The sequence below is a fragment of the Oryzias latipes genome, chromosome 22 (assembly GCF_053564925.1).
Source record: "Oryzias latipes strain Hd-rR chromosome 22, Olatipes_Hd-rR_3.1".
Lineage (NCBI taxonomy): Eukaryota > Metazoa > Chordata > Actinopteri > Beloniformes > Adrianichthyidae > Oryzias > Oryzias latipes.
The window spans coordinates 1,818,071-1,889,184 of NC_136258.1; the positions used below are offsets into that span (position 1 = coordinate 1,818,071).

The following is a 71,114-nucleotide window of genomic DNA, read 5'->3' on the forward strand; positions in this document are numbered from 1 at the left end:
TGTTTACTGCAAACATTTTTGATGGTAAAAACCAAACAGGACCTTCAGGTACTACAGGTGTCATGTAAATGGATTTTTTTATTTTGTATTTAAAGACTATTCGATCATCTTTTGATTTATTCTAAAGGTGTTCCCAGTGGTCTTTAATTATGATGATGCCCATTTCAGCCTAAATTGAAACATTTGTGTGGTTTTCTAGGACATAGTTTCTGCAGAGCAGCAGGAGATCATTAGTTGTGGGCTGGACCGTTGGTGCACAGCAACCCCTTCTCCCCTTCCTCTCCTTGTTGCCAAGAACTTGGAGCAGGGAGCTTGTGGCCCACCCAGCCTTTATTATACGTAACAGATGCAATCTCTCTCAAACCACATTTGTTCATCTGCTCCTTCTTCACAACAATTTAAAGAAAGAAAGACTCAGAAGTGCCAGCTTGATCTTAATTTTCTTTTTAAATGCCCTCTATCATTAGAACAATGCCAAAGAACATGTTACATGTTACATGCTACATTGGAGCGGGTCTTTAAAATAGTGTATTGTCATAACAGTAAACTCAGTAAACCTAGTTTTCCTGTCTTGAAAGTTTTTACGCAAAAATACCTACCAAAATATCAAAATATGTGTAGTTTTGACCTTAAAACTAAGAATTTTTTTCCAGTTTTCCATTTTAAACATTCTTTGATTTGTATTTTTAATGCAACATTTAAAACCCAGTGTAGAAAACTATAACCTACTGCAATAGAACTCATAAACATACAAATAAATTAATCAACAAAAAGCTGCAAGTAAATAAAGATCTGTACCCTGAAATGATGGGATAATGATTAAAAAGCCTCACAGCAAAAATACCACTAACAGAAATATAGAAAAATGTCTCCATGGTAACTTTAGTTAGGTAATCACATTTGTTTGTTAAAAATAATGTGTTGCAATATGTCAAGTACTTTCAAACTTCAGCTAAGCTGCAAATGGATAATGGAGAGTTTTTTGAATCCACTGTAGGAATGTCATTTGCTCATGACCTGGTAATGTATTAAAGTAGCATAAATAAACATTGTTTGATATTTAGACACTTGTAATAGGCCATTCACCCTCAATTATAATAAAACCAGTGAAAGACTCACTCCAATAAATTGTGTTTTGGGAGTTTTTAACATATTCTTGTAGCATTTTGTTTTATGATGGAGGACACATATAAAGAAAATAATGCTCAAAATGGTATTTCTTTATTCAAATCAAGAATCAGGAGCAGATGAAAAATGCCTTTGGAAAAAGAACATATTTGTGTCATTACAAATATGCAGGGCAGGCCCCAAGCTCCCTGCTCCACTCCATTCTGATGCCTCCATTTGTATACGACTAGATCCATGTACGTCTTCGTTTTCCTCATCCCAGCTGGCATCCGACTGATAACTGACAAACAGAATTGTAGCTCCAACATTCTTCGCCACTTTTGTTTCACCGCTAATGTTAGTTTCAAGGCCCGTACACACCGGGACGAATATTCGCCAGCGTTTTTCAACACGTTTTTTGTGTTCACACCCAGGCGATTTTCGCTGACGATGAGCCGAGCGAACATGCAATTTCATTCCCTGACATTAGATGGCGCTTAATGTAAACAGAAATACTCCTGTACACAAGGTGGCGCTGCGCAACTTTACGCTTCTTAAAGTCGCTTTTCACTCAGAAGAAGAGAGCAAGTATTTACGCGCTTGTCAGAATCATACAAAGAAAACATGAATATTTCCAGCACCAGTAGCTCCAACTGGTGCTTGGTTCGGGGATATTTTAGAATGTCGGTCATTATTTCTTCGCGGCTGTGTAGACGCTACTCGGCGTCTATCTTCTTCGCTGGTATGTGTGCTCAGCAAGGCAGTTTTGTGTTTGAGCGCCCCCAAGTTGTGTTTTACTGTAACTTCAGAAGCTCCAGACACGTGTGCAAAAGCGCCATTCTTATTGGTCGAATAGATTTCGACGCGACGCGTCGAAAAAAAAAAACGAACCCGAGGCGTTTTTTTTTTTTTGACGCTTTGACGCGTGGCGTTTTTTCACGTCGGTGTGCACACTCTGATTGGTGCCCTTTGTTTAGTCACGAGGCGTTAAACGTCGGCGAAAATCGCCGGCGAAATTCGTCCCGGTGTGAACGGGCCTTAACCCTTATGTGGTGTTCGGGTCTGTGGGACCCGTTTTCATTTTTTATCAAAAGAAAAATGATACAATTAATTAATTTTTCAAACTCAGACTCACTGGCCTTGGCTCATGTTTTGTGAAGAACATATATCAGAATACATTTTTAATGACCACACACCGTATACCCCCCCAACACATTTCTATTACATATAAGATGTTCGGGTCCACTGGACCCGGGGCAAATAGAAGTGTGGAAATTGATGTTTTATATACCTACACTCTTTCCTCCACCTGTCTGGGCCTGCTGTGTGGGTGTGGGTGTGTGTGTGTGTGTGTGACCAGTGAGAAAGAGAGAGAGAGAGTGGCAGAGAAAGAGAGATTCACTGTAAATGTGAGTTCTGTTTCTGCACCTGTGGTTTCTGCACAAGGTTGCAACATTGTTAGAATACTTCAAGCATCAACTCTGTTTGCTCTCTTTCTCCCGCACATTTGACCATTTGACTTTCTTGCAGGAATCTTTAATATCTCACTCTTTATCAGCTACAAATTGGAGGCGGGACACGTTAAATATAGCTTTGCCAGTGTGGTTTCTTATCACAACTGATCAAAATGGCCAAAAAGCTTTCTGCGCAGAGTTGATTTTAGAAGAGAGAGACGTTTTTGATGATGATGTAGAGGGAGACGATTCAGAAGAGGAGGTTTCAGAATTAGAGGATCACATTTCTAAAAATTCAGAGTCTGACAGTGACTCTGAAGAAGATGATTAGATTGGGGCGGCCGTGGAGCAGCGGTTGGGTGGTTGGCCCATGATCGTAAGATTGCAGGTTCAATTCCCGCCTTGCACACCCCTGAGTCGAAGTGTCCTTGGGCAAGACACTGAACCCCACCTTGCCTCTGGTTGGAGGCGGGCGCCTGTGTTTGGCAGCGGAGCCACCACCAGTGTGTGAATGTGTGTGTCACTGGGTGAATGGGTCTGTGAGTGTAAAGTGTTTTGTCCTTGTTGGAAGAAAGGCGCTATATAAGTATACGCCATTTACCATTTAGATTGAGCATCAGCCAGTTCCAAAACGAAGCCATCAGCACCCAGCCACAGGACCAGGCCGTCAGCAGCCAGGACCATGTGTTGTACAGGCTAGTGGCTAGGAGGCCATGTGTTCAATGGGGCTGATGTGTTGTCTTGACTAATAGGTTTACTCTATGTGTTCAGCTTGTGTTGTGCAGCTGAATGGGTTCAGTTTCTGTGTTCAAATAAATAAAAGTCAGTAGTTTTGAAAACCCTTGCTTCACTTGAAAATTTGTTTCCACTTATATCTTGATTTTAATTGATTTTCTTTATCACGTTTTAAATAATGAGTTGTGAATGTGATCTAACAAAGGTAAAGGGCAAATATTAACCAAATATACTGATTGTAATTGGATGAGGTAAACATCTGTCGAGTATTTTAACATCAAAGTTTTTGATTGTGAGGCATTAAAAACCACAACATGCAACGGGTCCACCAGACCCACGAACACTGGCTGAGTAACAACAATATGAACACCACACAAGGGTTAAGGTTGTGAGGAGCAAGCTAGTGGGAGACCATGTAAACAGATGGATGATGGGAAATGCGGGTAGGCTTACTGCACACCAACAGTCCCTCCTAATTTCTAATAAACCCATGCTGCTCTGCAGGAACTATGTCCTAGGAAAGAACACAGTTGTTTTTTGTTTCTAAAAATTGCATAATCATAAATAAATGACCACTGGGAATGATTTTACAATAGATCAAGAGATGATCACAGTGGGATTTTATTGTATTTCATTGTTCTCCTTAAAATCTCAAATTCTTGTTGCACATTAAAATTAGTAAATGTCCTGCTTTTATATGTTGAATTGTTCTCATTGCAATTAGGCTTTTTCTGTAACTTGTGCTTGTTATTTTTTGTAGTTTTACTTTTGGATCTTTGTTGTATCCAAAAGCGAAACTATAAGACACCAAGAAGACTTCAACAGTAAGTAATATTTTTAGTAAAATATGGATGCAATTCTGCATGATAATACGTGGGCTTTTATGATAAACCCGCACCACTGTTATCTTTTTTAAACTTAACCAAAGCCGGAAGGACTGTTAGCTAAAATGACTGTGTCTTTTAGTAAGCTCTGATTCCTGAATCATGGTTTAAGAGTTTTGACAATATTTCAGCTAAAATAATAAAAATAAAAAGAGGTGCAGTGTAAAAAGAAGGGCTTCATCTGGAAAGCAGAACATTTGTACCAGCAGCTGTAACTCTGTTAGCAGGAACCCATTTTGGAGGTGAAGCAGGACAAATTTGCAGGCAAGCAGGGATGTTGTGTGTGTGAGAGGAGAGCTGTTGTACAGAGCAACACAATATCGGACAAGTAAAACGACACATTTTTGTGCAGCTTGTATTCCTGAGTATTTGCTACAACAGCAAATGTCCTGTCTTTGTTTTTATTTTAATGTTTTAAAGTGTTGTGCAATGAAAAGGTCTGAACTAATGGGACACTGAATTATGCATAAATGCATTCTTTAATAAGCAGACAGCCTTTTGTTCATTGACACAATTAAAGCTTTAGTGGAGCATTGACATTTAGTTCACGAACGGTTAACTACAAATACTGGTGGCTCAGAGTAAGCAGCCATCACTAATCATTAGGAAGAAGGACAGATTTTCCTCTCCTCTTCCCTTAGTTGAGCTTGTCTAACCGTAGTTCAAGCATGAGCTGTGTTAATGAGCCAACACATCCCCTTGGATTATCTGCACTCATATGAAGTGGAGTCAATTGCATCACCAGAACAGAAATCCCCTGGGCACTTCAACGAAAAGATTGGACATGTATTCCATATCTTGAGGGGACTCTGAGGGCAACAACAGTCCAGCCATTGACCTGTAAATGTTAGACCGCATTAATCGAAAGGTGGTTTGCGCAGAGATCAAACCCTTTGCCCTTTGCAAAGCTTGTTTAGACACAGTAAATGGCTCACTGGTAGAAAATATTGTTTAAAGGGGAACAAGAATAAAACAAACAGGACTAAAAGCATCTTTTTTTATTCTGATACATTTTAGTTTGGAGATCTGTTTTTCACATTTTTACCCGATTTGTAAAGTGTGGACAAAAGGTCAAGTCAAACAGCGTAAATGAAACCACAAGACTTTTCAGGAAGTGGACAAAGAAAACAACAAACACACATTTTTTTGCCAGCAGATACAAGGCAGAGATGAAGATGTGGCCATACAGTTCAAGAGCTCACTACTGAGTGTTTGAATTTCAAATCACTTCAATCGTCAAGAACAGAAAAAAAGAATATGGGTCATATTTTTCACTTTAGAAATGAAGGAATTGAGAAAATCTGTGATGAGACGGAATCAAAAGAGACAAGACACAAGATCCCATCTAATGCTGTCAGGTGAAGCTTTCTGTGGTGATGGACCACTAACTGCTTAGATTACATTTAAAAATACAAAAAGTCTTTTATTCTTGTCGGTCTCTTTGGGCTCTTTATTCTCTTTTCCAGCACTCAAACTGAAATTAGAATGTCCAAAAAATGTAAATCCATGAGGAAAAGTAAGTCCCAGAAACGTCAAATATGGAACGATCTCACCCAAACCTTAGGTGCTTTCAGTTTCCTGGATAGGTTGTCTTCTTTATTTCTTCATTGGGTCCCCTAATATCCTTTCCCTGACTTTTCTGCATCTTTCCTTCTCTGACGGCCCCGCCCACCCAAAACCTTTTTATTGACTTGACTTGCTGGTGACTCCACCCACTTCCTCCAGCATTTACATAAACTGACACAGAATATTAAACAATATTTATATAAACAAAGGAATATTTCCATGTGGGTTAGAGCAATAGTTTTCAAACAAAGGGGGACTTTTTTCATAGCAGTATTTAATTGTAATTTAAATTGGATTTTTTTTTTTCCCACTGGGAACCTTTGTGGCAATGCTACAAGTGAACCCCCAGGGGGCTGCTGTAGCCAACCAAGCTACTGTTGGGCGTTGGTGGGGTCACCCAACACAGATCACATTTTACACCAATTTAGAGTCAGCAATTAACCTATCAGGAATGTTTTTGGACTGTGGGGGGAAGCTGGTGTCCCTGGAGAAAATCCACGTATGCACGAGGAGATCATGCAAACTCCACACAGATAGGCCCCAACAGGGATTTATCCTAGGACCTTTTTGCTGTGAGGGAGTGCTAACCACTTCAAACACTGTCTGTCCAAAAGGCTAAAACAGATCAAAAAGTATTTAACAGCAATGGTAAAAAACCGGCAGCATCAAGTAAGATCCAGTATGTTTATTTTTTGAGTTTGAGAAAAATGAGAATAATGTGAAAAGTGGAAAAACAAACAAACACATTATTGCCAAGGATTTGGATGCTCTCTGCTTGAACTCATAAATAACAAAGGCCCAAAAGCCCCTGAACAGCTCTGCAGTGGCTCACAAGACCTCCAAATTCCCTTGTTGCTGGTGTCTGATCTCTCAGAGAATATACTTGCTTTCATGTTTTCATAATTAAATTGCAAGGATGGATATATATTCAACATTTAGATTAGTTTTCTGTGTCCCTGAGGGCAGCCTAAGTGCTAAAGGGATCCATACAGCACTATGCAAACAAAACAAAAAGCCACAATTATTCCCAAACATCATGTCAACTTTACATTAACTGCTAAGGGAGGAATTATATCCAACCCAGATCCTGCTGTATCTCATTAAAATTCTCTGTTTTACAACTCAGCACAGGATGTAGGCTTTTTCTTCCTCCAGGAAATAAAGCAACAGAAAAAGAAACTGAGGTCAGGTTATGAAAGAGGGAAACAAGCAAAAGCTGCACACATGAAGCAACATAACAGGAGTGCATACATATTCTTCATGACAAGCATTTTTACTGTAAAGCCCACTTGGGAGACTGGGAATAAAAATCTATGGGGCTTTGTTAAAAAAAATCTATATTGCATGAATGTCCCTGAAATTAACAAAATCAAATCCTTAAATCCACAAGTCAATTTTCCTTTAAAGTAATTGCTTGTATTTTTTCTTGGAAAAACTGCATTCAGTCGTAGTCTAATGCAAGAATTGATCGTTTTAAAATCAAGTTTTTTTTGTTTTTTTGTATGACTCACTGGTCATGTAAAATGTTTTTTTTTCACATGGATGGTGACTGCAATATTAAAATCAAACTGTAAAAGCAGTTTTTGTTCATCTGGCCTGAGCAGACTAAGAGGGGGTGGAAGATGGGGGTGAGGAGTGGGCAAGGAGGGCTGCCCCCCCCCCCCCCCCCCCCGAGCAAAAAGCTTTGCCCCCCTAATTCTTGAGTCAATATTAATATTGTTATTAACAAAGATGAAGAAAACATCAATACAAGCTTCTTAACGCATCAGTAATAGCACCTCAACTAAATGAACAGCTGTTTTAATATTTGCTACAATAATAATTGTGAATTAGTCTAGTCCTTTGTAAAGGTTTCTGCCCCCCTCTCATCCCCCCATGTAAATGTTATAGCTCTGCCACTGACAAAAAAGTACCAAAGGACAGAAAGTATTTTCCATCCCTCTGCCTAAATAACAAAGGGTGTGGCAAAGGCATCCACTCTAGTAACCATAAAAATACTCGGTTTCCCAAATTAACTATGTCATTCATTCACACTAAAAATAAAGCGGACAACTGGTGCAGACACAACTGCTGAAATAAATCCCAACCAAATCCGGTAGGTCAGTACCTGGCATAAAATGGGAGCTTTAAAATATTTATTCTGGACTCAAAGACATTTAACGGCATAAAGATTGTCTCCCTCCTCCATTTTCCAGTCTCACTTCTCCATTTTCTGGGTCATTGTCATCTCAAGACTGACACAGCCTTTTCAGGAAGGAGACGGGGTTTAGAAAGATTGATGCCCCTGGGCTGTGGGTGGTTTTAGGTTCCAGTTTGACGGAAATGATTGAGAATGTAAAAACTACTTTTAAGCATGAAATTCTAGTTCTGGATTTGGACAAAAAGTAGTTCCTTTTAGCTAAAATGCTAAAACTAAAACTTGTTCAACATGTTTTTCATTGAGACCTCTACACTCATTACAGGAAGTCCTCACAATCCGTTAAGCACTTCTAAACTCTTGGATTCTCAATTATCGAAGAACTAAATATCATGCAGGAATCCAGGGTTCGATTCCCGGAGGGGAAGAAACAATGGTACTGGGGGCAATTACCATATCAATGACAAGCAGTTAACATCACTCAGTGAGGGTCCTTAGGCAAGGCCCTTAACGCTACCGCCTCCCGAGCGCAGTTCAGTAGCAGCTCACCGCTCCCCCAGGGGATGGGTCAAAAGCGGAGAAGAATTTCCCCATTGAGGGATAAATAAAGTATACGAAAAAAAAAAAAAAAAAAATCAACTTTTACCAAACTCTGCCAACTGTTTTTGATGTATTGTTTTCCACAGTTGACAGTTCTTTAATAATTAGTTAAATGTTACTTTTTTGTCCCCTAAATCAGTTAAATATTGACTAATAATTTGTATAATAATAATAATTGTTGCTAAAAATGTTGCTACAAATGCAGCAACCATTGAGAACGGCACGAAGTGACAGAAAAATAAGTCGCCTCCGGCTTCAACTAAATGAAGTGAATTCTGTGGTCATTTCTGTAGTGATGGAGCCAGACAACATCAGTACGCACTGATTGGTCACAGGCGGTCTGTCGTCAGGGATATCTACCACCCTGCATGTGTTACAGCTCTCCCTGCCCTTCTGTCTGCTGAATACCAGTGGGTCAGAATGAGGAGACATCTGAGTCAGCTGATCAGCAAAAAGCAAGAAAGAGAGAACTGGAAAACAGGCATGGTGGTAGATCTTGAGGAGCAGGATCGGGCAGCCCTATTAGAGGACAAAATGGATGTTATGCTTTCATCACAACTGCTCTTACAGGCTGTCGGCGGGCAAAAAATGAGTAAACATGTACGGGGTAAGCCTCCGACCCGTAGATCGCTCACTGAGAGAGCGACAATGTTCTTCCCCCCGTTTTTTACAGGCATGTTGCAGTTGTCTGATTACAGCAAAAACGTAAAAAACTCACAAGGGTAAGTAAGGGTGCAGTAGGTGAGATGCATGCACATTGTGTGGATTTTTCTTACCCCTGAACCCTGAGTACTACTCACTTATTGTGTAAGTGGCAGGGGTGTGCTCCTCGCGTGCAGGCTGGCTGTTAGAAATCAGAAAGAGTATAGTTTGTGTGGACAAACAGGCATCTTAGGGTACTTTCGTACTACCCCATCCATGCAGTAGTACATGCGGTCGGCAAAGAGCCAGTACATGCACGTTACTAACAACTAGAGTGTTCTGTAAAGGGAACAGTAGGAGAGCATCACCGTTACATCATAAGTGGGTTTAATTTTCATTATCCCTACAAATACATCACAATACACTTGCCACATGCACAAAAATGGTTTATCCATTTTCATGACATTCATTAATGAGCCACCTTAGACACACCTGAACCCCCTTTAAGACCCCCCTCCTGTCCATGACCCTCTATGGATTTGGACAACCAAAAACCCTGCAGCACTCCTGCAGGTCAAAACCCATGTGATTAAGGCAAAAGTGAATGCAACAAGAGTACAGGATGGGGATGAAACACATGAATGTGATGAGTGTTAAGTACATAAGCCTTTCTGTTGGGTTATAATCGCCATCTGCCAGAGTGTAGATTGAGTGAACTTTGGAGAAAAAGAATGCTGAAGCTCCTTCCTGCAGCTTTAGTTACCCTGATATGCAGTACCATTCATTTTAAGCCACTGATTCATATATGGGGTATATATGGGTGCTGCATTAATCCAGCAATAAGGTTAAACCACAGTTTTTCCACTTCTCCCTTCACATTTCTGGGTGAGACATAGCCATTGGAAAATAAAAGCAGTTTTTTACGGTGACCCTGAAGTGCAAGTCACAGTAACAAGATCATAAGAATAATTATTTTTTAAAAAACAGCATCACATTTTTTTATGGTAACTTGTCCTGTCCAACAGCTGAGCAAACAGGAAAGAGCTGAAGGCCTCTTGTGTTGGAGAAAACCTGTCCATACCAAGAAAACATCAGTAAATTCCAGAAATCAAAATGAAACGTTAAAAATCACAATGAGAAATGGGAAACGGTAGATACTACGGTACATCGCTGATTGGATGAGGATGTTGGATTTTTGACGAGTACATTTTATTTAAATGTGTCTTCATTGTCTGCATGATAATAAGTTTTATGATTAATACAGAGGACATCAAGTATCTTTAGGTTGAAATAATGGCCAAAGTCATCCTCCAATAAGTGATGTCTTATAGTACCTACCCTCTCAAAAACTCCAGCAAACTGTAAAAGCCTTATTGCAGAGTGGCATTGCATTTCCCTTTTTTTATTTGCATCTTTTGAATGTGCTGGTGGTATTTCACAGTCATTTTTGAGAACAGGAGCTCAGCTGAAGGACAGTAGCGGAGAGCAAATGGATATTGGCAAAAAGTGAGACCGTGATGGAACACAAAAGAGTTAGCAGAAAGTTTCAAGCCAAGAGTTCTGCAATACTTTTAATGTAAGACCTACAAGTGCAGACAACAAAGGAGGGCTGACAGAGACAAGGAGTCGGGCAGAATGCAGAAGTAGACGCCCTGCTCCATCCTGTATGCATCTTCCATCCCTTTTGTATGGTCGTTTCAGCAGCTGAATGTGTAATGGCTTGTTTTTTTTACCTGACTCTCCATTCTTGCTTGACCTCACAGCCGTTCTCTACCAGGCAGATCTCAGTATAGGTAGAGTGATCAGCCACCAGGAAGTTTAAATGTGAGTCCTTGATGCACTTGTGGAAGAAAACGGGATCCTGAAAAATATCTGAATTTGGCAAAATAATTTCCAAGACTGTTCAATTTTTCTTTTAAAAGAGCCTTCAAGATAAAAATGAAAGATGCCAAAGTGTCATTTAGAGCAGATACTCTTCAATATCTACAAAACCCTACACAAAAAACTGACCTTGTATATAATAAAGAATTCAAAAATCAGAACAAGAACATTTCTCACAAATAACAAAACACATGATACTAATTTAAACATATTATTTTCAGTTAGCGATCATTATATAAAACCAGTTTCAAGCCTTAACAAGGTGTTTTGACTAATGGAAAGAATTTTTTTCTCCTCAGTCACAAGATAATAATTCAACACCTTTTACACCTTAGTTTCAAAAAGTTTTAGAATTATCATCCTACAGGAGTCAGATTGTCCCATTCCAGGGTTGAATGTAAAACAAAGTAAATGACCAACTAAATCCTATTTATTTGGGAAAATATGTTTTCTCAGATGTTCAAAAACAGATTTTTGTGGTATATTATTCAGTAACTACAAAACAAAACGTGCAACAAATTCAATCAATCAATAAAAAAATATATTTTTGTTTTGCTTTAAACTAATGTAGGGAGGTGCCTGAATAATAAACTACTTTTTATCTGTATTCTTTAGTATTTTACTTGTTTCACTTATTTTTTATATTAGATTGTGTAATTATAAGCGGCCGTGGTGCAGAGGTAGAGCGGCCAACCTCTGATCAAAGGATTGCAGGTTTGGTTTCCTGCCCTTCCCACACGTGTAGAAGTGTTCTTGGGCGACACTGAATCCCACAATGCACCTGGTGGTTAGAGGCAGCAGAGCCACCATCAGGTGGGAATGTGGTTGTGAATGAGACTGTGCAGCACTTTGGGGTCTCTGAGGAGGTAGTAGAGCGCTATAGTATTATCATTTATTTTTATCTCCCCGATCTTTTTGCTTTGCTTTGGATTTAATTAAAAAAAGATGAGTTTTGATTTGATAAATTTGCTTTGATGTTTTACCTTCATTCTGTAGTTTCATGTTAGTATTTTATTCATACCTAGACCAACTTCACAAAAGTTAGTTCCTCCCTGCAGCATAAATGCAGCAGCTGAAACATGAGGCCTGCAAACAGAAAAACATGTTTTTAAGTAAATTTAGGACCATTCAAATCAAAAAACCTTAAGATTTTAAGGGAAGGGTTAGGGATTAAGGGCTACTGTCCAGCTTGTTTTCTAACATGTCTCACTCTGCCATGTTCTGATTGGCTGGACACACCCATAAAGGTGTGTCCAGCCATTAGATCAACCATATCTTGTATGTAGACACGTCCGCCCTTCTGGTCTGGAGTATCCCACCTCTGTTTTAATATGGATATGTCTAACTTTTTGAGAGTCTGCTGGAACCCGGTTTCTTTTAAGCGGTTTTTTTGAATGTCACTTGTTCTTTGCTGCCTGAAGCTAAAATGGTGGAAAGGAATTCAGAAATTTTACAAAATTTAAATATATTTCTAGTAAGTCAAAGTTGGCAAGATGATTTAAACGTTTTTTTTAATCCAGTAAACTGAGACCTCTCAGTTATGGGTGATGGGAAGGGAGGGTGGGGTCGCTCTCAAATGTCCCGCCCACATCTCAGATGCAAATGAACCAACTACTGCTGCTCTGCAGACACTGTCCAACAGAATGATAGGTTTGGATTTTGGCCTAAAAACAGTAAAATCCTAATTAAACCACCACTGGAAACGGTCAAGAGTTCTACAGACGATCAAAGTTGGACTTTAATCATTTAAAAAAAATAAATTACAAAAGTGTGGTAAAATAATTCGCCTACATCAGCTGTTCATTGTAACCATTGCCTCAGCTGTTTTAGGAGTCTACCAGCACTGCAAAGCACTTGAAAAACTCATTTATTCACCAGTTGGAGCAAAATTGACAGTCTTTTATTCAGGTTCCCCTGCGGTCGTGGGTAACGCCCACAAACGGAAAAGAACTCAAAATGAACATTTAAAGGAAACCTTTGACATTTTGATAAGACAGTAAAAATAAAAAAAGACCTTCAGAAGACTTTACAAGAGTTCATTTAATACCGACATCTGCAGGAGAAGCTGTGGAGGGACGTGATCATACAAACCCTTTTCTGTACATACAGATTTACACTTTGTGGGAACATGATGTATGATCCTGCAGCCTCCTGTTCTGGTGTTCTGTTCAACAGACGAGTGGGGATGGGGCCCGCATCCCGACTCCCCTTCAGTACCGTTAGCTTCCAAACGGCCCCGACAGATGTTGCACTGAACAAAGCGTGTGCTCCGTTCTGTCACAACATTTGGAATGCAGGAGCGGCACGCTGACCACCGCTGACAGAACCCAGGAGTGGTTCCTCCAGGATGTCCAGCTGGGATGCAGGAGCGGAGCTTGAACCGAACTTGAACTGAAAGTTGCTGGGACCATAGCCAGAAGATCTGTGGGGCTGAGGAGAGGTGGGGGGGGACCATCTGGCCTCGTCTCAACCTGTCCGTTGATTCTGTAAAACCCTTTCTAATTAATAAAATCAAAGGCAGGAAAATAAAATGAAAGTATATATATATAACTCTTTCAGGTCCTTTTTATGTAGAATCAACAGGTTTTTTTATTCTTCTTCACTCTCATTTTCATGCTCCATGTCTTCTTCTCCGTTTGCTTTGGGTTCTGTTCTGTTGCCCTCATCCTCTTCCTCTGAACTTTGCTGGTCTTCTTCCATGCCCTCCTCTTCTTCCCAGTGCTGAGGAAGGTAAGATGGGTCAGAATCAGGCCGCTTTGTCTGTAACTGTGCTGCTAACATCTAGATCAGGGGTCTGCAACCACGAGGCTGTTAATGTCAAAAGTATTTCTAGTGAAGCTAAACAGACAAGTCGTCAATCACAAACAGTTAGGCACAGTTCACCATTCTGCAAGGCTTCTGACTACAGTACCCACAATGCTCCAACAACCATTAAGCGGTGTGGCTTTGTATTTCATCAAAGTCGTACTAAAACGCTGACGGTGTTTGGAGTGGTGTTTATCACAGAAAACCAAGTGGAGATCAATCAGCACAGCCTGAGGCTGAACATTAGACAGGCCGGATTGTTCAATGGATTTCCTATTTAAAAAAACAAACAAGGATTTTAGGTGCGCCTCATAGAAAGACAAATACAGAAAGGGTCACTTTGTACGGCTTTACGAATTTCTGGCTGAGCTGTACCAACAATAGTCTCTGCATGACATCACGCTGCCTCTAAATGTGTGGCTTTGTTATTATATGTTGTACAGGACGCCTTATTTTGAAAGGAAGTTATGTGAACCTCTGTCACAACTTATTTAATGTGTCAAAACATTGGATTTTCTCTTCATATGCATGTTTTATTTATGCTAATATTTCATTTCTATTTATCAGAATAGCAACAATAACATAAATGAGTGATTTTGTGGCTCCTTCTGGGTTCTAGTCAGTGAGAAATGGACCCAAATGGCTGCAAGTGTTGCAGACCCCTGATCTGTCCAGAATCTGACTTACATCAGAGTCATCCTCAGGAAGAACTTCATCACCAGAAGCTTCATTTTCATCTGATGACTCTGGAAACAGCAAAGAGAGCAAAGCAAACAAATCCATCAGCATCCAACACTAAAGCAGCTCAGACACAGACATTAGAATAGAGCCTTAGATCTTCACACTGCCAGGTCTGAGGATCGGTACTGGAGTAGCTGAAAATCTGCAGGAGCAAAGTCTGTTCAAAATGATCAGTCAGGCAGAGGGGATGTCTGTTCCAAACACGTCTGGGTCCTGGATTTAGTTAAGCCAAGTCAGCTACAGGCTCCACTGAACAGCTGTTCTGTCACAAAGTGCATCTTTTCTGTCAATCAACAGTTTTCAACCAAATGAAGTTTCAAATTAGATTTATAGAGTCCTACTCTATTCTACAAGGAACTGCATCATTAACTGGGTTATTTATTGTCTAGTTTTAGTGCTACTTATTATCTGTTCTTTATTATCATCTTCTTTTTGGAGCTATGGTGACAAATCAATGTCCCCATCGTGGGATCAACTGGATCTATTTCTTTGTTTCTTATCTCTGTGTTTTTCAACCCCTTTTGAGCCAAGGTAGACTTTTTCCTTAATAAAAATTCCACAGAACACCAGCCTCCAAAAGTGTAAAAGAGGAGAAAGTCTATAGTATGTATTGATGTACAGTCCCTCCACAATCTATCTTATCTCATAGATCTATCTCATAGATCTACCTCATCTCCCCTCATTGAGACGGAATGTTTTCGATCACTGATCACAAACTATGGCTGTAAGCTCTCTGCTGCCTGCCAGGACTCCACTCCACAAACCCAGTGGTGGTCACCAGATGTAAAGGATCTAGCCTGGCTGGGTTGTGGGACCACTGAGACCGCTGATAGGAATCAACAATCCATGCAGGGATCAACTCTGAGGAGCTCAGGAAGGAGGATGAGCGGTCAGCCTCAGAGTAATACTGCCCAACTATTCAGCCTCTCAGAAGACAGAAGGAGTTCTACACAGCATTCCCTTGTTTATTGAAGGAGATACTTTCCATAAATTACTTGCAATAAGTGAAACCCATGAAGTAGAATTATAGATCTTTGGTTCTCATTCATCCAAATGATGTCTTAACCCTTGTGCTATCCTAGGCACTTTACCATTGGGAGTTGGGTCATCTAGACCCACTAGAGAGTGCTCTGAACCTTTTTTCTTCAATGATTTGTGATCTTCACTGGTGTCCATGGATTACATGAAATCTTTCCACTAGGCCTGCACAATATACCGCAAATTTATCGTTATCGCAATATCCAGCTCTGCAATAGGCATATCGCAAAAGACGGCGAATATCGCAATAAATCGCAAACCCAAAATGTGTTAAAACAATCTTCTAGCAGCTTGAAGCATTTAACGAATTAAATAAATCCCTTTATGCTTTGACCAATCAGATGGACGCCTTTCCATTGTTGACCAATCAGATGGAGGCCTATTATGTTAACCCTGGTCCTGAAGAGCCTCAACCCTGCCTGTTTTCCAGCTCTCCTTAACCAGCTTGCTGTTGATTGGCTGACTCAAGTGATTTCACATCCTGATTGACAGAACACACCTGATTTTGGTTATCATTATCGAGCAGTCTAGGGAGAATTGGAAAACAGACAGGGTTGAGGCTCTTGAGGACCAGGGTTAGCCACCCTGACGTTTGTCCCCCATGTCGATGAGGGTCATTTGGAGTATAATTTTTAAACTGTTGCAATGAAATGGGAATGCTGTTTTTGTTTATTTTTCTATTTGTTTATTTACCGCAAATTTATCGTTATCGCAATATTGATCACTAATATCGCATATCGCAAGTTTTCCTCATATCGTGCAGCCCTACTTTCCACCTTTATCCACCTTTGTCATGGTAGGGAGAACACCTCAATGGAAGGGGGGGGTCAGCTAAGATAGCACAAGGGTTATAGTCATAGCAACTGGACTTCAAATCTTCCTTGAAATGTTTTACTGCTCATCCCAGTGGCTTCATCATGGGTGCAGTTCACATTTGTATTCTCCAGGTGGGACACCCACATTCCTGCAGTTGGATGGTTTAATGAAAGGGGAACAAAGAAGAGAAACCAGAGTAGACGGCTCCCCTCTAGTAGTCCCCCCCAGACCTATCACAGTGTCGGTGGGTGTGGTCGCGCTGGAGTTTTGGTCCAGGGCAGGACAGGAAACAAATGGTGACTGAGGGAAGGGTTATTAACATGTACATGTATCGTTTACTTGAAGTGAAATGGTGAGAACGTGAAAGGTGAGGCGCAAAATAGTGAAGGAACACTGTGGAAAATGGTGGTGAGAGGTTGACCTCAACTGAGGGCATCGTCAAAAGATTGAAGGAATACCATGAGGACCTCCTGACAACTTCTGCTGAGGAACCAGCTAATGAGGATGCAGTCCACAGAGGGGGTCAAAAGGTGAAACGGGGGAGTCTGCCATGAGAACCTCATGTGTGTAGGTGTTGATGGGCGGTCTTTGGTGGCACGCCTTCATGTGGCGGTCATGGACGCTGCCTCTGGACTGGCACATGAAGGGGTTACTCTTTTCAATCTGTAGGGTGGTTTGCCCTCTGCAGAGAGGTGGAGAGCTGCTGCTGCTAGTGGAGGACTTTATGACTCTTTTTCCACAAAGAGGGAATAATGGAGGGTGGGATTGACAGCCAGATGGGTCCTACAGTAACGCAGTCGTCGTATCATCTGCTGTAGTGAAGAAAAAGATGAGCCGAAAAGCAAACTCCCAATTTCTTGGTCAGTCAATGTTCCCACCCTACCCCACCTACTGTCACCTCCCCCAAAAAGAGATAAACTGGTTTCCTAAAAAGCCATAGAGGCAAAAGACTTTCTGTGCACTTAAGCAAGACAGGTTTTCCCATCTCCATCTTTTGCACAACCAAAAAAAGGTCAGAGGTTTCTTCAGACCACTTTGCTCGCTCTGATGCTTACTGATTCTACGTTTGACAAATGGTTGCTACAGAGAGAGTGTGAAACGTGTGCTAAATGGTTTTCCCTTCATGTTTTGATGGATTTCTGTGCAGTTTCCTCCAAAAAAAATGTCTCGTTTTGAGTGTTTTCATACACCCACATAAGTAAACTTGCTATTTTGAAGCCTGTCCTCAGATTTCCAAAGATACAGTTTAACAATCAGCAAGAAAAGCTTTGTGGTCTTAAAGATCAGCAGAAATAAGTTACTTCTAAATTGTTTAAATGGATTTCAGGCAAGAACTGACATTTATTTGTCACTTATCCAAAATAACAAATAGTCAACTTTTCTAAATCTATAGCAGCTTATACATTAGTTACACACAAACTTATGAGAAAAATGTTTGAATGTGGTCAAACATTCCCACACTGGATCCATAATGCATCGCCCACAAAGGGCTGACTGAACCTCACTTCCTCTTCCTCCTAATCAGCTGGGTTTATTGGGTTTTTGTTCACTGCAGCTTCACAGCCTAAACCCACTGACAGGGGACTTAGAATTCAAAGCACAGGTTAATTATATCATGATTGCCATTTTCTATGTGCTTCAATTAAGTTTTTTTTACAGTCTGGTAATGAGAAATGAAGACTAACAAAAGGGTCTGGTTGCCGTTTTCGAAGGGGAGGATCTGAATTCCGGTGGTCAGGTTGCCAGGAAACAGAATCCATCTTTGTGTCAAAAGATCCACTGATGAAAATCTCCTTTTTGGTGATTTTAACATGTTCTTGTGGCCTTTTTCTCATGACGGAAGACATTTTTAACGAAAATTAAGCTCAAAATTGCATTTCTGAGTATTTCTTTACAGACAAAAAAAGCAGTTTGAAAAATCGTTTGTGTTGCAGAAAAAACACAAAGCCACAAGCTCCCTGTCCTGCTGTAGACGACTAGATCAATGTACATCTTTGTTTTCCTTGTTCATTTAGTACAAAAATAGCTCCAATATCACCTGCTATTTTTGTTGCCCCGTTAATGTTAAGTTGGGTCCCTAAGGGGCTGTGAGCTAGCGGGAGACCACTTAAATGAATGATGGAAATGGGGACGGGTTTATTCTGTGAGGTGACTTTCTAATGAACTACTGCCGCTCTGCAGACTGCGTCCTAAAAAACGACACGTTTTTTTATTTTATTTAAAAGCAGGATAATCGTAATTAAAGGACGACTGGGAATGCTTTAAAGAGAGAAAAATAATCTGGATGTGTCTTTAAACACTCCTGTTATAGAATAGATGGTGGGCACATAAAGGCATACAAACAGGATAATAAAAAGTATTTTAATATCTATAATTTTGCTGAAAAGTTAAAAAAGTTATGGTCTAAAAATTAACAATAAGCTATTTCTGTTAAGGTTCATTCAGTCCATCAGTACTGAAGCATAGAATATGCTCAGAAAGAGGTCAAAGACAACAGCTGGGGAAGCAGCTGTTAGTCACACTCACCGTCTTCATACACCAGCTTTGCTGTGTGGTCGACCTCTGAGACCATGTTGCTGCTGTCACTGGCCGCCACCTAGTGGTTGAATGACAGACATTACAGATCAACAGACATGTTTGAAACAATGATCCAACTCCATCCTGATAGAGGCTGGAACTTGACCCACAGAGAACCAACATGCTGGTGTTTGCTTCTGCTGTAGGAAATCACCTCTTTTCACAGGTTTATGTACATTTATATTCAGGAAATGCAATTTATATTCGGCAAAATGACTTACATGCGTCATCAGCAGGTAAAGTTTCCCGTGAAGTTTTGTGAGTTTGTGGAACATTTTTACTCTGCTCTCGATCATGTGATAAAGGACTCCCAGCTCAGTGACCAGGTCCGGCAGCTGAATCAGAGCAGAGAACAGCAGCACACAAGATAAGTGACTCCAGCAGAAAATGTATGTTTAAGTTTTAAAAACCTTTTCTGATCATGCTTTGATCTTTTCTAAAGGCGCTCCCAGTGGTCTGTTAAGTCTGTTTACCGTAATTTTCAGGTTATAGAGCACACCTGATTACAAGCCGCACCGACTCAATTTAAGGAGGTTAAGTCATACTTTACATACACGAGCCGCAATTTACTACCAACACTATCGGCCCATCACTGATTATCCTGACCCACAGACTATACGACTGGCTTCAGTCTCACTGAGGGAGGAGTTAACAGTGCGTCAACCCATTTATTTGAACACACCCACATCTCCCAAACAGCATGGACCTCACTTCTGCTCACAGCTCCCTCAGTTATGGTGAGGAAATTCACACCCACTTCCCATGAGTCTTAGGGGCTTAAGGCGGGGCTAACCCCCAGGTCGCCACATTGTGTTGTAGATTGAGGATGTATATGTGCTGAAACCGCGTGCGTGTTTACAAAGGAGCAGGGAGCTGCAGCGGGAGGAGGGGAGAACAGGAGAGCAGCTCTCCTCTCCTTCCGCCTGTGTCACGGCAGCAGTATGGTAGTAACAGGGCGGGTTAAAAAAAACAGACAAGTAAAAGAAAGCAGCAGTGACTTAAAGCGCGCACCTCAGCGCAGCGCGTGCGCCAGGAGTTTCCTTCCACAACAGTGACACATGGTCATGATCTTGCCCCGCGGGCTCCTTGACCGGCTTTTCCAAATCCGTCGGTGATGGTGGATTATTTCACGCTGCTTTTAACGATTGCTTTTAACTTGAAAGCTGCGTCATATTGTAGTGGCGATCACGTGCACGTTGGGTCTAATGGCACCAAAGGATTGTGGGATGCGGCTGGGCATGCATGTTTCTTTTATTGCACCCTGACTGAAGGGTCTAATAGCTGAAGTGAGGTCCATGCTGTTTGGCTGCTTGTAGGTGTGTCTAAATCAAATAGGCTTGTTGCTGGAAGTTGGATCATGCATTCAGCCACCCTCCGAGATTGCACGAGCGCTCCCGGCGGCTGTCAAATAAATCCATAAATTAGCCGCATCATTGAATAAGCCGCAGGGTCGAAAGCGTATGACAAAAGTAGGGCTTATAGGCCGGAAATTACGGTAGTCCATTTTTAGGCCAAATCAAAAAACCTGTGCCGTTGTGGGCAGGACTGTTGGCAAAAAGCAACCCTGTACCCCGCACCCCTTCCCCCTCGTTGCCGAGAGCTCTCTGTTTACACAATCTCCTGGTAGCTTACAGCCCCTCACAACCCCAACTTAATAGCAGTGCAACAAAAATGGCAGCATTATTGGAGCTATCCAGACGTACAGTTTTGAGTTGGATATCAGCTCAGACGAGGAAAACAAAGACGCACATGGATGCAGTCGTCTATGAGACGATGCATCAGAATGGAGCAGAGCAGGAATCATGTGATCTGCCCAGTGCATCTTCTACGTCACAAATACAATCTTTATACTGGCATTTTTTCATCTTCTACTGATTCAAAACAATTTGGATAAAGAAATACTTCTTATAAATATAAATACAGAAAAAGACTACAAGAACAGGTTAAAACACCAAAATCTTAATTATCAACAGAGTGGGTCTTTAAAGAAAAAATGAAAATATTGTTACAATATTTTCTAAAGAAAATAAAGTGGACTCACAGATGCCAGGTACGACGTGTGGTGCATGAGGACAGCCTTCAGCCACCGAACCATCAGAATTCCCCTGTTGAGAGGAAAATGGTCAACAATGTCAACCAACCAGGAAAAACGAGGCTTTACAAAAAGTGAACATTCTTTTCAAAATAAGTCAAGTTTTTCACTCACGCAAAAGGATGTCCTTGAAGTCTATTTGTGAGCTATAAAGCAGAGAAATGGCCGATTAAAATGACAGCCGTCTGTGGTGCAGTTATGAATGTAGACGTTAGCGTGTCAAAGCACAGCCGTATTTGATGACCCACCTCTTTAACCAACGGAAGAACAGCAGAGAGCGGTAACCGAGCAACCGTCTTCTTTATCACCATCTCTTTACGAGTCTGTAAAACTTTCTGCAAGAAAAAAAATTGACGAGGTTCATTCAAAAGTCCAGAACTCTGCAGACGTTTCAGATAAACTTTGTCCCTCCACCAAACTTTCAGTACAACGTTCTTCTGCTACGTTCACACCAAACGCCATTCACGCGTTAAATTCATTTCTGCCACCTCTTTTTGAGGGAGGGGGAGGAGCTACTGTGAAAAGATGTTCCATGAAAGCATTGAATGTTTATCCCCATTTTATAGGCAGTGCATCCACGACCAATGATGCGGAGAGATCAGGTTTATTTCTATTGAAGGGCTCTACGAAAGCGTCGATAGTCATTTCTCACATCAGGTTCATGAAATGATTCAGAGACTCTGCCTGTTCGATGAACTGCGTCTGAATGACGGCCGCTCTCAGCGGTACTTCTGTCTCTTGCTGTGCCGCATTAGTCCAAGGATGGAAAAATATAAATAAAATAATTTTCTTATTGTCTCGATGCAAAAAAAAATACATATCTTTAAGTTCAGGAGAAGGATCAGATTCTCCTCCATGTTGGTTTTGGACTCCGCCCAAAACATGTCACGGGGCAAAGCGACGGCCCTGATTAGTTAATGCGACGCCTTTTCTTCCCCAAAATTCTGACCTCTTAAAAGCATCACACCGCAACCCCCGACATGCACTGCTGCCAGACCACCACACCCCGTCCAAAGATCAAAACGCACCCGAGAACAGTGGCGGTTCTACACTAACTTACCCCTTGTGCAAGTAACCCCATCAGCTCTTTGAATTTGGTATTTCATTGTGTGTAACTTTGTGGGCATGGAAAATGCCGCCCCCTATGAAGTGCCGCCCTGGGCCACCGTCCACCTCACCCATATCAAAAACCGCCACTGCCCGAGAACCTCTGATCGTCTCTACACATTGACTCAACGTTGAACCTGGACACCCGTGACGCCTAAACGTGTTTGATATAAAGGTAGTTTTAGGATAAACATCTCTGCAGAGAAATGAACTTGAAATCAAAACAAACTACACGTCTTTCTTTCATCTGCACATGTGAGAATCTGGAGATCATACTTACATTTAGGATGTCGGCGTCGTTGCTCTCCAGACCTTGCACCAACAGCACCGCATAATTGTCCGTCTGTAAAGACGCCTTCACCTTCTCGCTGGATGTGGCTGATAGATCGATCTCGCCAAGCTGCTCAGCTATTGACATCTATGGAGAGAGATTACAGATAAGCCTGGAGACTTCTATTCACATTTATTTGACAAGTCTTTATTAAGAAAGCAATGATGCCACTGTCACGTGTGCTTAAAATAAAGGTGGAAGGTTTTGTTTGCAAGCCTCCAATTACAGCCTGATGATGATGAATGTCTTCATTAACAGAACAGTGTGACACAGGATCACTATTAAACACGTCTCCTGGCTGATTACAACCACTGCTCTCACTCGGTGTGAAAACAAATCTTATCAATAAGGAAAGAGCAGCCAGGAAACTGGTGCACATGCACTGACCTCTTTGGTGTCCTTTTTTCTTTTCTCTGATGCCTTTTCAAGATGGGATCCTTTTAATGGAGCTTGGTGACCAGGAAGTCCAGGCACCAGTACTTTGCTCTTTGTGTTAACAACCGGGGTTTTCACCTGGAGGAAATGATTCAAACAAAATAGTCAAGCTGTTTTCTTCATTTGTGCCCACAGGTTTGTGATTTCAGAAAAAGTGCTGTTACCTTTGAGACGGTGCTCTCCATGGTGAGAGACAAGCTGGTCTTCACGTCTCGACTCAAACACACGTGTCTCTCTGTGGTGTTGACCTCCTGTGGAGAGTGACAGAGGAAAACACATTCATTCAGGTTTTGTTCACATAATACTGCTTCAAATTAGAACATCGTTTAAAGTTCTACATAGAACAGGAGACATAATAAGCCTCAGATTTGATTTTCATAAGATTCTTGTTCATTTATTGGTGACCACATTTTTTGACTGATGATCCTCTGGATCCAAATTTCATCCACTTAGGCAGCCAAAGACTTGGAACCACCAACTGTTCATCTTAATATGTGTTTTAAAAATAAGTTTCAACGTAGATCCCATCGGTCATCATCCTTTACCATGAGCTCAGAAACTCTGTTAAACTGAAACCTGAGGATGGATAAAGAAAAACAAAAGACAAAGCCTTCTTATAAAGCAGGGGTCGGGAACCTTTCTGGCCAAGAGAGCCATACATTTTTTACATATTTTTAAATGTAATTTTGAAAGAGCCATACATTAATGTAGTGTCCCTTTACCACACTGAGGCATGGAGACTTAACCTCTTTTAAGGTTCTTTATTCTGGTTACTGCAGACCGCAACAAACGCCGTTCAATTAATTCAGCAACTCCTCAATCTCTCTCGCAGAGACGAGAGCGCTTCTCCCAACTTTATATTCGCTCCTGCCGCGTTAGCCCTCCCATTTCCCTTATTCGGCCCACAGCTGAACCCCATTGGTCCAAACTACCTAACAACAGGCTGAGCGACAAAACTGGGCCAATCAGATCTCTGCTTGATGCGTTCATGAACTCCAGAACTTTTAATGCGGCCCAACAGTCATCCAACTCAGTCCGCGACAATATGTTTAAAACTAAATATACAAATGAATGTGTGCATTTGATGTAAATTCAACATTTTTAAAGTACAATAAGTCTGTGGATTCTTTTTAATAACATTGTTATGCTGTTGCTGATAAATGATGAGTATTTCTCGTGGTAGTTTTGCTGATGGTCTAGTCTGGTTGATACATGGTGAGTTTCTGCTTCGTTCAGGCGTTGAGACTTTAAACGGGATCGTAGGTCTGAATGTTCTGTAGATGTGAGACAGACATGGAACCAAACACACACTCACACGCTGCAGTGAGTGACGGGCAGCGGGTTTTACGTTTTTACAATCCCTGCGCGATTCACCTGCTGCCGGTCCCCCCCAACCCCACCCTCTGCTTTCTCCCTCACACATCCCGTCCCCGCAACAGTTTTGGGCACGGCAATTGACAGGTTTCCGGCTGGTACAAACTCTGTGAAATAATAGATAATAGTAAACTGATAGTTTTCTCTCCAAGCACCGCTACTACTGCGCGCCTCTGGCATCGCATCGCGCCCGAGAAGGACTGGTCTAATGAAATAAAAAGTATAATTAAAGATTTGTCTGCGAGCCACATGTGACCATCAAAAGAGCCATATATGGCTCGCGAGCCTTAGGTTCCCGACCCCTGTTATAAAGCCAACATTGGATTTAAAGTCCCACTCAAATCATGTCTGATCCATTTTAAAAGCGTTCCTGGTGGTCTTGTATTTAGAATTAGGCCGTTTTAGGACATAGTTTCTGCAGAGCGGCAGGAGTTCATTAGAAACCCATCTGCTCTTGATTCACTGCAGATCCAAGAAATACTCAGGAATGCAGTCTTTCCCTTCATTTTGTGAAGTTTCTGTCCTCCATCGTCAGAAAAAGATCACCACAAAAACTATATAACAATATTTGATCATTGTAGGTCAAACTCCACGAGAGTAGAAACTCCAATGAGTCTGTTGCTGCTTTTTCACATTAAGCTGAAGGTAAAGAAAAACGATTTCAACTTGACTCAGGCGTGTGTATATCCTTTGTGGAAAGGCCAACAATAAAAGCTGAACCAACTATTAAAAGTTCAACTATTGTAACTTTTGCTTTTTGTACAGTTTAATTAGTGGAGGTTAATTTAATACCAAGAATCTGCAATGAAGAATGATGGAGAAAACAATGATGGAATTCATCCAAACTTCAATTTTCCTTTTCATTTAAATGTTTTTTTTTAACATTTTCTTGAAGCATTTTTCTCATAATGTAAGAATGTAAAGTTAAAACTGTATTGTAAGCATTTCTTCATTCCAATTGTGATGAAACAGAAGCAGATGGAAAAAAAATACAGTTTGAAAGATCTCAGATGTGATGCAGAAACTGAAATGGGCGGGTCAAAGTCTCTCTGCTTTATTCCATTTGGATGCATCAATAAGATCATTTCATGTCTCCATTTTCCTCTTCTGAGCTGGATTCTAGCTTAAAACTTTATGTCTGATAGCTCCAATGTTGCTCGCCGTTTTTGTTGCACCGCAAATGTGAAGGGCTGCAAGGTAGCGGGAGAGTGCGAGCAGGGGAATGATGGGATATCAGTGGAGGCTTACTTCCATGGCAACAGTCCCGTCCACAACTAGTGGCAAGTTTCTGATGAACTCCTGCCGCTTTGCAGAAATGATGTCCACTAGGAAGTTTCAGATCAAAAAATTATTGGAGTTGGACTTTAATTAGATCAAAAACCAAAAGTTCATTGAGCTTCACTTGTCTGTTTATCTCCAACCTCTGAGTGAAAAGCAACAACCAAAAGCTGTGTTTGACCATCTGTTCATTCTTGTTACCTCTAAGCCCCTCGTTCTGTTGCTTATATTAAGACGATTATGGTTGTCTTCCCCTCACACACGTGTGTTTACTGACTGTTTGGGGTGTAGTTCCTGATCCTCTGCACTCACCACTTGCTCTATGACGGGCTGCAGGTGGTTTCCGTAGGCCAGCAGCACGGACCGGGAATCCCTTCCGAGCACAGCAGCCAGCATGGGGATGGGCATCGGTGACTCCCTGGTGTCTGCCATTTGCACCGAACACGAGGGCAAAAAGGGCTTCTTACAGGGTCTGAGGGCACACATTTACAGGAAAACCACTTTAAATTCAAAGTGACTGTATTTGAACCAGGAGACGGGGGTAGGAACATCAAAACTCTAAGTTCACACTGCCCATGGCAGCATACGTTCAAGTGGCCAACGAAAAGCTTCTAGATGTGTATACGTGCGTGTCAGGCTTCCGGTGTTCATGTGTAGCTATGCTAGTTTCTACAACCGTTTTTGGGCTTCGGGTACCAAACACACGGCCATTGAATATGGGACAATAAGGGACTCTGATTTGGTAGTCACATATGGATGGCGTAGCTTTTTATTTATGAAGTTCAAACCATTTCATAAACGATCATGAAGGAGAAATGAATAATTGTTCTTTGTGTCAAGTCAGACAGTCTTTTATGTATCTGAACAGAGGTGTGAAAGAAACAGCCTGGAACAAGATTCACCAGAGCTGAATCGCTTCTACATTTAGCACCAAGCCTCTTCCAGCTGTGGACATGCGCCGCTAAACAATAAGCTCCTCCCTGCTTGTCCAGCGTGAACACCAAGGCCCCTGGCTCATTGAAGTACCCGTGTTCCGTGCGTTATTGAACGTGCATCACATGCCCAGTTTGTGTGTAGCTTCATTTGTAAAGTTACTTTCACAGCGAATCCAATGCGCGTGTCCAGTTTCAATTCAGAGTCAACGTACAGACAGCATCAGAGTTCCTGCGGCGCATTTTGAGCGTCGGGTGCGGCGCAGCAGTCTGACAGCAGTGTAATTTGAGCGTTGTGGCATGTCCAGAGTTCAAAAATCAGGGTCTCAGCTTTGGGCATGTGACGTGCTCAGGGACTCGATCACCGTGTGGCGTACAAATCCAACATGGAGGATCGATCTGGCTGTTCTCATCCTTAACTTCCATCCATCCAAGCTTATGAACACATCTTTGGACAGGGGTCGAGCAGCGAATTCACGGTCCAAAGAAAGGCAACCAACACCAATTTGGTGTGCAAATTGTGTTTGCTGGGAACGCAGCTTTAGAGTTCAGATGAACGTATGCAGCAGAGTTTGTTCTACGGGACTAAAGGTCAAGATCACAGCGCCTTTTTCTTATATTTAAAGGTAGGAAAATTAAATGCTGCGGCTCCTTGATTTTACATCACAAACAGTATGTATTACAGACAGGGTCTATCAGTGAAGGACTCACCCATTTAAAAAGTGCTCAAACAAATGCAGCTGCCCATCCTGACACACCACTGCCAGCCTTACCGCCTGCAGGAACAAAGACGTTTCAGTGAGCAGAAGCAGTCTTGGAAGAACAAGCACCAGTCAAAAAAGAACGTCTAACCTCTTCCTTGCTGTTGGATGGGACGAGGTCAACGTGTCTCGGCTCATCAGTGAGTGTGAACGACACCACCGAGTTCTTGTCCTTCCCATCTTCTCGTACTTGCCTAAAGTCAGAATTCTCAGTTACATAGAGTCCAACAGAAATGTAACAATGGAGCATTTTTATGGTAATATTTAACACCAAACATTTCACAGACAAGAAAAAACATTTTTGTTTTTTATTTAACAACTTCTAAAAGCTAAAACTTCATTTGCATTTTTCATGTTAATGTTTTGTTATGGATGAAGAAAAACCTCAGATGTGAAAAATATTGTTGCATACATAAATGTTTGCAGAGCATGTTCAGCAAACATCACAATAACCCCCCCCTTAACCTTCTAACTGGACATCTGTGCATCATTACTGATCTACTCCGTTAGGAGATTCATGGTTTTGGGAAATAACGGTCCCTGTGCTCAACTTTAGGCTAAGTTTCTTTGTTTTTCCCTTAAAAAAACAAGTTTAGACATTATCTGTTTAAAGCAGCGATGCCCTTTCACATCTGCACAATATTGGTGTTGGCAGATAAATGAATTCTAAATATGTCTATTCTTCTGAAAATTGCTGCTGATTTTTATTGTATTCTTCCGCCCTGACGGTTTTTTTCTCCATGTTTGGAGCTTTGAGGTAAGCAGGGTAAACCCGTAAAATAATGTTCCTTTTTCACTTCAGGTTTCATGTTATCCATTCAGAATCCTATAGGGCAGGGGTCGGGAACCTTTTTGGCCGAGAGAGCCATAAATGCCACATATTTTGAAATGTAATTTCGAAAGAGCCATACAATAATGTAGTGTCCCTTCCCCACGGAGACTTAACCTCTTTTAAAGTTCTTTATTCTGGTTACTGCAGACCGCAACAAACGCCGTTCAATTAATTCAGCAACTCCTGAATCTCTCCCGCCGACACGAGAGCGCTTCTCCCAACTTTATATTCCCCTGCTCCCGCTGCAGCCCTCCCATTTCCCTTATTCGGCCCATAGCTGAACCCCATTGGTCCAAACTACCTAACAACAGGCTGAGCGACAGAACTGAGGGCCAATCAGATCTCTGCTTGACGCGTTCAATGAACTCCAGAACTTTTAACGCGGCCCAACAGTCATCCAACTCAGTCCGCGACAATTTGTTTAAAACTAAATATACAAGTGAATGTGTGCATTTGATTTAATTTCAACATTTTTAAAGTACAATAAGTCTGTGGATTCTTTTTAATAACATTGTTATTCTGTTGCTAATAAATGATGAGTATTTCTCGTGGTAGTTTTGCTGATGGTCTAGTCTGGTTGATTATGTGGTGAGTTTCTGCTTCATGCAGGCGTTGAGACTTTAAACGTGATCGTAGGTCTGAATGTTCTGTAGATGTGAGAGACTGCTCACATGCAGACGCGGAGCCAAACACACACTCACACGCTGCAGTGAGTGACGGGAAGCGGGTTTTACGTTTTTACAATCCCTGCGCGATTCACCTGCTGCCTGTCCCCACAACCCCACCCTCACCCTCTGCTTTCTCCCTCACACATCCCGTCCCCGCATCTGCGCGCTCTTTCTCAGAGACGGGAGCGCGTAGTTTTAGGCGCGTCAATTCACAGGTTTCCAGCTGGTACAAACTCTGTGAAATAATAGATAATAGTAACTGATAGCGCTGGCGCAGATTTCTCTCTCCAAGCACCGCTACTACTGCGCGCCTCTTGCATCGCATCGCGCCCGAGAAGGACTGGTCTAATGAAAAAAAAAAACTATAATTAAAGATTTGTCTGCGAGCCACATGTGACCATCAAAAGAGCCATATATGGCTCGCGAGCCATAGGTTCCCGACCCCTGCTATAGGGGATAAAGGGGATTCCAGGCGGACATAAGTTCAGATGTTCTATAGTTTTTAAACTCCTGGAAGCCTTTTTATACATGGGGCTGACATTTACTCACAGCTCCACTAAAGAGGTTTTTAAGCAGAGGCTTTGAAAGCAGCTCAGTAAAGCATTTCTGAGAACTGGGCTCACATCAGGTCAGCACCTAAATCCCAAACCTGTCAGGCTGTTGGTTCCTCACAGTGTCAACATGACCATCTCTGGCACTAAAACAAGCTGGACTTGATTAAAAAAGGGAAAAAAGCATCTTAAGCTAATAAGCATTAGCATTTTAAATGATTTACTGTCAAACTCTGTATAGACATTTGTTAAAACTGTCTGAACATGAAAAAAGCTTTAATTTAGTCTAGCTTCACAAAAATGTAATAATATTCACTCAGCTGACATTTTATGACCAAACTGCTTTTGAATTGTCCAGTTTGAGCCGTCAGTGGAAATAAATGTCATCAAACTTTTGGTTTTTCTTTAGTGAAGTTTGTTTTTGGTTCATCTTAAAGACACGTTATGTTTACCTTTATATTTTTATTCAATGGAAAATATCTAAATATCGATTGTTTCTACCTCCCATCATGGCTGAAGTCCTTTTCATTTCTATGGCTCCATGAAAGCATTGGCGTCTTTTACTGTGTTCATACTTTTAACAAAAACATTTCCTTCTGTCCCGTTTGTGCTCAGTGCTTTACTTCAATGACGGCTGCCACTCACCAAACACTGATCAGCCGGTCGTGTGCAGCGCCGGACACAAAGTACAGCCCGTTGCTGTCGGGGGGTCGAGTGGTGGCAAAGCGCAGGGTCGTCACAGCCGTTGAATGTCCTGTGAATTTCTACAGAGGAAACACAACATTAGGGTTGTGGACTAACTAACAACCAACATAAAGACAATCCCTCACTCTGTAGAGCTCCTTGGTGTCCAGGTCCCACATCTTGATCACATGTCCCGCTGAAAGCAGCAGTTTGCCGTCAGGACTGACACACAGGCTGGTCACTGCGGCGCGGTCCGCCTTCCACTTACTGTTCCAACAGAGAAGCAGACAGGGGAACATTAGGATTCACTTACCCAGAAGCATTAGAGTGAGATCCCAGAGCAGTTTCAGACCCAGAAGAAAACTCTTCTGGGGTTGTCCAGGGTGGCTTTCCTTGGTCTTTGTTTTATTTAGAATTCTCACCACTCCCTGAACCAGGGGTGTCAAACTCCAGGCCCCGAGGACCGGCCCCCTGCTCCAGAAATACTGTCTTATTTACTGCTGGTTACCTGGATCAGGTGTGTTTAACAGGTAATGAGCTTCAATGGCAGGTTGGTTGGAAAACACCAGGCTCTGGATTCTGACACCTCTGCCCTGAACCATTCCAAGGACTACAATGGGTTAACCGAGCATCCGACAGGATGTCACTGTGACATCACTGTCTGCGTCTTCACCCCAAAGGCCCCACTTCAAAGCATTTCTAACGGCCTCATGTTTTTAGGGAAGCAGACATTCACATGACAACCTAAAGTATTCTGCTTTATCCCAGTGAAGGACAAATGTCTCCTGAAGGTCATCAGTCAGATCCTGCAGGACTCGATTTTCCCCCTTTAATCACCGGTGGGCTCTTGAACATAACCCTGTCCACATTCATTTGTCAGAGTGTCTCAGTACAGCCAGACATCCACTGCTCCAACTGGTCTTCATACCTTATTTAAGGGCGCCACGATAGAGGAACATGAATGGGGTCAACAACGCAGGACTTCTGATTAAATGTCGTGAAAAACGACATCTTTTACAGAGAGAATTAACCTATTATGATATATTCATTTTTAACAGAACGTTAAGAATTCTCAACAGGGGGCCCAATACATCGATCGTGATCAACTGGTGGTTCGTTAAGGAAGGGGAGCTAGATTGTGGGTCATGTATATATATTAACTCGCCCTCAGTGGATCATCACCATCCTTGCCATGAAGGAAGTCATTTGATTGACACACAGAACAGCCAATCGTACGTCTGCCAGTACAAACGTCACTGCCCTCCCCACACTCCTCCTCTTAAACATCAGAGAAGTGTGGCCATTCAGCCTCAGACTCCTAACCGTGGATTTGGGGATTTTTTCCTCAGCTGACCAAAAAAGTGTCATCACTCCTGCTTTACAATTAATCAACGGACAGAAGACTTAACTTTTACAAAAAATATTTAGAAAACCGTGAAAAAAGGGTCACAAAACGCGGTAGAGAAACCAACATCTTGTATCGTGCAGTATGGAGAATGTTCTGATCTTGACCCAGGTATTACCTCTGAGAACTCGTCCTGACATCACATGACTGTAGCATTCTAGACATGGTCTACAGCAACATGACTGGATTTGTGTTGATTTGGTTTGGAACCGTCAGAAGTGGGGGAAAAGTGTCAAACGTTGGCAGTGACCATTTTTATGTCACGTTAGGAGACCAACCTCCTCATCTTTCCTGACTGCAGGTCCCATTCCACAATGTTTGTGTCGTCTGAGCCGCTGTACAACACGCTGTCTTCAGGGTGCCAGTGGACACAGTTCACTCCTGCACTGTGAGCTTCATCCTGACAGAGAAAACAAGACGTTAAAAAACAGCTATACATACATCATGACATCAGCACTAACGACTACACATTCATGCTAAGAATGATCGTTCACTGAAATATAATCTACATCACACGTGTCAAACTCAAGGCCCCAAATGTGGCCCTCCATGTCATTTTATGTGGCCCGCGAGAGCGTGAATGTTTTTAATTTCTTAAAATAAAAATTGGTTTGTATTTATTCATATTTAGGGGGAATCTGACTTGAAATATCAGATTGAGCAACTATACATTATGACTTAAACACTGTCCATATAACCTAACCTGACAGAATCATATTTATGCATATTCTATGCAACTGTAATTGTCATTTAAAAGGTTATAATAAATAAACAATGGGTTATTTAACATTAAGGAGTAGTTACATTTATTTTTCATTACATTTAGTTACATGTATAAGTTATATCTGGCCCTTGAGGACAGACACTATGCTGATGTGGCCCTCAGTGAAAATGAGTTTGACCCCCCTGCTCTACATCACACTTTGATATTTATAAAACTGTATTAATATGAGTCTGTTAACAATGTGAAAAATGTTGGACGTGTTTTACTTGTTTAAGGCACAGAAAAAATATGTTTATGTACTTTAATCAACTAAAAAGTCATTTAAAGTGATTTGACTGTTTATTTGAACTGGATTCGGTGACACCCCCCCCCCCCGGCATTCCAAACAGGAAGTACAAAGTGGTTCCAAGAAACCAAAATCCCATAGACTTCTATAGAGAAATAAACAGCTGTTAGTCAGTCGATCTATTTGTCAGAATGACTCTTTTTGATCTGTCAACTAATTTGAGTTTATTTGGTTGAAGCCAGTCATTTTCTATGGGTGACGTCACAAATAATTCACAGACCATGGATATGTGATACGGCTCATCGTAGAAACACTCAACTGTTCTATCAAATATGAATGTGTACATTTTTTTTAACTGTATATATTTTGGGTATATAGATTGGGGGGGGGTGTTAAACCACCAAATGGCTCCCCCAGGGGACGGGACAAACGTGGAGAACATTTCTCATACCAAGCTGCATGAACTTTGAAGATTCTTTCCTTTGGGTTTTGCCTGTGACTGATGCTGATGCATCCACATGTCTGCAGCTAGCTTGAGCATTTTTCAGCCAATCACAGTTACATTGTCCATTCCAAAGAATTCCCTCTTAAACTGCTGCTTTGACTGTTTTCCTTTCTTAAATTGGGCACAAACCCAGAATGCTGCAGTTCCTCAAACGACCACTGGAGGTTGGTCCAAAAACCAGCAAACTCCTATCCTATGTTGATAACTTCAACTCTTTCCCCAAAATAAACAGAAGTACAGCGTACTGTTATGTCTGATTTGAATGGTTTTGCCATTTATCAGAAGCAAAAGTGATTTTTTCCCTGCAAGTTGAAATTCCTCATCCTTTAAACTATGATGTATATTTTCTCTGAACCATCACATAACTACCATTAAAAAAACAAAAATTCTCATTTGAAAGAGAAAATGGACCAAATTTCCCCTTAGTGGGATTAATAAAATATCATTGATTGAAAAATATATATATTACAGCAGAATGTGGCTATTTTTTAAAGTGCAATGCATTCAATATACAACCTTAGGCAAAGATTTGCTACCAACAGTCATGAATTAGTGCAGAAAAACCAACATGTCTGCATTATTATCTTTTTGTTTATTTCATTCTTTACTTTTCTCAAACCTTCAATTTAGTAACAATGAACTGAAAATAGAAAAGCTTCTAGAATGTTTTAACCAACACAGACGTGAGTTTCTTTAAAGTTTTCTGCAGACTGTGAGGAAACAGCATCAGCCTCACCGCCGTTTCCTCTCCAGACCACTGCAGATGATTTCTAACCCATCTGTCACATCCAGGTGTGTGTTGGAGGTATTATGGGATTTTTAGTCCCAACTGCAGGTTTGAGCTCTGATCACAGTGAAAGGCGTATTTTACATCTGTTCCAAACTAACCAGGGAACAGTGGAGGCTTCCCTTAGCAGTGCTGTAGAGGAGGACGCTGCCAGCCGCTGTGCCCATCGCCAACAGGTCGGCCTTCTCCTCCACCTGCACCGCCTCCGATTTCCTCTTCTTCCTCTGAGGTCCCTCCTGAAGAACATTAGATGAATTATGAAAACATGCCCCCACATCATCTATTCATTAGTTATGTCCTCCCCAAACAATGATATGCATATTATTTCAAACAAAAAGCCACATTCTTAAAAACTGATTTGTATAAAGACAGACAACTAACCTCCACACTGATCGCTCCTCTTATTGATCATGGGTTGTAGTACTGATAAAGTCAGAATGCTAATAACTAAGTTATTTAAATGGAGACCACCAAGCTCATCGTGACAACATATTAGTTACATATATACACATATTTATTCCTGTTTGGGGAGTCACCAACGCTACACTTCAAATGGGACATCCTGCTCCTTCACTACTACTAACCATGTGGGACAAACATGTGCGCTCGTGTGGAGCTTTTCATGCTAGCTAGCTAGAGTAACTATTCCGATAAACAAAACTTTTCGACAAACATTGAATTTGTAAAGCAAAATCATGACCCAGTAATGTAACAACCTATGAATATAGTTTATCTTTACAGTTTGGATCGCGTCCGTTCGATAGGAAACGCGTGCCACATAGTTTTTTCGGGCCTCGCTCCGACGCTAGCTCGTGCGGCTAACGGTAGCTTCACGCACCTTCACTGTTCGGCATGGTCCCCAGGCGATGCACGTGCAAGTGGCACTCAAATGAGCTGAAGGCACGTATTCTTGGTGAATAGTTTTGCTGTCTGTATTCCAGATTCGAAGTCTCCCATCCTGAGCGCACACAGCCAAATACTGGCGTGATTTGGGTGAGAAAACGCAGGGTAGCTGCAGCGATGAGCTGCCACCGTCAGACGCCATTTCTGTGGCTCTTCTTGCGTCTGCGTGCGCCGCCGTGCTTACACAAACCACGTGCGTCCAATCACGGGCATGCGCACTGTTACTCACCAAGGACTGCCCCCTCTTGCCCGCCAGAAGGTGTTGACATAACTGCAGGTTACATTTTGTGATGACACTTCAAATTTCTTTTGAGTTATTTGCCTAAATAAGCAAATATTATTCACATTATATTTCATTAAGTACAAATAAAAAAGTTAAAATATATCACGTTTCTGACCATTACAAATGAAGATAATTTACTTTTAGTTTAGTTGTTTTTTACTATTATAACCCCCCCCCCCCCCTACAGTTTAAATACAGTTTTAAAGGCCTTGGTGATTCTGCAGATGAAAGGACTTTCATTGTTTGATTATCTTTCCATTGTTCTGCTTTGTTAAATTAATTATGTAAGTGTTTCCATAATTATGATGCATATTTGACAAAATCGTACAGTGCTCCTTTGTACGACGGAGTATTAGGGCCACCAAAAAAAAAAAAAATTAGAGCCACCAAAAAAAAAAAAAGTAAAATTACGAGATTTTATCTCGTAAATTTAGGAGATAAAAACTCGTAAATTTAGGAGAAAAAAAGTCGTAATTTTAGGAGATTACAGTGGAAGTTAGCATGCAGAGCAGACCGACTAAACTTTGTTGAACAGGTGAGCTGAATGTTTATTGATAACGTTCCAAATGTCTGGAAGGTCATTTGTTTGATTTACGATTCATTAAAGTTTTATTTATTGATGGTTGGTTTGCAGGATCTCTGCAGCCCGATGAAGCCGTCGTCGGTGTCCCTGCAGCTGTTCGCTTGAATCCTTTCTTCTTCCACCAAAGACAAGACTCTACGTCTGTGTGACGCTTCCGTCACACAAAAGGAGGAGCACTTTTTTTTGGCATTTTCAACGTTCCAAAGCTAATATAAAACACTATTTTCATTCCTCTTTATTGTTTTATGCTGAAACGGGACATTTCATCTGCAGGAGGGGGCGTTTGTAACACTGTTTACTTCCGCATTGGTGTTGGGATGACAGGTTCATGACGTAATGAGACAAATGAACTTCAGGATATGTGAATGAAAAGGAGAATAAAGGCTGCAGCGATTGTCTACACCCAAACGTGTCTCTGAGCTCCTTATTTTACATATTAAACTCCGCTTTACTGACACTGAACCCCGGAAAGACTGCTGCACGGAAAATAATCTGATTTTGAGTTGCCAAAAGGTTCAGAATCTCTTTGTTTTAAACCTATAATAATCCGGAAATGAAGCTTCACAAAAGGCTCCACATACTTCATCTTCAAGCTAGGTTCCGATAAACGGACAACTTCGGTGTTTTTTCCTTAATCTACGACTTTTTTCTCGTAAATTTATGAGATTTTAAGTCGTAAATGTATGAGATAAAAAGTCGTAAATTTACGAGTTTTTATCTCCTAAATTTACGAGATAAAATCTCGTAATTTTACTTTTTTTTTTTTTTTGGTGGCTCTAATTTTTTTTTTTTTGGTGGCCCTAATACTCCGTCGTACCTTTGTGATCTAGTAATAACAGGTTTTAAAATATATATGACTACAACTGTATTTTTGTAAAACATAGAATTGAAAATCATTATAATTTAAACTGGTTGTTGTGAAGAAATTTTGTATGACAAAGTGTGAAGTAAAACAGAAAGTATTTTTGGAGTTGTGCAGGACTTGAATGGTAGATGTACCAACATGGTGTGGTGTGCAGGTGAGCTAGATGAGTTGAAGGTGGAGATGAATCCACTGAGGATCAGATTTGATGTGGTGATGGACAGAATGACAGATGAGTCTCTGAGCACCATGATGTTTGCAAATGACATGCAGGGAGAAGGTGGAGGAACATCTGGTGAGGTGGAAGTTTCATCTGGAAAGGAGAAAAATGAAGGTCAGCTGCAGCAAGACAGAGTTTCTGTGTGTAAATGAGAGGAACTCAATTGGAAAAGGGAAACAGAGGTGATGAACGTGAAGGACCTAAAGTTTATGTTTGACAGTCCAGAGTAACAGGGAGTGTGGGGTGAACTAAAACATTTTGAGTGTCTTTTATTTTGAAAGGAAGTCAAAAAATAATACTGTACACTATATCTTTTTTTAAAAACAGCCCTTTTCTCTTAAAGCTTATGCTTCATTACCAAAGAAAAAAAATCCCAGTTTATTTATCTTCATCTTAATAGTAACAATACAAATGAGTGTCTTGTTTTTCTAAAGGCTTAAGTCAGACTACGACTAGGAAGCATAGTTGGAAATGTAGAGGTTCTCTGAGGAAGTGACAAAGATCCGGATCCTGGAATGAATCCATCAGAGGAACAGATCACGTTTGAGGGAAAGCCAGATTGGATAGTTTGGAGGTCCTATAGGATGGACAATGAATAAATCAGCAAAAGGAGGCTGAGGTTGGAGTCAGCACTAAGGAGGCCTGGAGAAAGACCAAAGAAGAAGTTTATGGATATTGTCAGAAGAAAAGGTTTGACAGAGTTAGATAAATCACTGTGGAGATTCCAAAGGGGAGTATTTGAAAGTAAAAAGACAAAAAAAGTTAAGTAGTTAAATAAACAACAACAGCAAATACTACTATTATTACTAATAATATAATTATTTCTATAATACTCATTATCAATGTGAAATGTTATTTTTGATTGCAGGTCTGTTAAAAATGTCTCCCTCTGCTGGCAGACTGAAGTGGTTTGGTCGTCGCTCATTGATGACGTGTACACACGTGCTGGATCCGTGGGATTCCCTATCAGGAGTGACCTCCGTCTCTTCTGCAGTAAGCAGTGAGTTTGGTAAATAAACGAGGAACATCTATGTTTTAATGCTCAAGTGTAAGTTAAGGTAAGCCTAGTTTTATAACCTCTAGTTATATTTTTGTTTACATTTGTTAATTTTACGGGTTAATTTGTTGGTTTTTATCTACAGTTTCCTCAAAATTCATGGGATAATAAAGAAAAGCGGACTGCTTTTTAATTAAACTGTGTATGGAAAAAATGCTTCTCAGACTCCCCTGTGTGCACAGACTGGTATCAGACTGCATATGGACTCCATCCCACAATACACAAAGAGTTTCGCTTTTAAGGAAAAGCTGCAGGATTGCTCAGCGGTTCTCCACTGCCTCAGGGAGGTGCAGCTCCAATGAGGGGCAGAACTCGGGTGCCCCTCCCCCTGGTTCTGAGCTGGCATCTAGGCAGTCTTTGCTGTCCAGGAGGAGGCGACAGCTGTCCCCACTGGAGAGGATCAGCAGCCTCCTGCCCCAGGAGGTCCTGAGTACGGAGGTGGAGCAGCTGAGAGAGCAGATTCAGCAACAACAGCATGATGGAGACACAAACATCCACAGGAAACGCTTCATGCAAGAGCAAAGTGAAGCTGAGACAGTCCCCAAGCAGGAAGATTTGGAAACCTATGAGGCCGCAGATGCAGCAGAGGTGCCAAACATGCCACCTCACACGGAGGAGACAACAGACAGTCCTCCAGGGGCATGCTGGCTTACTTTTGGGGAACTTCTCATTGCCGAGTATCGAAAGAACAGGCGAGTGGAGTTCAGAAAGATGTTCCAGCTTCAGGCAGGCTCTCGGCTGCAGAGCAGCTGGGGGGTCATCTTGCATGAGGACATAGCTGGACACCCTGCAGGCTGCTTCCTGAAAACCAGCAGGGGGGTTTCCATCTTCATACGCCGGGCCAGTCTAGAGGACTATGTGCTGTACATGAAGAGAGGGCCGGCAATCGCTTACCCGAAGGTACATTCTGATGAGCAATAACAGGACTTTGAAATGAACCTGTTTTCTGACTTTGAGTGTAAAACCTTGTTTTTTTCTCAGGACGCTGCAAACATGCTGATGATGATGGACGTCACAGAGGGAGACTGTGTGTTGGAGTCAGGCTCCGGGTCGGGAGCCATGTCTCTGTTTCTGTCCAGAGCAGGTCAGCCTCATCTTCCTGTCACCTTTCTCACTACAGGAGAGACATTTTCCCGCTCAAAAGCTTCTCTTGATGATGAGAGTTTTGTCATTTAAATTGTTGGACGTTGCCTTTCAGAGAGCCACTCTGATGAAAATGGTGTTTTTAACATCTTCTCTTGTGGCCTTTTTCTCATGATGGAGGACAAAAATATAGAAAATTAAGCTTGAAACTGCATCCCTAAGGTGTTTTTATGCAAATCTGTGAGGAATCAGGAGAGAATAGAAAAATGCTGTTTGAAAAAAGCGCATTTGTTACTTAGAAAATACGCTGGACAGAGGCCACAAGGCTGATCCTCTTCATTCGGATGTGTCCTTGCAGACAAATGGATCCATGTTCGCCTTTTTCCTTGCTGCATGGCTCCAGTAATGCTTCCCATTTTTGTTGCAGCAGTATTGTTAGGTTAGGGGTGTAAGGAAGCAGGAGAGAATGTTACCAAAGAGATGATGGGAAGTGGGGGCAGGCTTACTCCCCGCCATTAATCCAGCACACAACTCAGAGGAGAATGTCTACAATACTTCTGTCGCTCAACAGAAACTATGTCCTAGAGCAGGTTTTTTGACTTTGGCTAAAGATGTCATAATTATAATTAAAAGACCGCTGGGAACGCTTTGAAAATAGATCCGAAGATGATTGGATTTGGTCTTTTCAGGTTTTAATACTGTTTAAAATGTATATAGGAACTGATAGCAAGTTTAAATATCAGTACTTTATGTTTTACTATAATAATCTGACTAAAATCCAAAATATATAAAGGACAGCAACTTTTTATCCAGAAGATCTCTGGCTGTAGTGATGTACTCATAGACAGTTTGACTTCAACCTATAAAACCCTCAACTTCATCAAAGATGTGACAGAAAATTCAAATGTTGGGGAAATACGATATTTTTTAAAACTCTTTCATGAAATAAAAAAAAATTGCAGTATCATTTTTTTTCAATTAGATATATATAGTATTAGTTTTTGCTCAGAGTAATGTTAGTTTAAGATGCAAACATATTAACACAAAAGAATAGGAAGAAACACCTAATGTTTGAAATGTGATCCACACATTTTTAACATGGGATAACTGTAAGATAAAAATTAATAATCAACAAATTTAGCATTCTTTCAATACAGCAAGTAGTTATTCTCCTCTTTCCCACCAAAAGTGTTTTTAAGATTTCATGGATGAATCCATTTTGAAATGAGCAAGAAAAGCCATTCTACTGCCTCTAGTGGACTGATTATGAACTACAGGGCAGAAAATGTGGACCAGATTGTATAAAATTGTTTTTAGGGACAGTTTGGATCATGCTGATGATATAGGGGTCTCAGAAATGTCTGTATGAAATATGGTTCCACTGGTTATTTAGAGTTAAGGGTTTTTAAACAGGCTTTTTGGATTTCCACAGTGGGGTCAAAGGGTAGTGTTGTGAGTCTGGAGGTTAGGAAGGATCATCACAAAAGAGCCGTGTTAAACTACGAGCGCTGGAGGAAGTCGTGGAGTCTTCATCGAGGGGAGCAGTGGCCGGACAATGTGGAGTTTTACAACGCTGACCTCTGCACAGCCTCCCCCCTGCTCAGTGGCCACGCCTTTAATGCGGTCAGTTGATGTTTGTTATTTATAACATTTTCACATCAAAACTCAGAATAGCATGTTTCACCCAAAACATTTAAAAAAGTATTTAGTCAGCCACCAACTGTGCATGTTCTCCCACTTACAAAGATGAGAGGCCTGTCATTTCCATCATAGGTTTACCTGAACTATCAGAGACAAAATGAGAAGAAAATCCAGAAAATCACATTGTCTGATTTTTAAAGAATTTATTTGTAAATTATGGTGGAAAGAAGTATTTGGTCAATAACAAAAGTTCAGCTCAGTACTTTGTTATATACCTTTTGTTGGCAATGACAGATGTCTTTGCCAACTTTACGTTTTCTGTAAGTTTTCACAAACTGTTGCTGGTATTTTGGTCCATTCCTCCATGCAGATCTCCTCTAGAGCAGTGATGCTTTTGGGGCTGTTGCTGGGCAACATGGTCTTTTAACTCCCCCAAAATGTTCTAGGTGGTTGAGATCTGGAGACTGGCTAGGCCACTCCAGGACCTTGAAATACTTCTAACTAAGCCACTCCTTCACTACCCGTCCAGTGTGTTTGGGGTGGTTGTCCCGCTGAAAGATCCAGCCAGGTTTCATCTTCAATGCCTTTGCTGATGGAAGGAGGTTTACACTCAAAATATGAAGATACATGGCCACATTCATTCTTTCCTTTACACGTTTAGTCGTCCTGGTCCCTTTGCTCAAAAACAGCCCCAAAGCATGATGCTTCCACCCCCATGCTTCACAGATGGTCTGGTGTTCTTTGGATGCAACTCAGAATTCTTTCTCCTCCAAACACGACGAGTAGAGTTTAACCAAAATGATCTATTGTGGCTTTATCTGACCATAGCACATTCTCCCAATCCTCTCCTGGATCATCCAAATGCTCTCTAGCAGACTTTAGACGGTTCTGCACATGTACTGGCTTTACCAGGGGGACACGTCTGGCACTGCAGGGTTTGTAATCCCTGGTGGCGTAGTGTCTCACTGATGGTAGCCTTTGTCACTTTGGTCCCAGCTCTCTGCAGGTCATTCACTAGGTCCCCCATGTGGTTCTAGGATTTTTACACAAACGTAGAGATCTTATTTTTGGTGGAGGAAGAGTGGATCAAAGTGAACAGCTGCAGGGACACCGACGTCTTCATCAACGGCTGCAGAGATCCTGCAAACCACCCATCAATAAATAAAACTTTAATAAATCATAAATCAAACTAATGAGCTTCCAGTCATTTGGAACGTTATCAATAAACATTCAGTTCACCTGTTCTACTAAGTTTAGTGGGTCTGCTCTGCGGCGTTCACTTCCTGCTCTGTATGCTCTCTTCCACTTTAATCTCGTAAATTTACAATTTTTTTATCGTAAATCTACAATTTAAAATCTAATTTTGCTTTTTTTTGGTGGCCCTAAAGTTAAGGAAAGTTACAGACCTCTCTCATCTAAGTGAGAGAACTTGCATCATTGGTGGCTGACTAAATACAGTTTTGCCCCTCTGTATACTGCTATAGATCAGTATCTAGAATACATTATGTGATCATTTAGCCTATACATTAACTGTGTTACAGATAGCTCTGGACATGATCCGTCCTCATCTGGCGTTACCCACCGTTCTCCCACATCTGTATCCCGGAGCTGTGTGTGCCGTCTATCTGGCTAAGTATGTTCCTGGAATTTAGCAAATAAAAGTGTTTTTGCTGTTGCTGTGAAAGTGCTGCTGTGCTGTTTGCTCAGGTTACATTCTAGCTTTGACACAAATGTAAGCAGCCTTTGCTTTACAGATGACCTGAAATAGAAAAAAAGGGAACCGTTGAAGGAGACGCTTTTGTCGTTGTCACAGTAACTGCATCCAAAACACATCCTTTTTTGAGAAGAATCAATAACTCGGTTGAAAAAAAAAAAGTAGCATAAACATTATATTTAAAAACTGGTAATTGGATTAAAAAAAGCCTAAAGACCTACTCTGATCGTCTTTTGATCTATTGTAAAAGCCTTTGTTTTTATATTAATATTTCTAACCAAAATCAAAAACATTGCAGTTTTCTAAGATGGCTTTCACGCTAGCTTACAGCCCCTCAGACCCCCAACCTAACAATACCGGGGGGAAATAATGCCAAGCAACGTCTGAGGTAGTTCTGAGCCAGATGCCAGCTCAGACGAGGAAAACAAAGACGTTCATGGATCTAGTCAACAGAAATGAGCGGAGCGGGGAGCTTGAGGCCGCCCAGCGTCACAAATGCCGTCTATGTCAAACAATACTCAGAAATGCTATTTTCAGCTCAGTTTTCTTTATATTATACACATTACCATAAAAATGCCACAAGATAACGGAATGCCGTGGAACATGGAAACATGGTCTTTAAAGCCTTAAATAGAGATGTAAAGGTTTTCTGAGTTTCCCTTTTATGAACGTCTTCGTCTGACAGTATAACACAGGTCATAGACCTTCTGGAGGGTCTGCGGTGTTGTGGACTCCCCGTGTTGTGCGAGCGCGTCACAGAGATGCCAGTACGGGACTGGCTGGTGGCCCCAGCCCTTCAGAAGGATGGGCAGTTCCACACCAGACAAGCTCCACCCACAGAGGAAGATGAGACCCACACAGGTGATTGACGGGAAACTCAAGGATCTGAGTGTTGGTGCTTTGTGGCGTCTGAGTCGAGTTTAAAATTCTTCTTTCAGAAGCAGAAGATTCTGCGAATGACGGCAGCAGTCCGGCCTTTGGCAGCGTCCCATACATCGCCAGACCTCATCCTGAGCAGATGAGTCACACAGGTCAGACAGCAGCACACCTCAAGTTAGATTCTTGTCAGATCTGAACACTTATCGTCTTTGTTTTCTTTCCCCAGCATTCCTAGTGAAACTGAGGAAGTACACACATTAGCCTCCAATCCAGCAAGGAACTCCACTTATTTATGTAACTAAATCATTTGACTGGAAGCAATCTGAAAAATAAAATACTTTTAAAAGCTTTCCTGACTGCTCATCAATATTTCAGCAGCTTTTCTGAAATGCTTTGGAAGTCTAGCTGCAGGCGTGTAAAGCTGCTTCCACACGCATGTTCAAGCCTCCATTTCCAATGGAAAGTCTATGGAAACACATGGAAATGCTCGTTTGGGGCTTCCACCTTCAATACTTCAGTTCATGCGTTGCTACACAAGTTTTTAAGGCTGTTTCTGGAATCTACGTACAAAACACATGTAACAAGTTAAACCAGGTCAAACTTTGGCCAATCAAGGACTCAACTTTGGTAGTGATGTATGGATGCAGTCCCTTTTAATTCATGGTAGTGCCAACTGTGTAATAATTGATCATGGATGAGAGATCAATAGTTTTGTTTGTGCCCAGCCGGAATGATGACACCATATCGGAATAGAGCTGTGAAAGAAAAAGCCTGGAGGAGATTTGCACCACTTTTCGCACCAAGCCTCTTCCAACTGTAGGTGGCAGACATGAGCTAGTAAACAGTAGAAACAGACAAAGCAGCCCATCCCTGCCCGTCTAGCCCTTGTGCTATCCTAGGCACTTTACCATTGGGAGTTGGGTCATCTAGACCCACTAGACAGTGCTCTGAACCTTTTTTCTTCAATGATTTGTGATCTTCACTGGTGTCCATGGATTACATGGAATCTTTCCACCTTTATCCACCTTTGTCATGGTAAGGAGAACACGTCAATGTAAGGGGGGGGGGGGGGGGGTCATCTAAGATAACACAAGGGTTAAAGTTCTCACTTGAGACTGTTAAGTGGTCTTATTTGATTTAGCGTTTTTTCTCTTTCATAATGGCTAAATGTCATGAAAGCAATTTCTTAGAAAGGCAAACACTTTTTTAGTGAAGATTTCAGAAGAGCGTAGAGGCTCACAGCAGGTGTGTCTAAGCTTGAGCCTTCAGTGACGCCATTTAACATTTTCAGACATTTGGAGAGACAGCCATGAAATGTCTTTGGGACAGCTATTTTCTATTCTGCAAATCATTTCACAAACAGACAGTCGCCATATCAAACAAATGGTTGAATCCTCCTATGACTCTATGACCAGCTCAGTGGCCTTGTGGTAGAGTGTCCACCCTAAAACTGAAGGGTTGTGAGTTCAAATCCATGGCTGAGTCATACCAAGGACTCTAAAATGGGACCTGTGCCTCCCTGCTTGACACTCAGCATAAGGAGGTTAAATTTCACACACACCTACATATGACAACTAATAGGCCTTTATTTAGGAATATTTTTATGTAAAACCTACACCATCATTTAAAGATGAAGTGGAATTTTTAAAGTATATTTTATGTTTATTAAAGGATCGTGGCATTTCTGTTTTTAGCAGCTCATCTGATGTAGAATTTTATGTTCTGCAGAGAATAGCTGGTAGAGTTTTGCTTTCTGAAAGACTGAGCCAGTTTATTCCATTGAAAACACATCATTACTAGGATTACTACTTCAACTAAAACGATTGTAGAAGCCATGTTTTCTTTTTCTTTGGTAAAAGATGAAGTTAAGGAGCCAGACGACATCAGTAAGCAAGGATTGGTCCAAATCAATGTTTCTATGGCAACCACTCTTGTCAATCAGGAGTGAGCTTGTTGGAAGCACTGATAACAGGCTCAGGAGAATCTGTCAAGTAACCCTTGTGCTATCCTAGGCACGTTAACTTTGGGAGTTGGGTCATCTAGACCCACTAGACAGTGCTCTGAAGCTTTTTTCTTCAATGATTTGTGATCTTCACTGGTGTCCATGGATTACATGAAATCTTTCCACCTTTATCCACCTTTGTCATGGTAGGGAGAACACGTCAATGGAAGGGGGGGGGGGGGTCATCTAAGATAACACAAGGGTTGGTGTGAGCCATCGGCTAAAAGTTTCTTTTGACTTCACGCATACTTCAACATTCTTCTCTGGCGTTTTAACCTGCTGCAAACACATCTTACCCCAATGTTTCCATTTTAAACAAACTATCTTGGGTTTTTTTTGTAATACAAGGAAGACAACAGGATCTATTTACTTATTTATTTTATGTATTTAATTTTAATTCTGGCTAAATAGTACAAATGTAAATATACTGATAACAAACCCTTCTTGCCCATTTTAAATCTGTGAAATCAAAATGTTTGCAAAATCTATCGAAAACTTGGAAAATTTAAAAACTGTAAAAACATGGACTATATTTGGAAAACCATTTTAAATCTATTAGTGATGCCAATCCTTTTAAGTTTGATTATTAATGTGCTCTGTATTTTTTTTATCCATCTTTCTTTACTTTTTCATTTCTTTTATTTGTTGCTTTCTTCCTTTGGCCTCCATGTTCAATTTTGTTTGTGTGATTCTATGTAACAAATGGCAACTTTGTTAATAAAGTTTTTTGGAAAAAATAAAGTTCAATCCCAATAGTCAAGAAAAACAAAGACAAACGCCGAGTTGAACCTTTTATTCTGAACTCAAGCCCTGCGACTCAACAGTTATGCAGTACTGAACTCCTCCAGCAGGTCTGTTAAACATGAGAAACTCCGTGACAACAAGCAGAAATAAGTTAAATAAATAATGAAGCTGGAGCCACGTTTGAAGATGTGGCCTTCAGGTGAAGCAGGAGCTCATGAAACCATCACCATTGTTTCAGGTTAATTGATACAAACGTGGAGCCTCAGATCTCTAAAGTAACATTTCATTCCATGAGTGTGACGTTCATTTCATACACAGAAGAGATGAGATGCTGACGCTGGTGTTTCACACCTCGCTCATCCAGTCCATGATGCCGTATGACGAGTCATAGGAAAAGGGCTCCCCTAAAAATCACAAAATATACTTAAATTAGTACAAATAATCAGTCTGGAGGCTTTTAGATTCCTAAACCAAACACGCCATCATGTTTGATTTGTGTTAAAACTGTGCATCAAGTTTTACACATGTCCTCTGTGAACTCAGAAGTTTTCTACAGTTGGATGTGAAGCAGGAAAAAAGCAGGTCTTATTGTTGCCGGGCAGATCTCATGTCACTGATCAGGATGGAGGGCAAACCCATCCTTTGATATGTGTCAGGAATGGAGAACACGGCTGCTCCAGCTTCCATCTGCTGCTGGAAAAACAGAAGCTGGGATGGAAACGGCAGCTGACGTCATCTCCAACCAAACTCAGCAGGGATGGAAGCAACATTTGGGTCCATTTCTCACTGAACACAACTCAAAGTCTCACTTCTCCCTTTACAAAATAAAACAAGAACTATAAAACCATAAACAAACTGTTGGATTTTTGGCATAAAGAAAATGGCCTTTTTACCAAATTTGAAATATTTCACAACTTTTGAAAAAGCTTCACATAACTGGCTTTGAAAATAATGTGTCTAAAGGGAGTAAATTAGTAGTATAGAGTGATGTCAGCAGTGATTTAAAGTTCATCTTAAAGTTTGTAGATCATCTCAAACACAAATGTGGAAATTGAACAAACCACGATTAAATCAGAGCTAATTAAAGGAATACTTTTCAAACCATTCAGTGGACTTCAAATCCTTCAAAGTACATCTATCATCCGCTGGCCTTCATTCTGGTTCCTGACCTTCAATTCATTTCTGTGGCATCGAGGCTCAAAAATCCATCCAAATCTTTTAGTTCCACTTGTGATACAAACTGTTGGTGAATGAGGGAAAAAGTTGGTTTACTTTAATGTTGTTGTTTTTTTACTTTACAGTACTAGTTGCTTTTTCTATATAGTAACTATTTAAAATGAAAAACCTGATGTTTTCTGCCGCACATTAGAGGAATCTGCAGCATCTGCAACAACTCAATTCTACCATGAATTCACTGGAATGTAAATTGAATCGACTCAAACCTCATAAAAATTCTATTTTTTCTAATTCAAACATCAGACTTTGCTCAGTTATGTTTCACACACAGAAATGTAACAAAACACTTGTTTTTGGTTACAATTTAAATAGATGTAAACTTTACTTTTCTTGGCTAGACCACATAGAAAAACTACCTGCAATATTGTTTTTTTCTAATTCTTTATTTGTGTATTTATTTCAAAAGGTTTACTTATTTTCTGAGGAGCGATGAACAGTTTTTGTTGAATACTTTTAAATTAAAGTACGTTTTTATATGGAAACTACGGTGGCCCAACAGCCCAAATTATGCAACGCAAAACATATAAAAGTTCACAACTAAAAAAGCAAGACAATTAATAAAAAATCCAACATTTTAGAAATCAAAATGAAATTTCAGAAACCAAAACCTAATTAAAAATAAAATGAACAGAAAAAAACAAATTCAGAAGGCTAAAGCAATTTCCAGATTTTGTTTCATGCTATAAAATGAAACAAAAGCAGCAACAAAAACAGTAGTATTATGGGATATCACTGATTGGATGATGAATACATTTCTTTGATCTTCTGGCCACGCCCACCACAGAAATTCAGATATAAAGATTTCTTTCCTACAGTTCAGCCAAACATGCGTCTGCTTTCCTTCTTTAAAACTCAAACATCCAATCAGTGACGTCCTATAATACTAACTTTCCAGGTTTCTCAACTTGTTCCATTTTTTTAAAAGTTCATTTTGATTTCTGAAAATTAGTTATGTTTTCCAAAATTAGTGTTTTTTAATGTTTTGGCTTCAGGAATCTAACGTCTTTTTTTTTTTAAATTTCTTAAATTTTTTACTATTCAAAGCGTCACTTTTAAAGAAATAACTGTCTCTGTTTATTTTCATCAGATTTTTCTGGGACTTCTTTTTACCACAAGTGCTCCTAATGACTGACAGAGACATGGATGCCTGTGTCTGTAGTTTTACTGAGACCTACTGGCCATCTCCTCAGGGCAGAAGCGCTGCGATGGCTGTGCCTGGCTCTTTGACTTCACCGTTTTCCTCTGGGGGGCAGCAACTCGAGGGGGGGTGACCTCCAAACTAGCAGCAGTCGTAAATGAGTGGGATTTTTCCAGCGTCTGCCTTGGCGAGCTTCTGGAGACAGACAGGGAGACGGCCCTGTGATGCAACCTGCCGCCATCGTTGCAGAGGCCACAGGAGGGCGGGGAGGCGGAGGGCCCCCGTGGAAAAGGCGAGCCTGGATCGCTGTACTGCCGCTGGGCACCACTGTGGTGATCAGACCGTGTTCGCTGCCACACAGAATGGGAAGACACAACAGCCATCACCTGGAGGGCAGAATCAGAGAGGCATCAAACACTTCTCAGGGGGGCTCCTGGACGCTTTCTTTGTGGCGTACCTCCTCACAGCAGCGCCGGCTGACAGCGGCTCGGTACTGGATGCGAGCCCACAGCACGTCTCGCTGCTGGAGGAAGCGGGGAAACTGTTTCCTCCAGCCTTTGCCCAGAGCCCAGGGAAAGATTTCATACTTGCTCTGCTCTTCATCCTCCTCCATGGTGTTTGCGAGATAACTGCAGAGGAACAGAAGCTCCGTTTAAACACTTCACTTCTGCCAGAAATGAACTAATGATCAAACAAAAAATGGATCATTTCCAACTGAACTTACAGTGCGATGAAAAAATTCCTTCTGTTGTATTCAGCAATAGTGAAGTGAGCTCGTTTGAAGTACACAAAGGTCATGGCTAAAAGGTACTGGAAGAAAGAAAACAAGTCCATTCAAATGTTTTTGCCTTTCAAGTCCCACTGGTCATTCTTGATCTATTGTAAACCTGTTCCCATTAATTATGAGTTTACCATTTTCAGCCAGCTCAGCTGCAGAAAACGACGTACATGGATGTATTTGTCTGCATCAGAATGGAGCGGAGCAGGAAGCTTGTGGCTCGCCCAGACTATTTCCTGTCACATCTACAATCTTTCAAACGGCATTTTTTCCTCTGCTCCTGACTCAGGATTTGACAATTTGGTTAAAACTTTTGTTTTTTTTAAAGTAGTTAAAGCGTCAACAGAAAACCTTTTTCTGTGAGTGACAACTGTGGAAAAATAAAACTCACTTGACAGTTTTCATATGAATGCAATTAAAAACTGATAATAATCAAAGAGGAGAAGTGAGCTCTCATTTGTAACTTCTGCTTAAAAATAATCTTACAGTATTAGCAGCACTATTAGGCACTTAAAAGCCGAATCTCTTTTTTTTTTTTTTTTTTTAAATCGAGCCTTTTGTGTGCACCGAGTTTCAAAACCTGTAAAAATGTTCTTGTGCCAATTTGGGAAGCGCCTGTTTGACCAGTTCTTGCTGACAGGAGTAGCGATCGCACAGATGAGCGCACTGTGCGTGTTTTGATGGACCCAGGTGGGTCACAAACAATGATTGTGGCGCATGGCACACCTGAATCCAAATTCATATCTGGAATCTTCCCCCATGGCAGTTTGTCCTAAAAGTGGTAGCCGTGCTCCAAGGAAACGATGTGTGTGGAGGTAAAGTTGTGCCACATCTAGAGGGTCCGGCAGAAACCCACTTCAGTGCGACCAAAACAAAGATTGGGACGGCATTTCAGAGCACAAGCTGTCCCCGTCGTGTCATTTTACACGGCCAGTCCCAAAAATACGCGGATGATTGGTCTGACAGCATCTGTTCGTTTAGGAGATGATCATGCTGAAATGGACGGTTTTCTCCCGCTCAGGCGACATTACAGTGGAGCCCTGATGTGTCTGACTTTGAGCGCTCCAGGAAGTCCATGCTCCCCACAGGCACATGGCCGCCTGCCGCGCTCTGCACAAAGATCCAGTCAAACTGTACACAAAGGTGTTTCTAGTATGTTTGCTGCATGCGAGTCTGTGCAAGTCACTCAGATTCAACCCTAAGGATGAGTGTTTGATCATACTCTGAGGTCCCTTCAGGCCTAAAAAGACTCATTCCCGGTGCCACGGCAGGAACAGCAGGATAGAGTGGTGGGAGCGATGGATGACAGACGGATGGCAGCTCCTCCATTTGTGAATGGACATATGGGCTAAAGTCTGAGCTGTAGCTGTTGTATGAGCTTCTACTAAACCTGCCATCATTGCTGAAGAGCCACTTGGCAGCAAACAGAGTCCAACAACGATGAGAGGGAACCTGGCAAGTTTGATTCCAAAATGTTGCGGTTATTTCATTCAGACACTTTAATAGGTTTGTTGGAAAAGATTGATAAAAAGAAATAATGTGAGTGGATTGTTAAAGATTGGAATAAAGTTCAACTAAACTCGTTTTGCCTCGTTTACCTTTTTTTGCACCTTATATTACAGCGCACCTTATGGTGCCGAAAACACAGCCATTTCAAGGGGCCTATACCATGCTATACTTAAGCCTTTTATAGTAAAAATATCCATGTATATATGATCAAAAATTACCTTTGGCAGACTGAAGAATGCATTATTTCTGTGAATTCTTTTCCAACCGGGACGTAAGACGACAGAGTCACCGGCTTTTGCTCCTTGTCATGACAACCTAGAGCCGCCCTCAGCAGCGTTTCTCCCACCAAAACAAAAATCTGAACTTTTGCAAAGATGATGTTCATATTGTGTTTATACAGTGGTGGACAAAATTGTTGGTACCCGTCAGTTAAAGAAAGAAAGTCCACAATGCTTACTGAAATGACTTAAAACGTTCAAAAGTAACAGTAAATTCAAATTTATTGAAAATGTAATAATCTAAATCAGCCTTTACTTTTGAGTTGTTGATTAACAGAATTATTTAAAAAAACAAACTAATGAAATTGGGCTGGATAAAAATGATGGTACCCATAACTTAATATTTTGTTGCACAACCTTTTGAGGCAGTAACTGCAATGAAACGGTTTCTGTATTTGTCGATGAGCCTTCTGCACCTGTCCACAGGTATTTTGGCCCACTCCTCATAAGCAAACTGCTCCAGTTGTCTCAGGTTTGACGGGTGTCTTCTCCAAATGTTTCAGCTCCTTCCACAAATGTTCAATGGGATTCAGATCTGGGCTCATAGAAGGCCACTTCAGAACAGTCCAACGCTTTTCTCTGAGCCATTCTTGGGGTTTTTGGCTGTGTGTTTTGGATCGATGTCCTGTTGGAAGACCCATGACCTGCGACTGAGACCAAGCTTTCTGACACTAGGCAGCACATTTCTACCCAGAATGCTTTGATCATCTGGAGATTTCATTTGACCTTCACAACTTCAAGACCCCCTGTTCCAGATGCAGCAAAGCAGCCCCAAAACAGAACTGAGCCTCCTCCATGTTTCACAGTAGGGACAGTGTTCTTTTGGTTGGATGCTTCATTTTTGAGTCTACCAACATAGAGCTGATGTGCCTCACCAAAAGCTCCAGTTTGGTCTCATCTGTCCAAAGGACATTTTCCCAGAAGCTTTGTGGCTTGTCAACATGCATTTGTGCAAATTCCAGTCTGGCTTTTTTAGGATTTCCTTTCAACAGTGGTGTCCTCCTTGGTCGTCTCCCATGAAGTCCACTCTGGCTCAAACAACCACGAATGGTGCGATCTGACACTGATGTACCTTGATCTAGGAGTTCACCTTTAATGTCTTTGGAGGTTGTTCTGGGCTCTTTGGATACAGTTCCAACTATCCGTCTCCTCCATTTGTCATCAATTTTCCTCTTCCTGCCACGTCCAGAGAGGTTGGCTACTGTCCCGTGGGTCTTAAACTTCTGAATAATATGTGCCACTGTGGTTACAGGAACTTCAAGCTGCTTAGAAATGGTTTTAAAGCCTTTACCTTCATGATGTTTGTCTATAATTGTGTTTCTAACGTCCTGGGACAATTCTCTCCTTGGCTTTCTGTTGTCCATCTTCAGTGTGGTTCACACCTTTAACCAAACAGCAACGTGACTATTTGACTCCCTTTAAATAGGCACACTGACTCATTATGGGTTTGAAAACAGCTGTGATGTCAATTAAAGGACATACCTGAGTTCATCATGACCCCCTGGACAATTAGTTCTCAGTCTTTTATGGAGGTACCATCATTTTTGTCCAGCCCTATTTCATTAGTTTTTTTTCTTTTTTAAATACTTCTGTTGATCAACAACTCAAAAGTAAAGGCTGATTTAGATTGTTTAGTTTTCAATAAATTTTAATTATTGTTACTGTTGTTACTTTTGAATGTTTCAAGTCATTTCAGTGAGCATTGTGGACTTTTATATTTAACTGAGGGGTACCAACAATTTTGTCCACCACGTAAAAAGTCTGTGTGTGAGTTAGCCTGGGGTGTGTGTGGGGGGGGGGGGGGGGGGGGGGGGGGGGGTGCTGGCAGCGTAGACTCTTTAAAATACTGCTTTGGGATTGTTCATATAGAATTACAAGCTCAAAACATTGATCTTGCATGGCACAGGCCCTTTAAAGAGGCAGAAAATGCCCTAGAAGGCCAGACTCAGGACATCTATGGATTACATAAAACCTGTGACAAACATTTGGAGGCCATCTTACCTTGTCTGTCATTTTAAAGCAGGAATCCATCCTCAAGAAGTCGTGTATCAGTTTATCATCTAAAATCAAGTTTCAAAATTAACCATGGAACCCTGGATTTGTGAGAGACATTAAAGTCCGGTAATTCACCCAGAAGTCGGAAGTACGACGACATTTCCTGGCGCTGGATGACAGCTGCTGGAAGCATCGTCACATAGCAAATGTCTCGGCTTGGATCAATCTTCCAGGAGAATCCCTCAGCGTCTGGACCAAAGGCACTGTTTTGGCAGAGGTGTCTTCTGATTTGACGAACATTTTTCCGTTTCACTCGCAGAGACGCAGAAGGGGGAGTCTTCATCTTCTAGTGCATATGTGATCTGGACCACCAAAAATTGCTGGTTGGAAATGGCAGACAGGTTAACACATTAATTTAGTGTATCATTGACTACATTTATTTATCTGAGCATTTGCTGAAGATTTGTTTGAATTTTTGCAAGAATTTTTGATGGAATTTGTAAGAATTTTTATCCCATTAATCACCAAAAAGCTCAAATTTAATGGATTTACATTCGTTTAAGCTTATCTTTGGGTGAATTACATTTACATTATTCTTTCAAACCTTAAAGAACTCATTTCAATGCATCAAAAACTACTGAAGTTCAAAATAAAAGTAAATCTAGAGTATATTTAAAGTGAGAACCTATTGGCATACTGTGAATGCAAACAACAATAATATGATGATAATGACAGACAGACATTAAGACACAAACATGAAATGTGTCCAAACAGCAGCAGTCTGAGTTTAGTGCACATTTCCAGAGGGGACTTTAAAATCAGTCATTGGAAAAATTATTTATCTGCATAAGTTCCGTAATGATACGTAATAAAAAAAATTATACCCGCAAATTAGCACATTCATTCATATGTCAATCATGAATCAATGGAGGAGGTTTCGGCTACAGTAGCTAAGCTAGCTAGAAGGAGAAATCTAAAACATTGACCGAGTTCCCGTTCAGCCTTCAAACACGTGACTCCTGCTCGAACCTGCGAGACCGTCGGATAATATTCAATCTTGTGAAACGAGCCTGCTTCCAAGTTTGAGTGGTAAAAGTGACACTTACACTTACGTGGACCCGTCACAGTCGAGTTAGCAGCGCGAAGAGATCTTTCACCGCGCGACTGCTGGAGCAGAACTGAGCAGAACGCGCATGCGCACTCAATGCCTCGGTATTTCCCGCCGGTCCCTTCTCCTTTGCGGAAGCGAAAACCCAAAGCTAAAGACGGCATTAATATAATAAATGTACATTTTAAGAAATCATCCTTTATTTATGAAATTCGAACATTCAATTTTTTTTATTTTGGCTGCTAATATATGAACGGGGATTGGTATAGAAATGAATTTCACATATTTTTACACTTTCTATCATTTTCAGATTTAAAAAAGGACAAATGATGAATACGAAGGAATTTATATTTGGAAAAATATTTTATTTAGGATTAAAGTTCTGTTTATGACTTTACGATGACAGCTGACAGTTATTTAAAGTAAATACAAGGAAGAGTCTGTTTTTATGTTTAATGCTCTTTTTTTTTCTTCTTGTTTTGTTTACCCTGTTTCTTTGAAATTTTTAAAATATTATTTCAGGTTTTTTTTTTAAAGTTAATCAAAATTACGCTACACAAACCCTCTGTTTAAGCCTTACACAGCCTTGCTGTTTGTTTGTTTGTTTTTTTACTTAAAGTCCCCCATGACAATTTTTTTTAAAATAAAGATGTTTGCAGTGGTCTTTTAATTATGATGTTTATGTTTTTAACCAGGCCCCCGGTTCAAGTCCCGGATGGGGGACCTAAAACAGAACATCAATAGGGGACCTTTCTGTGTGGAGTTGGCATGTTCTCCCCCTGTATGCGTGGGTTTTTCTCCGGGGACTCCAACTTCCTCCTATTGTCCAAAAACGTGCTTCATAGGTTAAATGGTTACTCTAAATTGTCCATAGTTGTGAGTGCGCATGGGTGTGTGACTGTGGCCTTGCGACAGACTGTCGGCCCGATTCAGGGTGTACCCTGCCTTCGCCCATAAGTGGCCGGGATAGGCTCCAGCAGCCCAGTGACCTGGAAAGGGACAAAACGGAAGAAGATGAATTAATGAATAAACAAATGAATGAATAAATAAGTGAATGAATGAAAATTTTTAACCAAAATCCCTTTTAATTTTCTCCTTTTAAATTGCTGTCAATCAAAGAGACACTATATTTAAATTAATGAGATTTTGTGATGTCACAACAGCACATGCGCATTGTGATTTGCCCCGTCCAGCGTTCACATCAGCTCAGGTGCAGGAGGAGAGAAGATGACCCGATGGGGAGTCAGCCTGCTCGGACCTCAAAAACTTTATGATATTTTTCTTATTTTCATCCAGGCAATGAAAAAAAGGTCCCTCGATTGTATTGTTGTTGTTTTTTACCCTCTCTGTTTGTTGTGGGACAACAAGCCTTCCAACTCGGTCAGAGAGAGAACACAAATGCGGAGAACATGTCAACAAATGGGATTTTAACTTTGAGTTTAATTTTAAATACGTGCAGCCAACAACACAATCCATCCTTGAATGCACATTTGCCATTGTGACATCACAACAGCTCATTAATTCAAACCTGGGGGTTATTCCAGAAAGCAGGTTATGCTAGCTCCCACAGTAAATTTGAGGCTAAGGAAGTTGATAACCTCAGCTTTCAGTTCCAGAAATGGAGGTTTGTTCCAGGATATGCTTAGTTCCCCTGCAACTCATGCTCTGAACATAACCTGGTCTGGAGCAGGTTTAGTTGAAGGTTAGTTTGTTTTCAGAGAGGTGAAGCAGCATGGCGTGTCCATTTGAAGATGATTTAGTTGATGAAGAAGCTCAGATAATACTTTTTCCACCATGAGAGGGTGATAAGACCACATATGGATGTTGGAAAGAGAAACTTTTTTACTTTGATCTAACTTAATTATTTGCTTCAGTTAAGATAAATCATTTTTTTGTTAAGTCAGCTTAAAAATAACACGTACAGTAGTTTTCAGACAATTTTCTACTTTCAGTCAAATTAATTCAATTAAGTAGTTGTAACTTTGGTGCTGCTGTTAGATCGGCACCGCAAGGGAATGTGGGATACCATTACCTTTGCCTGTCTGGACGGATTTGGGTTTAAGTGTGGGTTTTTGACCAAATGTGTTTAGTTGTTTTACTGTGTTTTACCGTGTTATTATGTCCTACTTTGCTTACGTCTCTGCACCATGAGTGAGAGGGAGGGAGAGAATGATGATTTTATAAAGCACCCCTACCATTTCTTGCTGTAATGACAATGATGGGAAATTTTATAATGAATTTATGCACCACGTGCATTTTTTTCTTGTTCTTTTTCTTGTTATACAAATGAGGATATCTGCCGGCTCATACTTACACATATGAGAGTTCAAGAAATATAATTTATTAAGATCGAAAAAATATGAATTGAATTGGAGTAATATGACATTTAGTTAGATAAATATGTAAATTTATGTTGTATAAACAATTATTGAGTTTTATAGACGTAAAAAATTAGGTTGATTAAATTTAACTCAATTCTTTGTTACCAATAGAAGTAATTAATTTAAGTTGGCAAAATTGGATAAGTTATATATATATATTCGTCACAAGGAAAATGGAAATAAGATCAGAAACTCGTGCGTTTACTTTGTCTGTTCTTCTACTACAAGAAACTCTTTCTTTTGCTGATGATGCAGCCGTGTTACTTTTTTGATGGACGTCTTCATACGCCGTCATTAAAAACTCAGACTCCGTCTCACTGAAGTATAGCGCTTTCTTTTTTTTTCTCCACACGTTTCCATGGTGACTCCGGAAATCGGGGATCTATTGAGAATGTCTTTATGTACTTGCTGTGCACGTGCATTAACCCAGGGTTTCCAAGTCGAGCGTAATTATGCTAACTCATATCCGGTCTTTTGGAACCGACATACCCAGAGTAAACAAGTTAAGGCGGATTTCAGCCAGAGTTCAGGCTTAAAGTCAGGCTAGTTTAAACATGCTTCCTGGAATACCCAACAAGTGTCTTTGCGACTTTTTGTTTGACAGCGATTGAAAAGGAGAAATACTTAGAAATGATAAAATGAAATGATTTTTTTATGACATTTGTTCTCTTTCATAAGAAAAATGACGCATATACATGTCAAAACCTCAAAAAACATTATCTATGAAGGGGGACTTTAACATGTTTTTTTCTCTGTTTTTTCTCCAAAACATTTCAAAACAAGCGTTTGAAAATTATTTCTAAAAAGTCAATTGCCTATTACTTTTGTTCTTAGCTTGTAGTGTTTTAAAAAGTTCAAAGTGACTCTAAATTGCGATGTCACTGCGTCACAATTTTCATTTAAAGAGCAATTATTTTGCTATTTGTTTATGTATGTCAAGTCATATCATCATCACAATAAAGGCCCGTTCACACCGGGACGAATTTCGCCGGCGATTTTCGCCGACGTTTAACGCCTCGTGACTAAACAAAGGGCACCAATGAGAGTGTGCACACCGACGTGAAAAAACGCCACGCGTCAAAGCGTCAAAAAAAAAAAACGCCTCGGGTTCGTTTTTTTTTTTCGACGCGTCGCGTCGAAATCTATTCGACCAATGAGAATGGCGCTTTTGCACACGTGTCTGGAGCTTCTGAAGTTACAGTAAAACACAACTTGGGGGCGCTCAAACACAAAACTGCCTTTCTGAGCACACATACCAGCGAAGAAGATAGACGCCAAGTAGCGTCTACACAGCCGCGAAGAAATAATGACGGACATTCTAAAACATCCCCGAACGAAGCACCAGTTGGAGCTACTGGTGCTTGAAATATTCATGTTTTCTTTGTATTATTCTGACAAGCGCGTAAATACTTGCTCTCTTCTTCTGAGCGAAGAGCGACTTTAAGAAGCGTAAAGTTGCGCAGCGCCACCTTGTGTACAGGAGTATTTCTGTTTACATTAAGCGCCATCTAATGTCAGGGAAGGAAATTGCATGTTCGCTCGGCTCATCGTCAGCGAAAATCGCCTGGGTGTGAACACAAAAAACGTGGCGAAAAACGCTGGCGAATAACGCCTGGCGAATATTCGTCCCGGTGTGTACGGGCCTTAATGATCATTAATATTGCAAATCGCGAGTTTTCCTCATATATTGCAGCCCTTAAAAAATGATTTTTTTGTGTGAAATATATATAATCATATATGGACATAGTTTATTCTAAAAGGCTTAAGACGCCCTTTAAAGTTATAGTAAATGTGGACTCATCTTTCCAGTCTTAATATTGTTCAGCTAATAAGCTGTTCAGGTGTTGATTGATTTTTTTCCCTTCCTACTATGCATTTTATTATGTTTTTTTGGGGGGATTTGTGAGAAAGATTTGTCATTACTTTTTTAATCTGGCTGTTGATCAAAGAGGTTGAAGTTATTTTAAAACTTGCCTTCTTGCTCCAGTGACTGGTGCCAGAAATACAGCTCATGGGATCAGTCATCAGTGAATCACCAAAATAACCACAGGTTACAACAATTTCTGTCAGTGTACCTACTATATATGACAAATGAAACAGTAGTTTTATGCTTTTTTGTCTAAAACTGCAGTGATTTGAACTGCTTTGATCTAATAGAACAAAACCATAGTGCATGTTTTCTGTTTTTCTTTTTTTGCTACAGAAAACAAAAACAATACAATATTCAGTAACTATGTTTTTCCTTTTTTTCTTCTTACAGCCAAAAAGTAAGATAGTATCTTTGAGCTATAAAAAGCCTATGGCCAGCCCTCATTACTCAAATCAGCTTATCTTCTTACAAGTAGGTGAGTTTTATTTGCTTTAGCATGACATACGCGCAGGCTCAGAGGTTCCCTGAAAGCCAAACTAATCCTCTCAGCTGCTTGTCCTTTGTGAGGTACAGAAGGATGTTTTGCACAGGAAGCTACTGGGAAATTGTTTAAAAATGACCATCATCTATGGATTTTTTATTGTTTATCTATAACTGGAGGAAACCGTTGGACCTTTAAAATGGATTTATATTTGTTTTGTTTGACGTGCTTTCCAGTGGATAAGGATTTTCTCAAACTCAACAGCCATCTGGAAATAACGGATACAGCAGGTGCATGAGGATCTGGGTTGCTTTCGTTTACTCTCATAACTCTCCATTCTGCTGCACTGGTGTTCAATAACACCAGTTGGAATTGTTTTTTTTCTAGCAAAAGGGGCAAACATGGGTTGTGCGCCATCAAAAGGGAACAATTTTGGCAATTTGACTGTAATGAGAAAGGGGAGAATGCTACCACCGGTACCTCAAGAGGCCCCAGCAGATCTCCAATTTGAAGATAAAGACACACATAATTCAACTGGATCAAAAAATAAGAATATAAAAGAGAGAAAAGGCGCCGGGGGTTTCCAGGTATCTCAGATAGAGGCACAAATGACTCCCCAAAGAAAGATACAAGGAGCTGAACTGGAAAATGCAGATTCTGTGAACATGAATAAGTCTGAAAGTCAAACAATGGAAAAAAACACAGCTTCATTAAAAAGGGAGAAACATACTGAAAAGGAGGATTTAGCAGACAAAAAGTCTGGCAAAAAAACAAAGAAAAATGCCAAATGTGCAAAAGCTCCAAAAAGAAAAGATAAAGACAAAGACAAAATGTATGCAAATCAAAAAGTTGACTTTCCAGAACCTTTAGTAAAAGCTCACCAAGCCGCTTATGCCTTTTTGAATCCAAGCATACAGAAATATGACATTGTTCTTGGACTTCTGGAACAAGCCACCCAGACTCAAGTTTCCATTCAGCCAATGGTGGCCTTCATGGCTTTACGCTATGAGGAAATAATTCAGGGACTTGAAGAGATTGCAGATGAAGGAGAAAAAGTCTTTAAAGAATATGGAGAGCAACTTGCTTGGCCAACACAAATGAAAAACCTCTCATCCTCCTCTCTTTTAAAGTCTGGCTCTGTAAGCTCACAACCCCCACCAGACCTGCTGCAGCAGCTGCTCCAGTACACCACACAGAGAATGAGAAACGTGTGTCAGACTGTCAGTGGACTTGGAGACTCTGCTTTGGAAGAGGCAGTAGAGTACTTTACTTCAGTGTCAGACCTTCTAGAAGAGAAACTGAAAATCAAGCGAGCAGCGGAGGCTAGATTAATGCAAGTCTTAACTCGTATTGAAATGGCTTCCCTGCGCAAGCCTGGGCCAGAAGATTCTGCTCTGTTCAGTGAGGACAGCGGAATTGGTGCAGAGAATGAGTCCTTGGCTGGTTCTGAAAAACGGCATAGACGAGGGAGCTGTGGGTCCACTGGAACAAATCAATCTACTGTCAGTTCTATTGAGTATACTGTGAGCACCGTAGGACTGCCAAGGCAAAAACGATGTAATCAAATTAGTCCAAGTCTTTCCCTTGCCTCACTTAACTCGGTTGGTTCGGCATGTACTTTAATGCCCAATGGCCAAGAATATTCATTGCTTGGATCAATCTCCCTTGATGATGGGGAGGAGGATGAAAATGAAGAGGTGGACAGAGGAGTGGAAGATGTTAAAGTAGCATTTAGAATGAAGTCCAATTCTTCCCCTGTCCGGGGGGAAAACCATCCAAGCCGCTTACCCGCAAAGCGCATAGAAAACCCCCAAAATGTAGACATGACGCTTAAAATGAAAAATGCCATAAGTGGAAGGATACAGTTTGTTTCAAAACAAAACACTACTGCCAAAGAAAAAGTAGCGCGCAACCCTAAAGCAAGTGGCCATGAGTGGACAGATGAGGTACAATCTCCAAAAAGGCCGCAGACAGCAGCTCTTGTTCGGAGAGCTGTTGTGAAAAAGAGGAGTACAACCAGAGAACAACGTTCTCGCTCAGCGGAATCCCTTAGGAGCAAAGGAGAAGATCCCACATTGCTAGAATTAGAGAGAACTCAAAAGAATCTGAGCCAGAGATTACAAAAGATGAGTAAAACTAAGGTGGAAGGGAACTCAAAGATTGGGCTATGCAAACAAACTCAAGGAAACTCACCGGCTCAATCTCCAGCAATAAATCGCAAGCTTCCTTCAGTAGGTAAGGACTGTGTTTCTCAGAAATGTAACCAAAAAGCAAGCCCCCCAAACTGTCAGACCAAAAAGGAAAAGCTAGTTAAAACAGAAGTAGAAAAACAAACGAAAGATGAGAAAGCTCCCAGGGTTCCCTATAAAGCCACCCCACCACCTAGCCCTCCATCATCACCACGGACATCAGGCTTCCACAGAGGAAGAAACTCGGTTAAAAAACTGATTGACACATTCAGCCAAGGATTAGAAGAAGGTGAAGGTCCTAAAAGTCTTGGGCCTCTAAAAAGTATACAGAGGTGTGGCGTTCCAGTCTTGCCAGGTTTAGGGAATGTTGAAGCTGTACTCAGTTCTGGGTTAACCAGCTGTAGGCCTGATCCTATTGCATCAGTGAAAACTGATGATTTAGATGTAAATAATCTTCCTCCACCTCCACTGGAAGTATTACTGGATAATTCTTTTGAAAATGCCCAGAGCGGATCAGCAGCAGGAGGAGACTGTGCTTCAAAGGTAGGGAAGTCACCTGTGTTAAAAAGGGCGGCAGTATCACAAAGACTAAGAGCCTCAGTTCAGTCGGTGACAGTGCTACCAAGCAAGGGAGGCTTGCCGCAATTATCCAATGTAATTTCTCCTGATAAAGTGAATCGACAAGACTGTTCTGCTTCATTGAAGATCAATCAACCAGATGTACAGTCAGGGGATGATCAGCAGACGGAAACTAACTGCTTGCACCAGAAGGAAGCAAAGATAATACCTGTACAGCAACCTTTAAATACAAATTCGGAGAGATTGCCGACAAATTCTGCAACAATGTCCAACAGTTTAGAAGAATCATCAGACACACAGCATCTGAGCAAACTTTCAGAGTCTGGACCAAACACGGATGCATCTACAGTGCCTGTCTTTTCAGAAAATACCAACCAACCATTCACCCTCCCAACTGGCTCCAAGGGAAGAATGTTACCTTCCACTCCTTCCACACCAAGCAGTTTACCAAGAAGATTTCAGAGCAACAGCACTTTTAAAAGGCAACCAACACCGCCCTCACCAGCAAGCCCCACGTCTGACAGAACTTTTTCTACTCCATCATCTGCCCAGAGAAGGCTTCCCACCCCACCAACCTTGAAACAAAATGCACTGAACTCTGTTACAACCCCATCACACAGTTTTAAGGCCCCATCTCCACCAGCATCTCCAAGAGTGCAAAGACTGTCAAGGGAGAATAGTAGTGAAGACTTGTCCAGTTTTCGGACATTCAGTAATGCGCGTTCCGTCTTCTGTCCCGTCTCTCCGTCCCTTTTTGAGGCTCAGCCTTGTTCAGTTCCCAAGCCGCCTCAAGCGTGGGCTTCAACCAGAGTCTCTTTCCTGTCAAATAAATGGGGTGGTCGGGGCAGGTTCCCTGTGTGTGTCCAAGGACCTCGACCCTTTGTCCGACGCACCCAGTCAGATCGAAGACCAAGTCTAAGTGTGCCTCAGCGACCTGAAAGCAAATCTGCAGCTGAGACATTTGGAAGCGAGCCATCTATATGTTCAAAAGGGTGAGATTTTTAACGTATATTTTATATGTATTATGTATTTAAACAAGTGGTTAATAAATGTTAATAGATAAGTGACTAAAAGTATGTAAGCACTCAACAAAAAAAAAAAAAAGGAAAACAGGTGCTTTTCCTTCTAATTTACACTAGGATTTTTGTGACTAGCACTTAAACAAACAAAAAAAATCCAGCCCGACCCGACACAGGCCCACGGGCATTAAAGCCAACCCGGTCCGAACCCAACCAATTAACTTGATTTGCAGGCCCGAGCCCTAAGCAAACCTGAAATTTCAATTTATCCCATATGGAGCCCGTGTCCTGACATTAAGATATTAAAATATATCTTGTTCCCACAGATTAATATCTTGTTCCCACAGATTATTATCTCGTTCGCACGAAATACTATTCCGTTCCCACAAGATACTTTTGCGTTCCCTCAAAATACTATTCCGTTCCCTCGAAATAATTAACTCGTGCGAACGCAATAATTATTTCGTTCGAACGCAATAATTAATCCGTTTCGAACGCAATAATTATTCACCTCATAAGTCATTCACGCGGATATGCTCCCTGTACGCCGGCAAAAGCCGCTTTCAGCGGTAACTTCTGTGTCTCTGTGACCCACATTCGTTCAAAAAAGGAACATGAAAAACAAAAATGATCACTTTATTACTGTCTCAATGAATATAAGAAAAATATCAAAAGATTTATGATAACTAGGCTGCTTTGTCACACGCTAGCTCCTGCTAGGCTACTAATAGCTCCGCCGCAGAGCTCTCTGATGTAGGCATTTGGGCAACTGGCTGGTCGGTTGACAGACAGACAGCTGATATTGTAGTTTAGGGTCTAATAGGAATAATAATATTCATGACTTGTATTTTATTAACTTTAGCAGTCAGTCGCTTTACATTCGAAGGCTATTAGGCTACATGCTAACTAACTAGCCGATCATTTATCCTGTTATTAATTTACGTCATAGATTTACAGCAGATACCTTCACATTTCTGTCTGTCTGAGTCTTCCTGGCTGTACCTTTCAGTTCGTGCGGTAACCGTTCTGACATACAGGATTAATAAAGAGCTGTTTGACAACCGCCCACCTAAGGAGCTTCTTTGCAGCCATTAAAATATGTTTATTAAATAAGTCAGCAAGAGAGAAGCCCGGCCCGACCCGACCCGAATGTAATGATTGTCATTTAGTGACCGACCCGACCCATTCTGACTTGGGCTCGGGCTTAAGATCTTACCTCTAAAACAGACACGGATCATGTCTATGACACGGACATATTCTGGCTTTTCAACTTTAATTGCAGGTCATCTTATAGTTTTCATGAGCAGATAAGGTTGTGCCCAGGCTGTTTGTAGTTTTTTGCTTTTGGAGTTATTAAAAAAATGAGCTAAAAAAAGACTGAAAAAATTAGCATGAAAAAACATAAATAATTAGCATAAAAAAGACAAAGAATTAGTAGGAAAATCAGACTTTTTTATTATTGAATACACTTCCATCTAAAAGAATTGTAAAAATGTAACAGTTTTTATGTACACATAACAGTTCAAGATAAACTCAAAATATCAGGATGACCAAACAGGGTAGGTTACATTGTTATATAAGGAAACGTGCTAATTCTCTTTTTAAATAGTTTAACTTTTTCAAACCGTTTTTTTTTCTTTTTTTAAAATATACTGTGTGCCTTAAAGTTCATTCCAAAAAGTCTTTGATTTAATCCAATACATCTGTCTTCTTTCTGTCTCACAGGTTAGAGGACGAGTCAACCACTGACAGTGAGTTGTGGGGTAGCCAATCAGACCTCAGAGCAACTCCTCGCTCTGCGTCACATCCAGACCTGTGTGTTGTTGGACATGCCTTACACAGGGACTGAAGAGGGTCAGTGGGATTACAGATTACAAGGCCTTACTGAGGATTTAAATTGGCACTGTTTACTCCTTAGTTAAGAGAGCATAAGATAATTCCATCCTCTCTATTGTGGTAGTGCACCGTCACAAACCTGATGAATCATTTTCCATTTCAAGTTTTTAGGTTAACTTTGGTAAATGAAATCAATGTTTGCATCTAAGACATGGGCACTTAGTTATGAATTTGCTCTTGAGTTGATGTTTACAATATGCAATTATCTTGTGATAATGTCTGTTACTGAAAAGTGGATTCCTATGCAAATCTGTGTCACAATGCAGATGTACAAAAAAGTACTGGCAGCTAAGGACATAAAGAAAAAGGTGTGTTCAAAGTGTTCTTTGTTATTGAAAAATATAGGTGGAGTTATTCCAACAAATACCTTACATACCAGCCATATCCAAACAGTGACAGAAAAAAACTTTGCTGTTTTTGAAAATTCTTCTAAATATTTCTGTGAATTTTTTTTCCATTTAGATTTTTTTTAATGTTTTACTTTTGTGTTGTGATTTCAGCAAGATAATACATATTTAAAAGAACACTGTATGTTTTTTATGTAGTTGTAACTATAGCATTAAGTTTTATTAAGTTTTACAAATTAATGAATAAAAATGTATCAAAATAAATTACCGTTTCCATCCATTTACCATTTTTAGTATGATTATTTTACAATTCTTTTTACAGGAAAAAGACTGTCATCCATATCGAAGCAGAAAAAAATGAGATGTCCCTTTTTCCAGAAAATGTATCTCATATCCAAAAGTCATGGAACAGAAATTAAGCTTTGAATGCAAATGCGGGGTCAACCTTTTCACAACTAAATCTTTCAATTTACAAAGCATACCTTTTTTTTGGCTTGTTTTGTCTTTATGATATACAATACGAAGCTTGAATGAGATTGATTGAAAGTTTTACTTGGGTTTGATGCCAAAGTTGTTTGTGGTTTGTGAAAACTCATTGAAGGGACATCTTCCTGCTTTTTTTCATAGCAATCCATCTTAGTCTGGGTTCTGTGAGGAAAAATAAAGTTTGAAACAATTCAGTAAAGGTTTGAATTATTCTTCTAAACAGATGAACAAAAACACATTTTCTGATTTGTAAAACTTGCTTTTAAATTTATGAAAACTCAATGAATTGACTTCTGAGATAATACAAAGCTAAATTGGACAGGCCCCTGTTAAAAAACTATAGCACCATTGCTTTCTTGTAACTGAAGCAATCTAAATATTGTTACAACTGTAATCATCTTTTAGTAATGTGTGGTCTCATTTGTATGAAAATAAAGATTTTTGTATTGAAATAATGGTGATGTTGTATAATGGTGATGTCCTTTAACTAAATCTAAAGCCATTATTTATTTGTCTTTAACACAGAGGAATATTCTGGTTGCTAAAGTTACTTGACAGGGGCCTGTCTAATTCAACTTTGCTTTAAGAAAATTCTTAATGTCAAAGTTTTGATTTTCAGGGTGTGTTTAAAGTGTCCAAAAGTGTCTTTTCTATACACAATTAGTATACACAATTGGTATGAGACTTAAGGAAGGTCGAGGGTTGTGTCCAAATTCCTTTGCTACTCATGAGTATATGGACGTTTGCCATTTTTATGAGCTGTCCGAATCTACAATTCCAAAATCCATGAGATTTCCCATCAGTCTGTAAAATACCCCTGTGCACTGTGCACACGAGATTGGTTTATATCGACCACAATGCATTGTTACTTGAACAATTTTTTTTATAATTCATCCAAGTTTTCATCAACATAAAGTTGATTCATAAGTAGTGTTTGTAAAATGTTCATATTTATTAGGTTTTTACTTTGGCAAATGGGTGACATCACATTTGGTATTTTAAAAAAAATGTAGTATGTGTCCAAATTGCGTTAAATTTTAGGGCACTTCATAGGGAATTTGACAAAGCCAAAATAATATTCTTTTGGCATTTATTAGCCAGGGGGGCTTTTATTTTGGAAAATATGGCACAATTAATTCAGTTCCCATTAGTTATAACTATGGCTGCATAATAAATCATAAATTTATCGTTATCGCGATATCAAGATGTGCAATTCACATATCGCAAAAGTCTGGGGAAATTGCAATAAATGGCAACCTTAAATGTGCCAAAACAATTTTATGACAGTTTGAAGCATTTAACGAATCAACTAAATCCCTTTATGCGTTTGACCAATCGGATGGACTCCTTTTTATGTTAGATGTTTGCCTCCTATGTAGACCAGGGTCATTTGGAGTGTAAGTCATGCTGACTCTTATTCAAATTAAACTGTTGCAGCGAAATGGTAATGATGTATTTAGTTGTTTTGCTATTTTTCATGTATCAAAAGTTAAATTGTCATCGCTAAGTTGATCAATAATATCGCAAATCGCAAGTTTTTCCTCATATCGTGCAGCCCAAGGTGTAACCATTGACTGTATATGAGAACTGGACAAAGCAATCCTACCCTCATCACATTCCAAATAGGAAGTACTCGCTGGTTCCAAGAAGCCAAAATCCCATAAACTTCTATTGAGAAATAAACAGCTACTACTCAGCCATTCTATTTGTCAGAATAACCATTCCTGATCTGATACTTTTTTCTTAACATCTTCTTGCTAATAATAATTTATTTTTCATGATATTTTATCACAAGTTATTTAAATTATAAACTGACCAATCAGATGCCTCAGTAAAAGCATGTGCTGAGAGGAAACCTGAGAGGAAACAAATTTGCTCTCATAACTGACCCATCCTCCAAGAGAGTAGTTATCTCCAGTCACTGCATGGGTCAGGAAGCATCTGGTTGAACCTCACAGTAACTCTCATGCTGTGCATTCCCCTATAGCTTTTACAGCCTGTGGATTCAAACCCACAATCTCCCAGTCTCAGGTCAGACACTCTGCCATTCTATCTTCAACATTTGATGAGCTTATCCCAGCAGGGAAAGGGTAATTTGGTAATTAGAGCAAAGTTGGACTACCGCACAATTGATTCAATTAGGTTAATTTAAAATGAAAACGTGTTATAAATGTCTTTATTTTTTGCAAACATAAGTACCTAAAAGACCTTCAGGGACTAATTATCAACTTGTATTTTTGCTGTTCTTTCTATTCAACATTAACATGCTGCATTGCATATCCTCTCATCATAAATTGGTAAGGAAGGCAAGCTTCTGTAAGGTTTCACTTAATTGTTTCTCCAAACAAGTCCCCTGTGTCTGAGTGTGGCCTTCGGCTGAGTCTCTTTCATGACACATTCTCCTTTTGAAACCACTTTTGTGTTTTGCTGTCTGTACGCTTCGGGGCACAGTTGGTCTGGAGGTCCTTCACTCGAGTGGATTTGATCTGAAGTCTTCTTCAAGCACTTCTTGTGTTTGCCTGCAGCTGCCTCCAAACAGGTTCAAACTAAGCATCAACCAAGTATCACTGTTTTTCTTTTTGTGTGAAGCCAAAAAAAAGGAATTTAACTGATTGAATTCAATTTCCCCCAAAACAAGAAAACTTAGAAAGCTCTTGATTTTTAGCTTAAGTCTTTATTTACAGATTTACCAGTAAAATAAAAGGGAAACCCTCCTCTGACCTCTGGGATCAACAAGGCGTTAACACCAAGAGAAGTGCCGCTCACTGGATATTTTCTCCTTTTTGGACCATTCTCTGCACACCCAGAAACATGATTAATGCTAAAGTTTTAAAACAGAACACAAATAAAAGAGAATGAGAAATTGCTTGATCTGTTCTATTAAAAAAAACACATTCATTCTACAAATAAATTCAATTGTTTTCAACTATTACAGAACACACATAAACAAATTGTCAGACTTTCTTCTGGTAGTTTAGACTGTTGCTGCTGTGCAGATCTTACCTTCATTGTTTTTGCTGGAGAATCCTCGTTTATTTCAGTCTGAGATTGAGCATGTTAGTTACGGGCCAAGTTGGCCGGTACATTTAAAATAATTCTACCGGCTAAACGTATTTTTTTACCAGCCAAAATATAACACTATCTTACACAGAGATAACTTTTACCATCTAAATTTTTCAAGAAAATAAAATTGCATAAAAGTAATGTATAAGTGGTATGAACACGTCTTTATAGATTACATTCGATATTGAATCATAACAAAAACAATGTTTATAATTATTGTTATTATATATTATGCTCTTACGAGGGAAGGGGGTGGGAGGATTCATCTGATAGGTCACAGTTTTTGGTGTAACACCAGCTCTGTAGTGCAAAGACGCTGCTAAAACACAGTGGATTAAATACTTTTTCATTAAGGTCTGAGGAATTCCTTTTGTTTTATGTCCGTGTTTACATTTAGGTGACAGACGAAACAGCTCGTTAGCATAGCATCATTAGCATTGTGCCATTAGTGTCTAAAAACAGTGCTGTCTCCATATCGACACTTTTCATTAATCTGTCTGTTGCTGATGGAAGTGAAGCAGCTTTATCCTCCAGTTCGGACTGGATCCTGTTAAAAATGTTCCAATGTTTCATCAGCTTAAAGTCAACACTACACACCGGGGTGAAGCGTGTCTCGCATGCTTTTGTTTATTTCGCCTAAAGACAGTACAGGAGGAGAGAACAAAATATGTTCACCAAAAGGAGAGCTAATAAACATGACTATCTTTAGGCAAACATTTACTCGCCATGTGGTGACTAACCCTGTAACATTTACGTGTCAAAGAAGAGAAAATGCTCGCAACTGGCAAGTGTTAACTTCGGACTCTTCAAAATAAAAGTCTATCGTGATAGACTGATTCTTCTTTCGAGAAAAAGTTATATCACGATACATTTAATTATTGTTTTATCGCCCAGTACTAGTTGATTGTGAAAATCCCGGTAGATCAGCAGTTTCTGAAACACTCAGAGCAGCCCGTCTGTCACCAACAACCGTGGTCTGGGTGTCCCTTCAAACTCACTTCATTCCCCTTTCTGATTGTCGGCCTGAACAGCAGCCAGTCGTTTGGATCAGGTTTACATGCCTAAATGCATCGAGTTGTCGGCATGTGATTGGTTGATTAGAAATCTGCATTAATGAGCAGTTGGACAGGCGTGGCTAATAAAGTGGCCTGTGAGTATATAAATTCAACATGAATAACCCTAGAATTGGGTTGGATTAATTATCCGTGTTTTTAGAGCGTATATTAAAAGAAAAAAAGAAACAAGCATTCGATTTTTTATAATTACCAGTAAGAAAAAAAGTGCAGAATATCTTTTAATATGTGTTTCCACATCCTGTAAAGTGAATCTTGAAGGGCTGCGTTCATTAAGACAGCTTGCAGTGACGCCTATATTCCACCAGAGGAGCATCTTGCCACATGAACCCTTCTCCTTCAGAGCCCTGCAGTGGAGAACTCCTTTGAATTCATAAACCTTGATAAAATGCAAAAATAAAAAGGCTCTGCAGTCTTTCTATTTGCCATGGATAATGATATATCAGTGAATTCTCTAATGTTTTAAGTTGTGCACAGAATGGGATTTGTGGGATCTGAAGCCAAATGCTCCTTGTTCCAGATAGGAGAATGACTCAACATGATAAATCTGATACACCCAAGTCTTCTCCTGCCATGAATACAAATGTGTGAACCACACACTCAATACGTCTTTTCATAATGAAAAGATGAAAACTTAGTTTTAGCTTGAAGATCGACACAGTTCAGCTTGTAATCTATAAATGTTGTGTTGCTAATGTGAAAATCGTGCTTTTTAAAATAAATATGAAAACACTAAACGCACTATTATCACATTGCATTTTAACAGCCTTATACCATTTTTCCCCCCAAATTAAATTTAATGACACTATATGCAATTGCCCTTTTCACATTCCTGTCACTGTTTTTATTCTAAAGGCCCGTACACACCGCGACGAATATTCGCCAGCGTTTTTCGCCACGTTTTTTGTGTTCACACCCAGGCGATTTTCGCTGACGATGAGCCGAGCGAATATGCAATTTCATTCCCTGACATTAGATGGCGCTTAATGTAAACAGAAATACTCCTCTACACAAGGTGGCGCTGCGCAACTTTACGCTTCTTAAAGTCGCTTTTCACTCAGAAGAAGAGAGCAAGTATTTACGCGCTTGTCAGAATCAAACAAAGAAAACATGAATACTTCCAGCACCAGTAGCTCTAGCTCCAGTTCCAGAGATGAAGATATTATTGTTCTGTTGAATGATGACAGACGCCGGAAAAGACGTCGATTTTGGGTACATCCCATAGTTACAAGAAGAGAAGAACATGGGGAGTTTTATCGACTGGTACAAGAGCTGAAAATGTATCATGAGCGTTTTAGGGGATATTTTAGAATGTCCGTCATTATTTCTTTGTAGATTATTATTTCAGTGTAGACGCTACTTGGCATCTATCTTCTTCGCCGTGACGTATGTGTGCTCAGCAAGACAGTTTTGTGTTTGAGCGCCCCCAAGTTGTGTTTTACTGTAACTTCAGAAGCTCCAGACACGTGTGCAAAAGCGCCATTCTCATTGGTCGTATAGTTTTTGACGCTGCGCATCAAACCAATAACAAAACGAACCCGAGGCGTTTTTTAAAAAATGACACTTTTACGCGTGGCGTTTTTTCGCGTCAGTGTGCACACTCACATTGGTGCCTTTTGTTTAGTCACGAGGCGTTAAACGTCGGCGACTATCGCGCGTGAAATTCGTCCCGGTGTGTACGGGCCTTAAGCCTGTAACGACTCATGTGGCAATTTGCTAAATAACTGCAGTCACAGGGCAAAGGATGCTGAAACAGTGAGTGGTATGAGTCTATCAAATGCAAACTGACTGTGTGAATAATTCATCCGCCTTTGAATTGTTGTTTTCTTTACAGGCTTATGTGGATGAATGGGTGCTGCTTGGAAAACAACAAGAGAACAAAAAAAGAAAACAACTCATCAGAAAAACACACGATTTTTAGACTTTTAAGGCTTATTGGTCCATTTTACTCAAAGAGATATAAATATCTCAAATTTAAAAAA

At 40.5% G+C, this 71,114-nt stretch overlaps 3 protein-coding genes across 6 annotated transcripts; 1 reads left to right on the top strand and 2 right to left on the bottom strand.

The window, feature by feature from the left end:
* Positions 1-12,857: 12,857 nt before the first annotated feature.
* Positions 12,858-34,888, bottom strand: wdr43 (WD repeat domain 43). The gene is made up of 18 exons (XM_004082805.5): positions 34,574-34,888; positions 33,837-33,971; positions 31,712-31,833; positions 30,175-30,295; positions 29,990-30,108; positions 27,385-27,487; positions 27,244-27,308; positions 25,913-26,072; positions 23,113-23,199; positions 22,901-23,026; positions 22,463-22,600; positions 21,324-21,410; positions 21,190-21,221; positions 21,025-21,088; positions 19,205-19,318; positions 18,933-19,002; positions 14,499-14,557; positions 12,858-13,727 (listed from the first exon to the last, which is right to left on the bottom strand). The coding sequence occupies exons 1-18, from the start codon at positions 34,778-34,780 to the stop codon at positions 13,596-13,598; spliced, it is 1,941 nt and encodes a 646-aa protein (XP_004082853.1). The 5' UTR covers positions 34,781-34,888; the 3' UTR covers positions 12,858-13,595.
* A 2,600-nt stretch (positions 34,889-37,488) lies between these two features.
* trmt61b (tRNA methyltransferase 61B) lies at positions 37,489-43,309 on the top strand. Of its 2 annotated transcripts, none has more exons than XM_004082827.5 (8): positions 37,489-37,644; positions 37,729-38,543; positions 38,625-38,727; positions 40,159-40,349; positions 41,909-42,000; positions 42,767-42,942; positions 43,020-43,112; positions 43,187-43,309. In XM_004082827.5, exons 2-8 carry the CDS (start codon positions 37,788-37,790, stop codon positions 43,219-43,221), a joined length of 1,446 nt encoding a protein of 481 aa, XP_004082875.1. In that variant the 5' UTR covers positions 37,489-37,644; positions 37,729-37,787; the 3' UTR covers positions 43,222-43,309. The 2 variants fall into 2 exon arrangements, with proteins under 2 accessions (XP_004082875.1, XP_011489106.1); XM_011490804.4 differs by having other exon boundaries at positions 37,509-37,644; positions 37,826-38,543.
* Positions 43,310-45,741: 2,432 nt separating this feature from the next.
* On the bottom strand, positions 45,742-53,924 carry spdya (speedy/RINGO cell cycle regulator family member A). Of its 3 annotated transcripts, none has more exons than XM_011490774.3 (7): positions 53,747-53,924; positions 52,776-53,020; positions 52,647-52,705; positions 48,805-48,890; positions 48,538-48,709; positions 48,118-48,430; positions 45,742-46,110 (listed from the first exon to the last, which is right to left on the bottom strand). In XM_011490774.3, exons 2-7 carry the CDS (start codon positions 52,981-52,983, stop codon positions 46,052-46,054), a joined length of 897 nt encoding a protein of 298 aa, XP_011489076.1. In that variant the 5' UTR covers positions 52,984-53,020; positions 53,747-53,924; the 3' UTR covers positions 45,742-46,051. The 3 variants fall into 3 exon arrangements, with proteins under 3 accessions (XP_011489076.1, XP_020569029.1, NP_001265817.1); XM_020713370.3 differs by having other exon boundaries at positions 48,118-48,466; positions 53,753-53,871; NM_001278888.1 differs by having other exon boundaries at positions 45,787-46,110; positions 48,118-48,466; positions 53,747-53,846.
* Between the last annotated feature and the right edge of the window lie 17,190 nt (positions 53,925-71,114).

What these genes read in the sequence shown, in the direction of transcription:
- wdr43 (XM_004082805.5), bottom strand. Translation starts at nt 34,780, where the DNA reads ATGGCGTCTGACGGTGGCAGCTCATCGCTGCAGCTACCCTGCGTTTTC. An exon ending in TTTGAGCACTTTTTAAATGG is followed by an intron (nt 26,073 to 27,243) that starts GTGAGTCCTTCA and finishes GTGTGCCCTCAG; the next exon opens with ACCCTGTAAGAAGCCCTTTT. An exon ending in CTTCAAGGACATCCTTTTGC is followed by an intron (nt 21,089 to 21,189) that starts GTGAGTGAAAAA and finishes TCCTCTCAACAG; the next exon opens with GGGAATTCTGATGGTTCGGT.
- trmt61b (XM_004082827.5), top strand. Translation starts at nt 37,788, where the DNA reads ATGGAAAAAATGCTTCTCAGACTCCCCTGTGTGCACAGACTGGTATCA. An exon ending in TCTGTTTCTGTCCAGAGCAG is followed by an intron (nt 38,728 to 40,158) that starts GTCAGCCTCATC and finishes GGATTTCCACAG; the next exon opens with TGGGGTCAAAGGGTAGTGTT. An exon ending in GTGGCCACGCCTTTAATGCG is followed by an intron (nt 40,350 to 41,908) that starts GTCAGTTGATGT and finishes ACTGTGTTACAG; the next exon opens with ATAGCTCTGGACATGATCCG.
- spdya (XM_020713370.3), bottom strand. Translation starts at nt 52,983, where the DNA reads ATGAAGACTCCCCCTTCTGCGTCTCTGCGAGTGAAACGGAAAAATGTT. An exon ending in GCTTTAAAATGACAGACAAG is followed by an intron (nt 48,891 to 52,646) that starts GTAAGATGGCCT and finishes TCTTTCTTCCAG; the next exon opens with TACCTTTTAGCCATGACCTT. An exon ending in GCCGGCGCTGCTGTGAGGAG is followed by an intron (nt 48,467 to 48,537) that starts GTACGCCACAAA and finishes TCTGCCCTCCAG; the next exon opens with GTGATGGCTGTTGTGTCTTC.